Here is a 66,167-nt window from a genome sequence, read left to right on the forward strand (position 1 = left end):
GCTAGAAGCTGCTCAATTAACGTCCTTTTCACGCCTGACTTCATGATCAGTTGAGAAGTGTCTCTTGAAGGATATTGCAGCAACGAAGAAATCACTTACCAAGGACACACTCACACACACACACTCCACAACTTCTTCAGTTGCTCGTGCTACTGCTTGACGGTTGTTCAGGTTCCACTTACAACCAATCTCTCGATGTGATTGAAGGCAACGACTTCTTGCTTGAGCCGCACGCAGTACGATCAACGTATTTTCTAACTGAATTTCCCAGGCTCTGAATGGTCGTTTGCCTACACCGCGTGCTACACAATAGTTTTTCGCCATGCATTTCGATAGCTTTTCCTACGCAACCAAGGCCGCAAATGCGCACTGTATGGCTGGCGACGCGTTACGATAATTGTTGGGTAGCGAGCGTCTCACAATGCGGGAGCTCTCTTAAACGTACAATTTGGTGTGCAACAACGAAGCCAACCCCAATGCTGTTGCTGTTGGCGTTTTGCGCAGGGAAGACCCAACCCTTGCAGAAGACGTTCACAGGGACGAAAACGTCACCGACCCGGACTCGGAAAGTCGAAAAGTCCTTCTCCCTCTCTGGAAGAAGGTGCGAACAAAGAACCTATGTGCTCCCTTCCTTTTTGTATTTTCTCCAGTGAAGGACGGTAGAGAACAGTGCAATTGAAATCTTTGAAACAGCATGAAACCTCCGTGCGTCTTGCGCGCCTTTGCCAATGTGCCCTATTTTGAGACGAAATTTGACACCGGAAGCTGAAACAATGCACGATATCCCTTTTCATTTTCACGGCCCGGCGTCGTGTTGGGCCTTCTGGCTGCTGGCGTAATGAGTTTGTAATTGTTGATACTTGACGATTGCTTCATGGCTATGAGTCTGCGAGAGTTTGGACTGCATTTGATGAAGTCGGCAGCAGGCAAATTGCATCACATCTCGGGGCCAGTTTCGTCAAATTCTCAGAACCAAAAGGACTTGAATGATGGTTGCATCCCTAAATGCGGTGGAAAATTAATTTATTTGCATCCTGCCCGTGGGACATTGGGTGGGTTGACGTTGGCAAATAGCTTGACCAGATTGATTGGAAATTGTGGTTTCCACTGGTCGAGCACAGGGAAGATGGTGATCATACTGAACACCGCTTACTCATCAATGGGATATGCATATGATATGATGTAATGATGTGTCACGTGTACGAAATCATGAAACCCTCAAAAGCAAATGATTACCTCCCACGGTGAGCTTTGATTAATGTATTGATGGATTTATTATCTATCATGCTTAGCCGTATGCCTACGTGCGATGATGATGCCGTTATGAGTTGGGGACCGTTTTTGTGGGACTATTTGTTCAAATTTGCCCCTTTTCGGTGCATTTGACAATCAGAATGGTACTTGTGAACTAGTGGTGATAGCGAGTGACTTATTGTTTTGATTGGAATTTCATTAGTTCAATCGATATTCGAACCCAAATGCGCGTATATTGCTTTAGAACAATTCATTACAACGACAAGGGATTTTATTGGCCTTTACCACCTGAACTAGTTTCTATTAGGGACTTTTATCATAAACACATTTTAAAATGTGTCATGCTAACAATTTAAAGCAAATCCAACTCGGTTTTTGGCGCCAAATTACACAAAATATGCAACGCGGGAATACAACGTCTCCATACGTTCGACATTATTTTCCAATCACCTTTAAATCTCGCCTGAAAATACATCCTTCGTCTACAAATGTCCCTTTGCACGCTACAATTTCCATCCCTTTGCAGCAACGTCCCACCAATTAATGCTCGCACATTGTGCCGGAAATAAGGGAAAAAGACCAAACCATACACCGTATTTTTGTCAGGCTGTCGAGGCGCAGTTGTTGTTCCTTTTGTCACTCCAACCAGCTCATGGCGAGAAGACCCAGCGGTAGCCACTAATTATGCTGCCCTCGTTTTTTTCTCTCCCTTCTCCCTCGTTCTTGTTGGTAAAATTCGTCCGTATTTGCAATCAAAGAAATGCTCCGTTCTGTTTGTACATTCTTAGCTCGGTAATTTCACTCCGGCAGCAATAACAGAACAGTGAAAAAAAACACACACACTACGAACTCCTTCAACGGCGCTAGGCGTTTTATGCTAATGTGTGCGCATTTCGCGCTTTGCTGTTCGTTTGCGGGTCGGAAATCTAAGCACGCCGTGGGCTCGTTCGCGTAAAAAGGGTAAGCCGTTGGCGGAACGCAAACGCAAACGCAAAGCGCAAAACGCAAAGCGAATCGAACGTCAACGCGGTGTTGTTGATGCAAACCGGAAGGGGCCTACGACTTTTCCTCCCCGCTTGAAGTTTGAAGCTTCCGAGACGTGGAACGATGTTGAACAATAACGGGGCGTCGACGGGAACTGCCTCCGTATTTTGGGCCAACTCCGGGAATCAGTTCCCCCAGTTACATTGCAGTCGGTCAATTAATGTGTGTGTGTGTGTGTTGTAACGTCACAAAGTCGAGAGTCGTCGCGATTTGTGGGGGGGGGGGGGGGGGGGAAGAAAAGAAAAGAAAAGCTGAACAATGATAAACATCATGCAGAAAAGGCCGTAACAGACCGTAAAAACGCATCGCCTTACAGCCGCAAAAGCGGCGCACCCGAAGTTCCCACGCTGCTGTGGAAGGCTGCCGTTTTGTTCCTTCAACTTCCCGGCGCTGCTGCTGGCGTTTTAAGACGCGGGGAAAAGGACCCTCCAATGTAACGCCTTCGCCACTTGGCCGTCGTCGTCGTGTTTGTCGTTTGCTTTATTAGCGAAGAAATTTGCCGTTCGAGCTGTATTTTGACAATGTGAAGGGTCCTTGCGCTCGGGGGCCCTTTTTTTGCTTTCCTCCGAACACGGGATTCGGGGTCTTTACGTCATTGTTTTTAGCGAGTTGATGTGAAGAGAATGAACCGTTGGAGGACAAAACAACAAAACAACAAATCAATTCCTTGCAATGCTTTAACACGCTACTGAAGGAATAAATGAAGGCCTTTCAAGTAGTTTTTGGAGGAGAGTTTTGGCTGTTTCGTGCTTGACAAGAGCTACTTGTACTCATATTATTTGATAACACCCTGTTCAACACACTCTTGAACAGTTTTGAACATGGAAAATCACTCCCCTTCAGCCGAAGTACCAACATCAATGTAACCAAATTAACGATAAATTAGAATTGCAATAATCTTCATCACTGCTGCCACGAGAGAGTGTTTTCTCCATCACACACTTGTTCTCGCCGGCCGAACTACTTCTTCTAAACCATGAAGAACAGAAGCACGAGCACAAGCAATAATATTTCACCCTCCAAATTCCGAAGGACGTTCTCCGAAAAGTGCCTTCTCCAACGGGGACACCCAACAACCCAAGGATAAGTAAGTCCTGCACACTATCGAGCCATACACCGAGCGTCACAGCACCATGGCATAACTCTCTCTCCTTCTCTACTCCGGTGTTCCTGTCCGTGAAGTCCCACATAAACACGAACGTGTGACGGTGGTGGTGGTGGTCGTGGTGGGTACTGTTTGATGACGACAACATGATGTATCATCATAGTTCAAGCTGCAGGGATGCCTGATCAATTTCGCACGCAGCATGAATTTGCTTTTATTTAATGCAAGATTCTGATAATATTATTTATAACAATCTATATGAAATATACGTTCCGGTTCTCTTTGGCCGCCCTTCTACCCACCCTCCCGTCAGCCCTCTTTAACCGTTTTGGTTACCACGGCCAACAACTTCTTTTCTGCCGCACGGAGCCAGCACTGCCACCGTGGTCGTCGTCGTCGTCGTCGTCGTCGCTGTCGTTGTCAAATTTACCTCAGAATCTGCTCTTGCCTGGTTCGTGGGGAACTAACGCATCGCTTCCTGTGCCTGCGTGCAAAAAAAAAAGAATCCTCCCGTGGGTGAGTTGGAAAGTAACTAGGCCATCCGGTCGAGGTATTATTCCTTATGTTTTATATTATTCATGAAAGAAAGGATTTAAGCAATTGGAATCCTTTAATTCTACAAAAATAAACTCCCAACCTTACTCGTAAGTGTTTGCAACTCCAGAACCTTTTCGAGTCACCTGGTCGCACCGCATGGGTGCTGATTCAAAAGCACCTCACTCTGGAAAGGCCCCACAAATACTGCAAGCTGCCCGAGCTGCCCGTCATATGCTTCCCCCTCCTCCAGGCCAGGCCGAACGTTCGAACGAACAACAACCAAAACAGTGGTAGCTAAAAGCATTTTTTCCCTTACCCCATCCTTATCCCCATCCCATGAACGCTGTGTCCTCGTGAGTGCTCCCGAAGGCACTTAGGCCCCAAACACCTCTGCCTCTTCACGCTCTCTCTCTTTCTCTCTCTCGCTGTATCAACATACACGTATCCTTAATGTTGCGCAGTGGAGCAAGGGCGCACAGGAAAGAAAGCACAAGCAAGCGTTCCGAGGGCGCCATGAATTATGAGCAAAACGATATACTTGACGTACATGCGACCAAAAACATAACTCGAGCATGGGCAGAGCGCGGGCAGAGCAGCAAACCTCGGTTTCGTCTGCCTCCGTGTCCCCCGTGTTTCCCTGGGGCGACTAGCGATGGGGTGAGCAGTGATCCTCTAGGATGTTCTCTTTGCGCTTGCTGAAAAGGATTTTCTTTTGCTTTTGCTATTTTTGCTCATTTTCCCCCCGGGCTCCTCTTGTACAAGCAGACAAGTGCCAATAAAGGCTGCCAAGACCACGGTGCAGTGAGTGTACGGAAGTGTACGGAACGTCCATGACACATACGAGCGCCAACATAAACACAACACTAGCACGCGTTTCCCTTTGCCGACAGGTCCGTTCCGTTCTATTTGCTTCCTTCTCCGCTTGTCCGGCCCCAAAGCAGCACATTGATTGAATTTACTCTCCACCAAGGTTGGAATTTATTTCCAATTTCCCCCATCAACTAGATGGCCCCTATCGATGGAAAGCTTTTGCGTCCGAATTTTCAGGGAAAAAAAGCAAAAAACTTCCCTTTTCCCCATGTAAACCACATCAGACAGAGTGACCGGGTGCGCGTATCTGAAAATTGGATTTTTCACTTTGGCTCGCGTGCACTCCGCTGTCCGGCCACCCGCCACCCTCCGAATGGGTGGTGCACTGCAGGAGCAAATGCGATTTACCTTCACCACTCAATACAGCTCACAGTGTGATAATTATAGGAGATTAGATTATTGGCCACAGGGATTGGGAAGGAGGAGGCGAGGGAAATGGGTTATTTTGGAGCCGAGTCGTTACCGTTACTGCCGGCAGTAGCCGTAGTCGGCCAATTTCTATTGAACTTCAACCAATTTACGCACTGGAGATGAGTTGTTTTCTTGCCGAAAGTTGTCTTTGATCATTGCCGCCACACTCTTCGTCGCGCCGTCGTTGGTTAATCGGCGAAATGAAGTCAATTTCGGTGGCTATTAGTTGCTCCCCTCTTGTGCCACTTAATGGCTCTATCGAATTGGAGTGACGCATTTGCAAAATGTGGAACAACTTCACTAAAGATAGACACGCATAATTGACAGCATTTATATGAAATTGCCCCTCATGGAAAGGACAACGGTCTTGCTGGGTCAATGTTTAACCTATCGCTAATTATCAACTGCAAAGCTGTAAAACCCTTCACTACGACGGTGCCATTAAACAGCGGACAGAGCGTGATTTGAGCCCGCGTGACAACTTCATTCGCCTGCCAAGTTGAGGATAAATCCCATAAACAGGCCTCCCATAGATCATAGGCCACCAATCCCCCCCTCCAGATCATCCAACCACTGCAGCTCGTTTGCCAACCTACTCACTCCCACTTGCGCACGGGGACAAATCCCAGGCGAGGCGCACAAACACTTACCAGATGCCCTCAGAGCGTCATTTGGACGCACGATCGACGGCGATGGGACAGTGAAGAGGCAGTTTGTGGTTTTCCAAATTTGCATCCAGCCGTGAACGAAGCGGAGGAACTCCTGCCGGGTGTGGGAAGGAACAAGAGCCACCCGTCGTCTCACCTACCAAACGGATCTCTGTCGTCGGTTGAAGCCTGGCGAGCATTTTTATTACCATCACCGTGCTAAACCACTCACGACGAAATTGGACCACAAGTCCGCGAGATGATGGGGAAACGTACACGCATGGTGGTAAGAGGGCCCCCTCACAGCTTCACTCTCGGCATGGGATTGATCTGGTTGCGAGCTGGCATTACAGGGATATCATCTTTTCACACCTTTTCACGGCAATGAGTTTTGGGGCCACTTCCGCACTTTTGAACCGCATTGCTGAATGTGAAATTCATTTGCCCGTGAACTGGAAGGTGCAGCACCTCGAGTAACTTTTCAATCGAAGTCTGTAAAAGAGTGCCTTTTATAACGTTTACCGCTGCCCCATAATCAATCGAGCGGCGACGACGGAATTGGTTTGTTCTTTACATGGTCTTCCTCGCTGGGATGTGTTTTATTCATATTTAAATCTTTCAACCCCGCGGCCCAAGAAATTCTCACAAATGGTAAAACGGGGTTTTGTTTTATGGCCAACACCGTGTCTTGGTCACGCCGTCCGCCATTCCGCCATTCTAAACCTCCGCCCAAACGGCCGCCAAGACGGGTGATAATTACGATTATTGTTTTTTGATTGGTCACTCATCGCCATCAACGTCACACCGACTATGGAAATATTATTGCATCTTGTGCCTTAACGGCACGGGGGAAGCAGAAGGTTCTTTTGCTAAACTTCCACGCTTCGAACCATAAAGGTGCCCCTTTCTCGCCCACCGAAAGATCCACCGAATCCAGGGAAACGTATGGGTTTGTTACTTCTACAACCATTTCAACCACACAACACAACAAAACCCGCCTTTCTCAAGCATTTAACTTTTTCAATCTTCTCGCGCTCGTTACCAAGCCTCATAGAACAACTCATCGAAACAGAAATCATTCTACCATTTCATACTCTCGTGCGTCGTTCGAGCGTTTAATGCGCGCTGCGTGCCTTTGAGCGTCTCAAACTCAAAACGGGCATTGAAAGGTCCATAAAGAATAACAAAAAAACGAGCCCAATAACCCGCAGGGACGTCGCTGTTTTAGGTATTTGAAGTGATTCTTCAGATACTTGCTGCCGATGGGACACAATGGATCCGGCGGTTCGGATTGGCTCTTGAGCAGGTTCTCGCTGGAGATAGAAGCTGGATAAGCTCCTTCCCCGTTCCTTTTGCGACCCAGCCAGTAACGGCTTTACGCAATAGAATTGCAACAATTCACAAGTGGACGACGCGTATAACAAAAACAATCTCCATTGTGCCGACTTTTGCTCCACCACTCCACAGGCTCCTGAGTTGCTTTAACTCTTTTTGAGCACTCCGGGGTCGGGTAGTCGGGACCCCGTTCTCAAGATTCGCCCCAGGACCCGCACGGCGTGACTTTTGCAGCTGCGCATTGCCAAAATCGGTACGGCAACGGAAACATTGTCTAATGTACGGTGCAACTATCGGTATATGCTAACTGGCAGCGGGAAGCGAATGATGAAGGCGGAGCATTCGCGAAATCGGCTACACCGCTGTCGAACCAATCAGAGAATTTTAAACAGAAGCAAACGGCACGTTTGTAGTGTTGATAACAAAGAAAGAGGTGAAGGATTTCGAAATTGTTGTGGAATTTACATCATATCATTGTAATGATGTTAAAAACAATGTGTGACAACATTCGTTCAAATTATAGTTCAAAACTTACCATACTTACTATTTTTTTATCGACATTTGATAACAAAATATGTTTTAGACCTTACTGATGCAACCGAATAATATAGGGCAAGAATCGAGAACGCTTAAAATCAGCGTACGAATTTCTTCTAAAAATCGTAAATGACCCACGGCTGACCAAAATCACGTTATAATTTTACGTGCTTTCATTGAAACCCATTTTGCCTTCTAATCTGTTTAGACCGTTTTAGAACTCACCCAATGCTCTAATTCTAATTCCTTCCATAACCGCCACTTTCAAATTTATTTTATACCAGTTGACCACAGTTGAACGCCAATGTACTGTGGCATTTACAACGGCTCCTCGAACGGATTTTTGTTTATTTTTCTCTCGTCGATGTAAGAGCGCATGCTTGCTCTTTCACTCACCCGGGACAAGCCCGGCCTTGCGTGAGTTGCGTTGCGGTATCTCATTCTATTCCCACTGGCTGTCAAATACCATCTAACGTAATGTCAACAATAGATGTCAACCGTGCACGGGCATACATGGTTTGGCAAAGAAAAAGTTGGTGTATTTATTGTAATTTACTGAAAATCTAGTGCCGGTTTGGCACCGTCTACCAGGTACCGTCCGTGTCCGTGTTTGTTGCTCACTAGGAGTGCGATTGTGTTCCATTGCGTGCAGTGCTTGTGCCCGATTTGCATCGAGTTCCGGTCGCGCAAGGGAAGCGTACCATGTAGAAGCAGGCGCTGTTTTGTTTACAGATTAGTGTTTTCTGCGTGCGGTTGTTGGTTCCTGCTGCAAAAGGCATAATTGACGCTTAATATGTGGCCCGTGTCGTGTGCTGCGTCCTCAATGTACATTCTCTGCCGTTAACACATTCCTTACCACATACCCTCAGCCATCTCAGCGTAGCTGCGAAACAGCAACACCGCAGCCATCGCGTTGCGAGCAATTGATAATGTTTTCAAAAGTCCTCAACTATCCCGCGGCCAGCAGCACAACGAACGCTCACACACGCTTTGTGGCCGCTTCGTCGACCGCCGTATCGTCCAGCGCAAGCACCAGTTCCTCCTCGTTCAACTATGACAACCTGCGGCTGGACGATATCCTGTGTGCCGTCTGCCAGTCGGTGCTGATCGAACCGGTATTTCTGCCCTGCCAGCATCTCTTCTGCCGCAGCTGCATCCGGGAGACGATCGAAACGAACAAGCTGTGCTGTCCGTGCTGCCGGAAACGGTTCGGCACATGGTACCGCAATGCTTCCCGTGCCAACGAACTCGTGCACGAACAGCTTTGGCGTGCGATCCAAAGCCAGTTCCGTGAGCACTTGGACGAAGATAACCCGTCAGCAGGCTCGTCGAAACGCTCGGCGACTCATCAGACCAAACCACTATACACAGCCCGTAAGCTACATCACCCTCCAAGGCGAATGCGAAAGCTGTGCTATGAAGTTAACCTTATCCTTCATTTTCTTTCAGCACCAACATCCACCGTTCAGCTGGCCAATCCGGGAGAAATCGGAAAGGAGTACAAAGACGAGCTGAAGCGATACCAGAAGGAAATATTCGAAGAAAAGGCAAAAGAGCTGACCACCTCGGAGCAGTATATAATCAATCTGTACAAACAGGAAGGCATAATTGATCTGGCCGATAACAGCAGCCACGTTTCCGTATCGTCCGCGACCACTCCCGACCTGCATGACGGTGTTGGGGGTGGAAAATGCTCCACCGTGGATCACGCACCGGCCGGTTGCGGTTCGGTGGCGGGTCCATCGACGGTACGCAGGCAGATTCAGCCCAACCAACTTACGACACTTAACGGAACCAAGCCATCCGGTACAGTAAATCACAACTCACCGTCAAGTGGAAGGTAAACGAATCGATAAACGCATGATGGTGGCCAGTCATTTTAAACTATACTTCTTTTTCTGCACATCTCTTTTAGTGTAATTTCCATTTCCTCCACTTCGTCCGCCGCGTCCGGTGTGACCGCTTCATCGTGCGCCACCTCGTCCGCCTCGGGACGCTACAGTTTGATCAAATCGGTCGCCCAGAAGGTGGGCCGGTCGGCAGAGATCGTGAAGCAAAAAGTGCAAGACACAATCCTGCATCGGCTAACGGCAGGAAAGCTGCAACAGCACCAACGTTCGCTCAACGCAATCGATCTGAACAAAAGCGAGCTGTGCGTCAAACCGACGGCAGTCCACAAGCTGGAGCGTCGCGGCGTGGAAGGGGACGACGCTGAGGGAGGAGACGATTCGGACAGCTTGAAATCGGAACAGAACCACTTCATACCGATCGTGCAGTCGATGCCGAAAAGCAGGTAGGTTGCTTTCTCTCCTTTCTGTAAGCTTTATATCTAATTTGCTTCCGTCGTTTCTCCTCTGCTACAGCTTCTCGTGCAATACCTTTCGGCGTGTGCCAACCGTCCGACCTGTTCCATCGCCGGCCAAGTACGAATCGTCCCCGCAGAAGAGTCCCTACCAGCCGCTCAAGCACAACAGATCGTCGTCAGCATTTAAGGTTGTGAAACTACAGCTTCTGTCCCCCCCGCCGGTCCCGTTCGCCGAGCCCGGTGAACAGTCGTCGGTTGTTGATTCGATAAAGAAGGAAGTCGTCCCGCTCAACACGCCACGAGCCCGGGGACGTCCGCGTCGAATCAAGTTTACACCCACCAGAACGCAGAAAACGCCGCCAAAACCGGACGCTGGAGCGTCCGGCAGCAACGGTCGCACCAAGCGAACCGCGGCGAGTCGTCCGGCCAACATAAAGGACATCATCGTGAGCGATCAGCAGCGCCGCGAGCAGCAGATCGAGATGGAGCGACGCGACTTTGAGTATGCGCAGAAACTGCAGCAAAAGCTGAACCGTGCGTGTGGGGTAATGCAGGAGATCCAGCGACAGCCCGGAACCGTGGCGAGAAGCACCGTCTATTCGTTGCGCCGCAGAGGATCAAACTACGGCATCGCGGAGCAAGCGTGCGACACACGTGGCGGTAGCACCAAAAGCAACAATGCCGTGTTAAACAACTCGGCCGATAATAATACTCCCAGCTCGAGCAGCACAAAGAAACCGCCGGCGTCGGGTCAGGCAACGCAGCGCAAACGTAAGGCCACCAGTAGCAGTGTGGAGAATGACGTTCCTTCCAGCGTTTCGCCTCCCAAGCGAGTGGCGCCACAAATGAAAACGCGCCGGCAGACGAGACAGGTTCGAACGAACATTGGCGGCAACGATACCAGTTCGGGTGAGTTGCAGCAAGACGGTTCGGAAGAACCGCAACCGACTGTTCCGGTGCGTAAATCAACGCGCAACAAGACTCACTAGAGGCGATGCAATGCGTTGCGCACAGCAACAGTACACCACACCGTTCGGTACAACTTCGACGTACGCAGGCACATGTAACGCTCAGCAAACGATTAACCGCAGAATGCATCGTTATTTCAGCAGGATATGATGGGTCAAAACAGAAAAGCAGACGAAACTCTTATTTGTTATCGTTCCAGGACTGTTTTTTTAGGTGCAATCAATCAAACACAGCACGGCAAACGAATGCAATCTTCATATTTATCTCTACTTCAATCTATCTTATTAACTTTATTGGATAAAGCAACCCACGGATGAGCGGAACGATAGCAAGCGGAACGGAAAAATTGAATGTCGAATATTTGTTTCTGAACTGTACATGTATCCTGCGCAGCAAAGTAATACTCTTTTCGCAAAAGCTCTTCTTTTGCGTTGTACGTACTTGAAACGTGATTTTTTGTTTGGTCTAGCTTAAGCGATGTAATATCCGTTAAGAATGGTTTCCTTTCTTGCAAATAATACTTACAAACGACGCAATGTGCGCTACCATCGGCGAGTCCATTGATAATAGCAATCACGTGAACAAAGATTCAAACTCAACTCTACGCAAAGCAGCAGCAGCAGATTATCTGTGTATCCTTATTTAGTAGCTCAATACAACTGAACGGACTCGGTGGTCCGAGCGCACAGGAGATTAGCCATGTCCCCAAGGGGCAGACAAACTTGTTGACAATGTGTAACGAACAGTATCATCATACGGCAATAGAGAATACCACGCGGTGGGGGCAGAAGAACTTTGCTAAGAAATCATTCTGTCGATCGGATTCCAATACTTAGGTGTATATAATATATAATATATTTTCCCCATTGTTTTTTTAGAAATATGTCAAGTGGCACAAAAGCGCGTTCGGATTGTGGTGTTGTGTGTTTAGTCGCCGCAAGCCGCGCGCGCCGCGTTTCGGCTTCTTCCAAACGCTCGTATTCTACAACATTATGCATTTAAGGGACGCGCGAGTAGCACGTGTAGAAGCCATATACTATCCTCCGCTCTGGTGGTGATTTTTGTGTACGCGCGCAGCGAGAGTTTTGCACACCAGTGCGATTCTGCATTTTATTTTCGTACGGAAAGCGATTTTTTACTAATCAAACGACGATTTAGAGGCGTGTAGCGCCCCATTTCCAAGGAAGTGGGCGCACAGGTTGCCACAATACACACTACTACTAAAAAGGGCAGCAAAACAAGCAAGCAAGCAAGCAAACAAAACTCCTCAAAATAGGCCACCATACCAATTCTGCTACACTCGGACACAAATGGAGAGTAAAATAAAGTTATCATCATTATCGAATCGAATTCTCTTACTTCTTCGTGGATTTGCCACCGGCCGCCTTGCTGCCGGGGAAGTCGATCAGAATGACGGACAGTCCAGCGCTCATGCGATTGTCGAAGGACTTGGCGATATCCTCCGAGGAATCCGTATTGCGAGAAGATGTTGTGGTGCAGATCGAAAGACGAGAGGCTGTAAAGCATGAAAAACAATCTTACTGGAACTGTTAAGACATCTTTCCTACTCCCCACTACCTTACCTTGCTTAGAAGATATCGTATCCACGCGTCCACTGTACTCCGTGCCGTGGGAATTTTCACTCCGCCAGGATATCTGACTCTTGGTGCGCTTAATCAACGGCAAGCGTAAACCCCGCTCGTAGCAATGCTTGCTGACCGACGCAGCCAGCTCCGTGTTTTGCTCCACCAGATCGGCCAGATGCTGCAGCGCGTTACTGTTGCGCTCCTCCAGCTCCTTCAGATTCAGATCCTTCTGGAATATCAGCATCAGATCGTCATCGTTCGTTTTTGCCTTCGCCGCCTTGATCGCCAGCTTGAGCTCCCGTTCGGCGCGCTGGATCTTCGTCCGCTGGTCCAGCAGCTCCTTCTGAATGCGCAACAGCACATCGTTGCTGTCCAGCCGCACCTTCTGGGCTTGTTCCAGTGCTTTATCGTTTTGCTCGCGACATTCGTTCAGATCGTGCAGGTTTTCCGTGTTCGAAGCCAGATCCGATCGGACACTCTTGAGCGCAGCCACAGCCTTACAGTAATCGGCCTGAATGTTTTCCATCGCAATCATGTCCGGATTCTCGTCCTCTACCTTCTGGAATCCGCGCTTGTACTTGTCGTTCGCGTAGTTCATCACCTTGAGCGTATTCTCCAGCGCCTTCAGATCTTCCTCGGCCTTCAGGATCTTCACGTTTAGCTCACTGCCTTCCCGCAGCAGCATGTACTTTTCCTGGGCCGTTTGAATCTTTATCTGCGTCGCCGTCACAATCGTCCCATCCTCATTCTTACCGAGCAGATCCAGCGACAGGTCGTATCGATTGCGAAGCTGCTCGATCTTTAGCGAACGCTCCGATATGTCCGCCCGCAGCTGTGCCCGCTCCTCGGCGAGGTATTTCCGCTTCAGCTGCAGCATGTCCTTCTGGGCCGTTATGTCCACCATGCGCTTGTTGATTGCGGCCTCCAGCTCCATCCGGTGCCGCTCGAGCGTATACATCTTGTCGCTCTGGCTGTCGAGCTGACGCTCCATCTGCTTGATGCGCATTTTGAGCAAGCTCTTCTCCACCAGCCGCTCCTGATTTTCGGCCTTGCACTGGCGTACCTTCTTCTCGCCACCCTCCACCAACAGTGTCTTTTCCTTCCACTTGCCCGTCATCCGTTCGATCTCGGCTGCATCCTGCTGATAGACCAGGCTCGACTGCCGGTAGTCCTGCTGGATCTTAACCGTTTGCGCCAGCAGCACCTCCAGATTCTGCCGCTTCATCATCAGAATGTTTTGAGCGTGCGTCAGCTTGGCATGGGCTCGATTGGCCTCCTCCTGGGTATTGCCGGCGCCCTTCATGTTGGCAATCCTTTCCTGCACCTTCTCCATGTTGTAGTCTACGGTGTACGATATCTCCAGTTGGCGGACAATTTCCTTCTTCATGTTTTTAAGTGCAGCCTGGATTTTGGCCATCCCCGACTCGGTGGAGTGTACCTCCACCTTGAGCAGCTTGTCCTCCTCCCGTATTGCGAACAGCTGCTGCTGGGCGCGGAACAGTGCGGTGGACAGACGCTCCGTTTCGTTCTCCATCGCGCGGATCTGCTTTTCCTCCGACTCCACAATTTCGTTCAACTGCCGCAGCCGGTCCTGTGCGCACAGGCTCTTGCTGCGGAAGTTATCAAGCTTGTCGCGCAGCAGCTCGAGCTCGCTGAGATTAGCGTGGATCTGTTGCTCCTTCTCATTGCCCTCGACTAGCGAGTGGCAGTTCCGGCTCCGCATCGTCGCCAGCTTGTTCGAGAGGTTCTGCACCGCTTTGCGCGTTATTTGATACTCGTTCGTCTTCAGCTGCACACTGTCGTTCAGCGCCGTCAGTCTGTTCCTCAGCTTCGACACCTCCACATTAAGATCGGCAATGCGGAGCTCAATCTCCTGGTTGTTGCGTTGCTGCTGCTCGAGAAACTCGACCTGCGCCTGCAGATCACCCTGCAGCATCTCCGTCACCTCGTGGGCGCTGTCGATGTCGGCCTCCACCGATTTGATGGCACCCTCGCGTTGGTTCATATGCTTCACTGCTTCCTTCCACGTCTGCACCATGTGGCGGCGCTCGTAGTGCGCCTGACGGAAAAGCTGCGACGTTCGCTCGAGAACCTGCTCCAAGGATTTGTACTCCTCGTACAGCGTCACCAGTACGGCCCGCCGGGTGGCAATTTTGTTTTCCAGCTGCTTTCTTTTCGCTTCCAGCGATTCGGCCTTGCTGGCATCTTGCTTGCAGTACTTCAGGATGAGCTTGTTCGTTTTATCGCCATCGCCCATCACCTGCTTCCATTCGGCCAATGCTCCTTTAGCCCACTTTATGCGCTCGGTGTACTTCTCAACATTGCCGGTCAATTTTTTCATGTCTCCTGCAACAAAAAAAGGAACGGCAATATAGGCCTTACTTTCAAAGATCTTACGCGACGTCCACTTGATACCCACCCTGAGCTCGCTCATCGTGCTTCTCCAACTCCGAGTGCTCTTTCTTCGCATCGGACAGTTGCTGGCGGTAAAAGGAGCGATCGTTTTGCGACACCTTCAGCAGTCCGTGCTCGGTCGTGATTTGCCCTTTGTCCACACCGATCAGCTTGGAGTTTTGCTCAAACTCCACCTGGGCATTCTTCAGATGCACCTTCAGATTGCCCAACCGCTGGTCACTAATCTGCACCTTCCCCACTGAGTCCGTCCTGCCCGCGGACAGACGATTGATCTGCTCGAGCAGCTGCTTGTTCTCCTCATTTGCAATCGGTATGAAGCCACCCTCGGCCAAACCCATCTCCTCCATAACGCGGATTATGTACGGTTGTGTGTCAACCATCCTGAAGCCGTGGGGAACAAGATTCTCGGGGAGCTCGGAAAATGTCTTACACTGCAACCGCTTCAATTTCGAACGAACTGCCTTGCTGAAAAGCTGTTTTCCTACTGACAACAACGTAGAGTCAATCGGTGTCGACGACGCCGGTTACTATGGACACGTGGCAGGAGCCGGGGGTGAAATCGCGCGCGTGCTTTGATTATGCCCGCATGCAAACTGCCTCTATCCGGCGACGCGGTGCAGTATGCGCATGCGGTCCGGACAACTGTTGCATTTCATCGCCATACCCCCCATACCACTCGTCGGTACAATTCCTATGGTTATTGATTAGCGGACCCAAATGCACCTGTGCGATGCAGAGATAACCGCGCAACTGTCTTCAATTCAATCCATTGAGGTGCGCTCGTCTTGTGCAGATTCTTCTGAAATTTCCCTATCCAAGCATCCAACTAGGAGGATAGCAAGCGGAGAGGTGCGCTGGATCTGGTGGCAGATGGGACACGCATGCGGAGTATTTACAATTCCTTGCTATTTTCGGATGCTTTCCCCATCGGTAACAACAGTCGCGCGGGTGCATTCTCTGGCATGTCTCCTCTCGCAAAGAAGCGCTAACGCCTGCGCAAAGATCGTCCCAGCATCCGTCAAAACGTGCGCACGGCCAAATCCGTACGGCGCAGAACGAATTTTCAGCGAAGAAGGAAGCAGCATTCTGTCTGTCAAAAAGGAAAAGATCACAAATTTTGGGCCCTTTTGCCTATTCCGTTCCACCGAAACAAGGTGCCCTTTTAACGCGCTGTGTACTCTCCGGAAGCGAGCTAAACGAATGTGCACCAAAAGTTTGTCGTGCATCCTGTGCGGACAGCCCAATTTTCCCAGCATCGATGCATTGCGCGTTAGCTTGCTGAAAGTGACGGCCCGTCCCTTGAAGTGTCCGATCTGTGGTGACGAGCTGCTCGGTTTGGACAAGCTGACGATCCACCTGTTCGGCCATTCGTTGCTCGAGGACCAGCAGGCGGAGCGCACACCAGCGACGGAGCAGGCGACGAACGATGGCACCGGCAGCAGTCAGTCCAGCACCACCACCTTTGCCTCGAGCTCGTTCAAAACGTTGCGCAAAGTTCGTAAAAAGGCAGCGCACGAAACGGAAGTGAAGCACCGGAACGGCGGTGACAGCGGTCGAGCGGCGGGTGGCAAAATGTCGCCCGCGCTTGAAAATAGCCAAGCTGCTGCTGGTTGTTCCACGAACGCGAACCACTGTTCCGAGTGTGACGTGGTGTTTCGTAACTCGGCCCTGCTCAAGATGCATCGGGAGGTGTTCCACGACAGCAGCAACATTGCCCCGGTGACACCGACCCGGGACGGTGTGTTCGATAAACGATTCCACTGCCACATCTGCCCGAAGGAGTTCAAGATGAAGGGTTCGCTGAAGATACACATGCGAGTGGTACACGAGGCTGGTTCGAAGAAGATTTGCTTGGACGCTGACAGTGCAACTACCGCGCGTGCAATCGAATCTAGTAGCCACATGCCAACGAACGCGGCGGGTGTGGGCAATGGTGGTGAATGTACCCCCGCAAATGGACCCACTATGGTGCCCATGCAAATGCTCTTCCAGTCGCAACTGTCTCCCGCAACGGCCGAAGCAAACTCCGTGCCAGCGTCTTCCGAAACGCACATTATACAAATCATTGATCCTCGGCAACTCGCACAGGTGGTGTATCTGCCACCGAACACCGACACCCAGCAGATTAGTCTACCTTCGACCGCTGGAGTAGCGCAGCAAGCCAGGGATAGCTTTTCACTGCCCTCGTCTCCACAGCAACCGCACCAGCAACAGCAGCACGGACAGCAAGGACACGACAATGCAAAGCAATGGGAATGCGAGGTGTGCCGCAAATCCTTCACGACCAAGTATTTCCTCAAGAAACACAACCGACTTCATACGGGTCAGTAAGCAAGAGTGTACTCAATTTACAGTAGTTCGTAATGCAGTTGTAACATTTTGCAGGTGAGATGCCTTATACCTGTGGAATCTGCCACAAATCGTTCACGTTTCAGCAGTCCTACCACAAGCATCTGCTTTACCACAGCGACGAGAAGCCGCACGTGTGTTCGGTTTGCAACCGTGCGTTCAAAGAGCTGTCCACGCTGCACAACCACCAGCGGATACATTCTGGCGAAAAGCCGTTTGCCTGTGAAACGTGTGGTAAGTAGCAGTGTCCAGTGGAACTCCATGGTGTCCATGGTCCAATGAGGGCTAACGATGTCCTTCTGTCCAATTTCCCCACCAGGGAAGTGTTTCCGGCAGCGCGTGTCCTATCTGGTTCACCGGCGGATACACACCGGACTAATGCCGTACAAATGTTCCGGTTGTGAGAAAAGTTTTCGCTACAAAGTGTCCCAACGTACCCACAAATGTCCAGCGAGTCCACCCGGGACGGTGGTACGGAAAACGGGTGATCTGTTACAGAAGCTACTGCAGTCTTCCTCAATCATCCCGGAAGGATCCGTTTCTGATACAATGCAGCCAAAGGAACCAACGTTCATGGAGGGATCGCTTTGCAACATCTCGGCCGAGCCCAACGAGGAGGAGGACAAACAAACGACGGCAGACTACGTGAACCGTACGCTGGACGAGCTGGTAAAGGGGACGTACGATAAGCTGGATATCAGTAGCGCATCCTCGCCTTCCTTGCTGTACGATGCGCAGTTGCAGCCGCAGCCCACACTGTACGGTGACGCTGGGATGGCTAATCAGCTGCGGTCACTATCGGACCAAACGGAACCACCGCAGTCCTCCTCTGCTGGTAGTGAGACGAACTTCCCTCGCATCGAAAGCCTGTGTCTGCTTTCGCCGAGCGCCTTCGATGGTGGTCAACTGGAAGATTTGGAAGGGCTTAAGCTTGATAATGCATGGTGATTACGGAAGCAACGTGGTTAAAACAATTATCGTCAAACAAAATCAACTTTTTTTCGTGCTAGTTGCTAGTCTCATCGAATGCGAGGTATATTTGTGGCATATTTGTAAGCGGCACCCACCTATAATGCGCAGTACTATAAGTTTACGACAGAGAATATACATTATTGAAATGAGAAGCCCAAAACTCTCCACCATCCAAAGCGATTTGGTATGCAAATTTATGTGTATCTCCCTTCCGTGCCATCTTTGAAACGGGAGGCCTCGAACCTCAGCGCAGCATACTATAACCTCGAAATGCTCGAGACGCTAGGTAAACAAAGGCGTCATGCATACAAGCGATGTCGCAACAATCAGCGATTTACAAAACAGCTGATATTCCTTGAAATTTATGTTCTCGTCGCTATCACGCACACCAAACCAACGTTCCGAACGACGCTGCACGCACACAGCCATGAAGGGTGCGTTAGTTCCGAGTAGGCGCAGTTACGCTTTGCGTACCGTTACGCCATCGACCATACTGAGCCTTATTTTGACAGTTCTAGGTAAAGCTGCGCGTAGAATAGAAACTTTTTCAATGGAAGAGGGATAATCTTCGATCTGAAAGGCATTTGATGTTTATTAGTCCCTTAATATTAATTTTATTGAGACGCATAACATGAGACAATGTGCACACACGTGCATCGTGCTCGTGAAGGTTCTGTCAGATTGTGATTGATTTTTCTAAATGCGCCCGACACGTGCTGCTACCTCCCAGTACGCTCTCTTTGTTTCACACACGCATGTACGGAAGTTTGCGTTCGTGTGTGTATGTGTGTGTGCGAGTATGTGGCTGTGTGTGCGTGGAAGCGAAAAACTGAAAACAAATCTAGCTCTAGCACCACTTTGCATTGTCAGTGGTGGATGCACAAAGTGAAACTGTGGTGTGCGCGAGAATCCCAAATTGGACGGAAAGAACTCTACAGCCAGTGCTTTCAAGGTGAAATAGACATTTGGGCAGAGTGATCTAGCCGTTCTGTTTTTTGGGGCGAGCATCCGCGATAATGTGTGGCAATCATCGTCAGTTCGGTGGTGTGGAAAAGTGGAAAGATTTTATCGCAGCCAACGCGTAGTGTTGCTATCCAGTGATTATTGATTTTCCAAGTGCAGTGTGTGTGAGTGTGTGTGTGCGTGTGTGGTGTTAGCCCTTCCAAAAATGGACCCCACGGAGTTAAATCTGGAAATGACAATATGGAAAACGACGATATGCTTCGCCAGCTGTCTCAGCAATGTAAGTGCCGTGAGTTGCAGAATAGGGTGAAACATGGATTTAAAAAGAAACACCATCGCCATAGCGAGTTTTTGATAATTCTTCCCTATCTTGGTACAGTTCAAGATGTCATGCGTAGTACCCACAGGGAGAGGCAATAGGGAGATGTGCGCATTATTGTGTTGCAAATGGAGCTTTAAATTGGAAATATGGCCGTCATGGAATGCTCCAAGTGATCATATCCATTATAGCTACATTTAAGCATAATTTTTCAATTTATTGAACGATGCAAAGAAAAAAAAAGTAAAGAATTAACTCCATCTTTCAAGGTAATCAACAGAAGGTCTGCGCGATTGGTTCCCCAAGTAACATTTTTGGAATTGGGACACGACGATCAAATAACGGAAAAGAAACATCCAGTTTTTGTTCAGTCTGCCTTATACGGACGTCACACGAAGCGTATCCTAGATTTCAGCCATACAACCCTATAATCTTGTGACAGGAAGTTTACGCTCTCCCATACAAATCATGCGTAAACTGTTTGAGTTTACGCTTCGTGTGACGTCCGTATTATATCAAAATTAAAAACCTAATAAGAAGAAGAATATATCAAAATCACACGAAGCGTAATACGGACGTCACAAGAGGCGTAAACTCTAAATATTTACGCTTCAGAGGCGTAAACTCTGAATTTTTACGCTTGTTTGTATGGGAGAGCGTAAAGCGAAAGTTTACGCTTCGTGTGACGTTCTGTTTGTAACTTTATATATAACCCTCATGAAAGTGTATTATCAAAGTTTCTTTATTTATGGATGTGCGGTACTATCAATCCCGAATTCTATGTTCAGTATGGCATGTATTAAACAAAATAATTAATAACCACGATCATTGTCCGATGTACTATAGATGCATCAATTATCTAATGAAAAATCTGGGGTATCGTATCACTCAGGTGTTTTGAATGAAAAATAGTTTGGTGATACTGCATCTGAAAGCAAAGCAAAAGTTATTCCTACACGGCAAACTCGCTATTCTACTTTGAATTCAAAACTTTATTACTCAGTCTTTCAAAGTGGTCTATACCAATCGTCATAGATAAAACTTTAACGATTGGAAAATCAAATATCCATAGAAAAAAAATGAAAGCTCCATAAAAAAGCTCTCAAAGCGTGAAAGCTATCCAACTAACAGATGGGGCCACCGTTTTTTGTTGCTTTTTTAGAATGCATTAGTCCGTTACCATCTGCTAAACGCAGTCTTTTTAGATTCCTTTTAGGGCTTATGCCGTTTAGAACCCGCTTAGTGGTCGTATAGTGGATTAGTGACACTTGAGAAGGGACTAAAACAGGGTTCTATCTTTTGGCCTGTGCGCTTTTGGTGCAAGTAAACTACCAAGTAGTTGTATTTTCACGTTACTTTTATGTACGGTTCATTGACAATATCTTAATTATATTTCTAAACTGACTTTTACTGACTGAAGTAAGCCTGACATAATTACAAATAGCCTTAAATAATAATTTAATTTTTAAATATAGATATACGGATAGTCCAACAGAATCTTTGTAAAATATTTCATGATTTACAAAAAAAGAGATGTTGAAACATGCACCATCTTGTCCCAAACGTGACCCAAAACGAACATCGCGCAATTACGTTACTTGGGAAGGCTGGGCTGGCAAGCAGTTTGACAATTACAACTGCCCACACCAACACACGCTCACACGTCGAAGCACGGGTGCTGCGCTTGGTGCCGTGTGCGTGTGTTTTGAAATCGAACGTTAACGTCAGTAGCACGAAAGAGAAGGAAAGGCACAGAGGTGGTTTTTCTTCCAGGGGATCATATCGTTGCGACATTTCCTTTGTTCAACATCTGAAAATCACCAGAAAATAGTCGTACTTTCGGTGAAATTGTGGTTCAAAGTGTCGTCGAAATGATGGTAAGTAGGTTGGCACCGTGTCGGGGTCGGTTCCGACCCCCGGAACGGTTCTAATTACATAATGAAAGGTGCGGAATTGCACGAAATGTGGTGTGCCCGTGTCGTGTAAAGATGGCTGGTCGACAAAGTCATCGTCGTCGTGTGGAGCGTTCAGAATGGAGCGTAGAAATTAAGATCCAGAAGCTGGGCTGGTTTATTCACAATTTCCCCCCCGGGATGGGCGATTGAGACGCGTTTTGTGCGTGGAATGTGTGCCGACATTAGAGGTTACGTTCGCCAGCAAATCGGCTCGAACAACTCGCCCGAGCCAAGAGGCTATAGATAGAGGTAGCAGGCCATTTTGTTGAAAATTTCTATATCAGCACTGTCAGCAGCGCTAGCGCTGCTCCGCCTTCTGTCAGTCAGTACGGAAAGCTGTGCTGCTGCTGCGGAAACACTTGCGCTAGCATTTTCGTTTCATGAATTTATGATCAGAGAAACAGTAAAGGCGAAGCGAAATTAACCAAATGCCAAGCGCTGTAGAGAATTCACCTCACAATCCGATTTTTTGCTGTGAGTCGCTCAGCTAGATTGCTCTGTCCGACCGTCATCATCATCGTCGTCGTCATCGTCGTCGTCTTCGTTTCTGGTCGGTCGGGTGTGTACGTACGTATTAAAAGATGATGCGGCTGCTGCTTTTAAATATAAATATTAGAACCAAATCATCCTGATTGGTGTTGTAATTTAGCAGAGGCAGCACAGTGATGTTGGCAACGTTGGTTTCGTGCGTGTGCGTCCGTGTGTGGTATGGCGTATTTGTGCACCCCATGACGTGTTGTAGTGTGTAGTGTTCGATAAAAGTTTGCTCTAGGTGTGCTTTTCCTGGTGGCTATTTTCACACACACACACACACGATTAGAAAAATCGAACTTCTGGTTGCTCCGATCTGTATCGATTGGACTTCAGAGGGGCTGTTTTATGATGATTTACAGGGAAATGCTGTGAGCTTTTGTGAGCAACATTGGGGGGCAAACATGTGCGAACATGTTGGGGGCTTCTCGTTTGGATGAAGTTGTTGTTCGATTCATTCTTTTGCAAGCGTTTCATTCCTTTTTCGATCTGCGATTGCAAACCAGTTGCTGTGACGCAGATGGAATCAATTCCACGTCGAAAGGAGGTAGGTGGTGTGTTTCCTGTGCTATCGACACTTTCCGTAGATAAAGATGTATGGAGTTTTTCTTCGCCCTTCGGGGTTGCTGCCAGTCCAGCCAAAGCCAAAGGGAAGAACGAGTTCAAAGAGTGTATCAATTGTGCCTTATCCCCGGATTGCGTTGAATGCGCTTGTGTAAATCTCATGCAGCTGGTAGACAGCATGCCATGCAGAGCATGCTTTTATTGCCATGCTTCTATTACGACGATAGGAGGACAGTGCTGTCAGCCGCGGCGTATTATACCGAGCAACGCAAAACAGCCAAGTGCGGCGATGGTGGTGCTGGTGGATTGCCGATGCCACCAATGTGCAATAATCAGAGTGTGTGATTTTATAAACGCGACCCCTTCGCCTTTTCGCCTTCTGTCTGGCTATACTACTATATCGTGGTGCAGGGGCTATACACACTCAGACGCGAGAGGGATAAACACGCTGACGCAGGATTTGCTTTCCTGCTGAGGGAATCATCATTACACACGGACCGGGATATGCTGCGACACTACCGTGGCCGTGCACATTACGCCGTATGGCTAGCATGGAAAGGTCAGTAACCTTTTTCGGTGGAAAAGTAGGCCCGGAAACAAGAGCTAACTCCTGCTTGGATGGACCGAGAGCAGCAGCAGCATATGTGTGGTGTACGCGCGCATATACGCATTTATGTTTTATTTCTTTCCCTTTCCCAATTAGCCCATCATTTTATGCGGGTTGAAACATGTCTCCCAGTGCGCAGTGCCGTCGTCGTACGTTGTGGGTAGAACCTTTTTTTCGGGCATTTGGTGTTAACCACGTTATCGTTGTTCGCGTTGGCATGAATTCGGGTTTGAAAAAGCGGACGGATAGAGTGTGTGTGCGTGTGTGTGGCTTCTGTAATCTTATCGTCCTAGATGTTGCTATGGTGATTATTTCTGTGACTTTCGATTGTGGAAAGTAATAATCAGTAACTCGGTAATGGCTATTTGAATACGTGCCCCTCATATCTGTGTTTCCAGTGCGAGACAGGAAAAAAACACTCAAATGACGAGACTTTTTCCCATGCATCATCATCATCATCACCATCATTGCCACAGACGGGTTTGAACAGACCAAGAAGGATCGATTTTGAACCGATGTGTAGATTCCGTTCGTGAGGCGACACAGACCGAAGGACCTTTCTAGTAATTACGAACGCGCGACATGGAGCAAAAGCGCATCATGTGAAAAAGGTAAACAACAGCAACGGGGACAGCCAACGAAGTATGCGGTGCAGGATGCGCGTGTCATCGTTTGGTCCTCTGGTGCAAGGATGAGAAGGAAGATAAATCGCTGCATCGCATGGTGATGGTGCTGCTGCCGGTGGTACCCCTTGATAAATCCCGGATTGCCAAAGCAACCAAGTTGCTGCTGAGCCAAAGCTTTTCCTGTGGCAGGTTCGGTCGGGTTTGCACAAGTGTGTTGGTGATGATGGGTCATTCTGTAACAGAAGTAAAAAGAAAAAAAAGCAGAATTGAAGGGATCGGCTTTACAGCCGTTTCAGGTCCCTACCTGGTGCGAAAGAGCAAGACAAGCGGTAGCTTATGTTTGGAAACATAAATTTTGTAGCATTAAGAGCGCTGATTCGTGTTGTTCGTGTGCCTCATGGTTGTCATGGTGTGCCATGGAGTAGTGAGTGGTTGGTTGGAGTAGGGAGTAAATTAGGTTGGTTGTATACAGTTACACATCGCATGTTTGTATAGAATTAGTAAGGGATTTAAGTGACTTGAAAACATAGATTCCAGAAATTGGCTTCAATTACTATTAAAACCCGAATCCAACGAGTTTAAAGCGGACGTCGATTGGCACAAACTATCCCAAAGCCACCCCGCCACCATCGTCCTCTTTCTGTGTATCTGGTGGTGTAGTACTATTTGAACATAGCACACACCCCCCACACGCGGAGAGTTGTTTTGGAGTGTAGAGCACGTTGGCGGGGCCCAGCCAGCCAGTCAGTACACTCACACGACGGACGGGTCAACAAACATAAATACGGTTCGCTTTCTGCCTGTGCCTGTTTGCCCCGAGACGCACATAGGCCGTGATTCCGGTTTTCCACCCAGAGCAGCAGCAGCGTGCGTTTCTCGAACCGCGGGCGCAAGGAGATGATGATTAAGGTTTCGTTTTCGTGATTTTCCTTTCTTCAGTCTTTTGTCTGGCCGCCGGGGAGGCTCACCTTATGCCTCATGCGTCGTCGTGTGGCTGCAAACATAGAGTGTAGTCTCGCTCGAGCAAGAGAGAGAGAGAGGACCATGCTGCTGGCAACAGGCAAACAGCAACCGATTCTGAACCGAACTTGACTGAACTCTCGACCAATGAATTAATGTGTTTCCTTCGCTCGGGTTTGCTTGGTGCCGTTTCCGTGCGCTGCCGTTGACTCGCACAAATTCATTCTAAGTGAAGGTGCTTTTTATGTTGCTGGGCCTTCTAGTGGTGAGGTGTAGTAACCTGTGATGTGTGTGTGTATGTGTGTGTGGTTGCGCGTTTCGGTTGGTTTGTCCATCCGTCCGTGTATGGTTTTTTAGAGGGTTCGACTTCTTCTGACCCTGTTCTTTCGCTCTCTCTCTCTTTCTCTCGCCATCTCTTTCGAGGCTCGCTGTTCAGATGTTTGAACGATGAGCCGTGGTGCCAGCCATGTGCGAGGGAGGCTATGCTATGCTGCCGGCGACAACGACACACAATCGCAACAACATCGTCGTGGCTCTGGGGTGTGTGTGTGAATGTGTGTGTGTTTTTTTTTATTTATTCCATTCCTGTTGCTTTTGATGCGTTATTGAAATGGACAATAACCTTTATTTACATTCGGCATATATCTTTCTCCTTCTGCTGCTGCTGCTGCTGCTGCTCTACCCTTTAGCATGACAAAATAGGGTGCTTTGTTGCCGGAGCGAGCAGCAGACATGGGACGGAACCCATCAAACCACGGCTCTGAATACCCACTCGACAGCGAGTTCGGTTCGTTCGCGTTTCGAGCTGTGCGTTCTCTCAATGCGTTTCTTCTTTTTTCTCTGTTCTGCTTCCATTCGCACTCTTTTACACGGTATAGCAGCAGAGGCAGAGTGCGTGAACGACAGAGCAGACCGGGTACAGACGGAGCAACACAAGTCGCGACAGGAAAACAGCCAGACGCACCATCGACGGTTGTGTGGTAGTAGTAGGCTTTGTATTAGGAGGTTGAAGACGCACAGCGAGCGCGGCTATCTGTATCATAACACGAGAGAGAGAGCGAGAGAGAAAGAGAGACGAATAGTGCGAAGGGAATCGAAAATCGTATTACAATCTCGTCCGACGCACGGTGGTGAATATTGTCATTAGAAGGCGTTCGACAGGCGTTTTTCAGCAGATATTTTCGCTCATTCCACGGTCAAAATCTTAGTTCATTGCTCTCTCTCTCTATCTCTCACTCTCCGTCCGTGTTCTTGGGATTGTGGAAAGTGTCACCCCGGAAGGTATGGCCATATACCAGTGGAGGTGTTGTGAGTCCTGTTGCTACTTGTGTAAAAAAGGAAGCTTTTAGCTTCGGGACGCTTTTGCGTGGGGCGCGCTCACAGCTATGCTGTGCGCCATGTTTGTTATCCGAAAGGGAAACATTGCCTAATGTTGTTTTCAATTAGTTGCCATCATCATAGTGTCCCGTCTGTCGGACCATTAGCGAGTACGAGCCTGGACCCTAATCGAGTACGTGAATTGTTTTTATTTCAGATCTAATTTCCCCTGGAACAGTTGCCTGGTGAAAGACAGCGCTTTGTGCCGGGCAAATCGTAGAGCAAGAGCTGTTGCCCATTCGGAACACGGTTAGATTGCTCTCCCAGTGGCTCAGTGAACAAGTGCAACCGCTCGGACACACACGCACACTCGGATCGGGAGGTGTTTTTTGTTGCGCTGGAGTGAGCTCCGGAAGGTGTGGTGCGGATTAATAGAGGGAGTTTTAGCTTATGGACTAAAAATCGATCAGAGCCAGAGAACCGTGCAACCGTGTACGTCTGCGGACCCGGTCGCTTAGCGTTTGGCTGGATTGTGTAAGTTGTGTGTGCGTGTTAAGGAGAAGCGAACGAGTTTTGTCGTCGAGCAGAAGTGATTTGCCCCGCAGCTAACGCGCTTACAACAATCGCACCACGCAGCCGGGTATGTTTAATGGACACAGGGAGCCTTGTAAGCGTCGTCTATGGCCGAATCCGTTGGTAAGCAAGTGCTCTCTGCAGTGACGGAGGGGCATCATCATCTACAGCAGCAGCACCAGCAGCCACAAGCGAAGCAACAGCAGCAGTCCAAGGAACAGCCACAGCAGCAGCAGCAGCACCCTCATCAGCGCAAGGACGTCACTGTCAGCAGTAGCGGTAGCGGCCAAGCAGCACACCACAGCGAAAACCGTCGGTCCAGAGCGGGCAAATCCTCCAAGGGGGACGCAAACCGAAGTAGCTTATCCTCTGCCCGGGAGTTGCCCGGTGGGGCTGGTGCCCATCAGCAGGCAGAACCTGCCGTAAAGCAGGAACGCTCGGATTCGGCCGACAACAGCAAGCCCAGTCTGTCGCGCAGTGCAAAGCGAAAGCACAGCTTACCACTGACCGGGAGCAGTAGTAGTGCGGAGGTAGCGCAGGGTAGCCCATCGGCCGAACATCATCCAGTCGCGAAACGGCAGTCGTTGAATAGTAAGGCAGCAGCGGCCACCGCTGCCCCGGTTGCCTACCGTACGCGGTCTCGCACCACCTCCAAAGAGCTCGTGTTCACCGGATCCAGCGGCAGCGGCACTGCGGTCGGTGTCAGTAGTACAGCCGAGCACGGGTTTGATCTCAAATACCAGCAGCAATCACAGCACCAACAGCAGCAGCATCATTTGCAGCTTCAAGCAGCTGTGACACCACCGCCGAAGCTTGTCGACGTTCGAAACAATCGCAACAAATCGTCCACCAAAACAGCAGCACAGTCGTCGTCGGCTGCGAAGGGAGGAGGCTCCGGGCCCAACCCTCATGAGAGTACAAAGGCAGCTACTGGCAGCAATTCCACAGCATCATCCGAGCGTAATTCAGCAGCCGTAGATCGTAGCAGCTCGTCGGCGTCGACAGCGACCGATCACAACAGCGCAACGCCTGTGTCGTCCGCCGCCGCAGTAGAAACGCAGCAGCACTCTAAAGCGAAGCGTGGATCCGTCATTGGCGCAAGCAATCATCGGGCAAACGGAGAAGAGAGCAGCGCTTGCAGTACGCCATCGCTAGCCTCTTCGTCGCGTGCAATCAGCAAAACCAAGCACAGAAAATCCGGCGGAAGCTCGTCGTCAGCGAAGCTTTTGCGTAAGATAGCCGACCGGAAGGGTTTACTCGCGGAAGACACCAAACCGGCGTCGAAGGCGACAGCAATCAAAGCGGGCCAGCGACGCTCCAAAGGTGATCGCAAGTGGCAGCAGGAAACAACCTCAGCCATCGCTACGCGTCCATCATCCTCCAACTCTGCTGCAGTAGAGCAATCGGCGGTAGAGGTAGTCACCATTCGTAACTTGCGCTCACACCACCATCAGCAGCAGCAGCAGCAGCACATAACGCTTACTGCGACCGTTAACGAGCAAGGACTTGTGACCGGCGCGCAGGTATCTTCGAGCGCAGCCCCTACCGCCCCGACCGCGTCGTCGTATTCTGCTTCTGCTTGTTCCGGTGGTGCGCAAGTGCCCAAAAAGCGCCAGAAAGTGGGGGGGGATCACAATAATCAACATACCCACCACCACCAGCCCCATCAGCAGCAGCACCCAAATCTGGGTGCAAGACTAGCGGCACGTAGTAGCGGAAGTAGAGAGCAGCAGCAGCAGCAGCAGCACCACCACAATCACCACCTGAACACGGTCGGTCTGCAGCATTACCACCATCAACAGCAGCAGCAGCAGCAGCAGCAGCATTTGGTAGTGCATCATCATCATCAAGGTCAGCAGCAGTTGGCGCAGCAACACTACACGCTACATTCCCAGCAGATACCCCATTATTCTGCCCAGCAACAGCAACACTTTCATCACTACCAGCAGCAGCAGCATCTGCCGACGGCGGCCCATCCACCCCAACTGCTTCATCAGCAACAACAGTTTGCTGTGGGCGAGCCAAGTGGTCTGCACCTGACGCAGCAGCAGCAGCAGTACGAAGTAGCGTCGCCGAGCGGTGGCACGGCGATACAACAGCCGCAGCAACAGCAGCAGCAGCAGCACGGGCGTAGCGGTGGAGGTGTTGGAGGTTTACTAAGACGCAGTTCTCGGGGCAAGAGTTCCCACTCATCCGCAACCACGGGGTCTTGCGTTAGCTCCAATCCAACCAACAATCCCTACCACCAGCCACAATCGCACTCCGCGTCATCATCATCGCGGTCCGGTAGCCATCATCATCATCACCGCGGTGGTGGTGGTGGCGGCGGCGTCGCAGCAACCGGTGGTGCCGCCCATCTGAGCAGCGCGGGCACGACGGTGATCGCCGGCACTTCCTCCTCGTCCAAGGGGGGCAGCTCGTCATCGTCGTCCAAGGGTGCGATCCTTTTGGCGACCAGCTTTGACGGCACGGGCGCCGCGGGTGGTAGCGGAAGTGGGGGTGGTGGTGGTGGCGGCCCCTCTACCTCGAATGCGATGGCCAACGATGGTTCTCGTAACAACAACAATAACAACAACAACAGCAGCGGTAACGATGGAGCAGGCTCACACCACCAGCAGCAGCAGCAGCAATCGACCCATCCGTTGATCAAGCTAACGAAGGCCGCCCTGGGGGGAGGAGGATCCTCGTCGGGCTCCTCGTCCGGAGTGCCATCGCACCCGTCCGGCTCGTCGTCGTCGGGCATGGTGGACGTGAACATGCTGCATTCGGGTGGAACGACCGCGGCCGGCACTACCGCATCGACCTCGTCCGGGTCGGGTGCGGCCGGCGGTAGCTCCGGTGTGCCACCGCACCCCGACTCCGAAAGCGACGACAGCGAGGTGGGCAGACTGCAGGCACTGCTGGAGGCGCGCGGCCTGCCGCCCCACCTGTTCGGAGCGCTCGGGCCGCGGATGCACCATCTGCTGCACCGCACGATGGGAACGAACAGCAGCTCGTCGAAGGCGCAGCAGCTGCTGCAGGGCCTGCAGTGCCCGGACGAGAGCCAGCAGCTGCAGGCCGCCATCGAGATGTGCCAAATGCTGGTGATGGGCAACGAGGACACGCTGGCCGGGTTTCCCACCAAGCAGGTCGTGCCGGCGCTGATCACGCTGCTGCGCATGGAGCACAACTTCGACATCATGAACAACGCGTGCCGTGCGCTGGCGTACATGCTCGAGGCGCTGCCCCGCTCGTCCGGCACGGTGGTCGACGCGATTCCCGCCTTTCTCGAAAAGCTGCAGGTCATCCAGTGCATGGACGTGGCGGAGCAGAGCCTAACCGCGCTGGAAATCCTGTCCCGCCGGCATAACAAAAACATCCTGCAGGCGAACGGCGTCTCGTCGTGTCTCACCTTTTTGGACTTTTTCTCGATCAACGCGCAGCGCGCGGCCCTGGCCATCACCGCCAACTGCTGCCTGAACCTGCACGCGGAAGAGTTTCACTTTGTGAAGGAATCGCTGGCGCTGCTCGCGCGGCTGCTGGCCCAGCAGGACAAGAAGAGCGTGGAAAGCATTTGTACGGCGTTTTACCGGTTGGTGGACAGCTTCCAGCACGATCAAGCGGTGCTGCAGGAGATCGCCAGCATGGAGCTGCTGAAGAACTGTCAGCAGCTGCTGATCGTGACGCCCTCGGTGCTGAACAGTGGCACCTTCACGAACGTGGTGCGCATGCTGAGCGTCATGTGTGCCAACTGTCCGGATTTGGCCATCACGCTGCTGAAGAACGATATCGCCTCTACGCTGCTGTACTTGCTGACCGGTTCGGCGGAGCCGGTGACGACCGACGTTGAGCTGGTACCGCGCAGCCCGTCCGAGCTGTACGAGATCACCTGCCTGATCGGGGAGCTGATGCCACGCCTGCCGACGGATGGCATATTCGCCGTGGATGCGCTGCTCGAGCGACCGCAGCCGACGGTCCAGGATGCGGTGCAGTGGCAGTGGCGCGACGATCGCGGCGTCTGGCGCCCGTATTCGTCCATCGACTCGCGCATGATTGAGGCGGCCCACCTGAACTCGGACGATGAGATCAGCCTCAGCACGCTGGGGCGCACCTACACGATCGATTTCCACTCGATGCAGCAAATCAACGAGGACACTGGCACGACGCGCTCGGTACAACGAAAGATAAACCACCAGCTGCTCGCCCAGCAGGGTGCAGCGGCAGCCGCGGCAGCAGAAGCGGCCGTCATCGTGAGCCCACCTGCCGGAGGTAACGCCGACAGTCCGGCTGCAGGAGGAAGCAGTGCGGAAGCGACCACCTCGACCGTCGGCACCGGTTCGCTGAATCTTGCCACACGACCGCCGAATGCGCAGCGTGACGCAAGAATCGCTTGCCTGAAGGAGGAGCGCGGACTGGCAGCCCAGTTCATTCGCAACCTGTTCTCCGTGCTGTACGAAGTGTACAGCTCCTCGGCCGGCCCGTCGGTGCGGTACAAGTGTTTGCGAGCGCTGCTCAGGATGGTGTACTTCGCGAACGGTGATTTGCTGCGGGACGTGCTGAAAAACCAGCTCGTCTCATCGCACATCGCCGGCATGATGGCGTCGAACGACATGCGCATCGTCGTCGGGGCGGTGCAGATGGCGGACATACTAATGCACAAGCTGCCCGAGGTATTCGGCATGCATTTCCGGCGCGAGGGCGTCATGCATCAGTTCAAGCAGCTGACGGATCCATCGATACCGATCTGTGCGGCGCCGTCGCCCAAATCGACCGGCGGAACGCAGAGTGCGCCCGCCTCGGCTACGCTGCATCCGAGCGGCAGCGGGCAAACGTTCGATTTCGACAGCAGTGCCATTGCCTCGAGCTCGAAGGCAGCGGGGGGTGGCCAGGTGGCAATAGCGATCGGTGGCAACGCCGGCGGATCGCACGTGAAGAACCTGTCGTCGGCGATGATGATGGCGAGCAGTAAGATGGGAACGCATCAGCACCATCAACACCTTTCCCACCATCACCATCAACAGCAGCAGCATCAGCAGCAACAGCAACCTTCGTCGTCCGCGGGAACAATGGCGATGAGTAGTGGCGGCAACAGCTACACGACATCAACTGCCGTCGCCGCCGCTGGCACTGCGATAAACCTCAACAAGTCGTCCTCGATGCGACAGCAGCAAGCGGCTCCGGTCCATCATCATCACCATCATCTGATGAATCTGATCCCGCACTCGGTGGGTGGGCATGTGTCGACCGCCGGGCAGCATATGCCGGTGGCCAACTTGCATCACCACCTAGACCCCAGCAACAGTGGGACCAGCGTGCAGCCGATGGTGCAGGCCGCTCCGGGCACTTCGATCGTAACGGCCACGGTCACCACGACGAGCAATGGAAACATTCTGCTGAATGCCATCTACAATTCGGCTGCCGCCGCCGCCATGAACCCGATGAACCATCATCAGGCGCATCCGCACGCCCATCCACAGCCGCATGCCCTGCCGCACCATCAGGGCCACCATGCGCAGCAACCGACGGGAGCGACGGTGACGCATATCTACCAGCCGCCGCATCACTTTTCCGACGCCTTCGGCGGCTACAACGTGGCCGTGACGGACCAGCAAACGAATGTGGCACTGCTGGCGGGCACCACCCTGGTAGGAACGCCCAACGTACCGCCCCCCGCGGTCGTTGGCAACAGCAATGCGGCAATGCACGGTGTAGCGCAGGGCGGCGGCATGGTGGCTACTTCGAACAGTGGCACCACGGCGACTGGTACGGCCCATCACGGGGCGCACGAGAGTGGCAGCAGTGGCAGCAGCAATCCGGGCCAGCTCAAGATGTCCGACATTCTGAAGCGCAAGGTACCACCGAAACGGAAATCGCAGGGCAGCTCCAAATCCAAATCCCGTCACGATGATGCGCACGCGTCGTCCGGTGGGGCGGCTGGGTCGTCCTCGTCTGCCGGTGCTGGAGCCGCCGGTGCGGCCGGTGCGAGTGGTTCTTCGTCCGGTGGAGTGTCCTCCGTGATGCAGGAGTTCATCAACAAGGCGACCACGATGGGAGCAAGCTCATCGTCCTCCGGACGACACACACCCGCGTCCGGATCGGGTTCTTCCCGGTCACGGTTTACGGGCACTTCCAAGACGACCTCGTTCCTTGCGTCTCTGAATCCCGCACGCTGGGGCCGGCAATCGTCCTCGTCCTCGACAGCGTCCACGTCGCACAATGCTGCGTCGTCCGGCTCGGGCTATGGCAAGGACGGCAGCGGCGGAAGCTCGTTGAACAAGAGCCACTCGAACTCGAACCTGATCGCGGCCGGTAATCGCGAGAAGGCCCGCCAGTGGATCCGCGACCAGGCGATCCAGTTCGTAGGCCGATACTCCGCGGACACGGCTAGCGGGTCGGCCGACGGTGCTGCCGGCGGTTTGGGCGGCGGTGTGCTTCAGCAACACCCGGCCTGCACCATCCTGATCCGGCTGACGGAGGCAATCCGCAAGCTGGACGGCCGCGGGGAGGAATGCCTGAGTGCGCTGCAGGAGCTGCGCGACATCCTGATGGAGAGCGACATATCGCCGTTCGAGGTGAACCATTCGGGGCTGATCCGGGCGATGCTGAACTACATGGCGAACGATGAGAACCCGCTGGTCGAACGGGCGACCCGCTTGCGCATGTTTTTGCACGTGTTCGCCGGGCTGCCGCTCGATGCCAGTTACTCGCACGTGGGCGCCGGCACTCCCCCCGGCATGGACGGGGCCGCGTTTAGCGCTCTGGTGGCGAAGCTGAACGGTTGCGTCACGCAGCTGGAACAGTTCCCGGTGAAGGTGCACGATTTCCCGGCCGGCGTCGGAGGACGATCCAACACAAGTGCTCTTAAATTCTTCAACACACATCAACTGAAGGTAAGGAAGCGCGGGGAGGGGAGAATATAAGAGGAAATGGTTGATTGACGTCGTGCTTTTCCCTTTTTTTTTCTTGCAGTGCAATCTTCAACGCCATCCAGAATGTACAAATTTGCGCCAATGGAAAGGCGGTACTGTGAAAATCGATCCGCTCGCGTTGGTGCAGGCCATCGAGAGATATTTAGTCGTGCGCGGGTACGGCGGCATCCGCGTGGACTCGGAGGAGGACTCGGAGGAAGACATCGATAACATCGATGCGGCGGCCATGATTTCGATGGGTGGACTCAAACACAAGCTACAGTTTTTGATCGGCGAGCATGTGCTGCCGTACAATATGACGGTGTACCAGGCGATTCGGCAGTACTCGCCGCTGGTGAATGATCAGTCCGAGACGGACACGGATACGGAAACACCGATTGGTAAGTTTACTGAACATTGTGCCGCAAATGCCAAAGAACGGTTGTGATCTAATGCGGTCATGTCGATTTACAGGAAGTGCAAGCATTTGGGTACAACAGCACACAATCTACTACCGTCCCGTGGAGGAAGAATCGAACGGTTCCAGCAAGGGTGCGTCGGGATCGTCGCGAAAGAATAGCAAAAATTCCTCCCAATCCAAGCTGATGCGCAGAAAGCCCGAGTTCTGGATCGACGGACAGGTGCCGGCAGTGGTGTCTCCGCTCGGACCGTTCCTTACGTCGAAGCTGCCGGACGTGGTCACCGTCCAGGATGCGTCGCTAGACGCACTCTGCATGCTGCGCATCATCAACGCGCTCAATCGGCACTGGGCAACGCTGTACTTCTCGGTGCCACACCTGCCGATTGTTCCGCAAGCGGAGTTTATTCACTCAAAGGTAGGTGTAGGGCAAACGACGACGAATACGCAAAGGCGAGCGACGGAAGAGACACGCTAATTTCCTATTTTAATTGTCCTCCTGCATCGCGTAGATTGCGGCCAAGGCTAGTCGGCAGCTGCAGGATCCGCTAGTGATCATGACCGGCAACTTGCCGCAATGGCTGCAGCAGATTGCAGTAGCGTGTCCGTTCCTTTTCCCCTTCGAAACGCGCCATCTTCTGTTTTACGCCGTTTCGTTCGATCGAGACAGAGCGCTGCAGCGTCTGCTTGATACGACACCTGATCTCAATTCGGCTGACACGAGCGAGCGCGTAACGCCGCGCCTCGACCGTCGAAAACGGGCCATATCCCGAGAGGACATACTGAAGCAGGCAGAATCGATCATCCAGGTAAGTGGCAAGGCAGCAAAGCCAGCGAGCGCGCCTTCTTTAGACGCGTGTTGTTCACCGTGTACGCCGTGTTTTCCTCTCTACAGGACTTTGGCCACTCGAAGGCACTGTTGGAAATTCAGTATGAGAACGAGGTCGGCACAGGGCTGGGGCCAACGCTCGAGTTCTACGCACTGGTCTCGACGGAACTGCAACGCTGTGATTTAGGCTTATGGAACGATAGTGATAGCTACAAAAACAATAATCAACAATCGACCTCGATCGCGGACAACATCGTCAAGTCATCGATGGGCGGCGGGGCGCTCGAGGACGCCAGCTTGGACACGACCACGACGGCAACGACGATGGCGCTCGTCAGCATGACGACCACCACCCGCTCCTCGCTCGGATCGAACCGCGGCAGCGACGAGGCCGCCAACAACAGTGTCAGCGGCGTCAGCGACGACAACAGCAGCTTCATCATCAGCAACGACAATTCGCTCAACATGCTGATCGAGCAGTCGGACCATCTGCTGCAGCTGAATCCGCAGCAGGCGGAGCTGGAGAACAACTCGACGCCACCGCCGGCTCTGCCGCCGTCGTCGTTCGCCGACGTGGAAGGTTTGATGATAACGCCACTGGCGGGCGGAGTGGGCGCAACGGACGGTACGGGCAGCCCGGCCGTCATTGGCGCCGGTGCCGTGTCGTACGTGAATGCACCGCGAGGACTGTTCCCGATTCCACTCAGCAAGACGGCGAAGACGTCGCAGATTTCGCGCCTGAAGCACAAGTTCAAGTTTTTGGGCAAATTTATGGCTAAAGCTGTAATGGACAGTAGGATGGTAGGTGCACCTGCTTCGCATTCTGTTCCGTTCGCATGGGACGTTTTGGTGGCTTATTTCATTCTTCTTTTTTTTAATTCTCTTTTTCCGTAGCTTGATTTGCCCTTCTCCATTCCGTTTTACCGCTGGATGCTGAGCGAAGAGAGTTCACTTGGGCTGTCCGATTTGGGTCAGATTGCGCCAGAAGTGCAGGGCACATTGCTCCGGCTGAACGAGATCGTGAAGCAGCGAGACCAGATCCAGGCTGATCCGACCCTCAATGCCATGGAAAAGACTGAAAAGGTGAATTTTCGGGCACGGGAGGATCTCCCGCAGCTCTCTCTATCAGATGGCGTAACTAACACAAACGAACTATTAATTGTATATTTGCAGATCGAAGCACTGGATTTGGACGGATGTCCCATTGCGGACCTAGGGCTGGACTTTGTCCTACCGGGTCACCCGAACATCGAACTGCGCCGCGGTGGACGTGATATGGCGGTGACGATCAACAATCTGCATCAGTACATTTCGCTCGTAACGCACTGGTTCCTTGCCGAAGGAGTATCTCGTCAGTTTGAAGCACTACGCGAAGGTACGTATCTGCCTGAAAGACGCGGGTCTGATATGTGTATGTGTCGACGTTTCGCCTCATTTATCTTGTCTTCTCCTCCAGGATTTGATACCGTCTTCCCGATGAGTCGTCTGCAAATGTTCTACCCGGAGGAGCTGGAGAACGTGTTCTGCGGATCCGGCATCGGTGGAACCAACCAGCAGCGCTGGGACGTCCGAATGCTGGCGGAAAGCTGCCGCACGGATCACGGCTTCAACCAGGACTCGCCGGCGATTCAGTTCTTCTACGACATTCTCGCTACGTACAATCGGGACGAGCAGCGGCTGTTCCTGCAGTTCGTCACCGGCAGCCCACGGCTGCCAACCGGCGGCTTCAAGGCGCTCACGCCACCGCTCACGATCGTGCGCAAGAAGATGGACGGCAACCAGAACCCGGACGAGTATCTGCCATCGGTGATGACGTGCGTCAACTATCTGAAGCTGCCGGACTATTCGAATCGCGATGTGATGCGCCAAAAGCTGAAGATGGCCGCCAGCGAGGGAAGCATGAGTTTCCATCTGTCGTAAATCCATGGTGCTCTAGATCATCGTGGCAAGAAGTGTGCGCGTGTTTCCGTTTTGTGGAGCTTTTTTGATTGGTTCGCTGCGAGAGAAATAATTCGTCATGCACATTGTGCATGGTGTTTTCACATGCTCCTGTGCGCTGATGATAAGAAATCAAGTTCAATACGAAGCAGCACCGCGGGTGGGTGGTCATTGCAAACAATATCTAAATCTCTATTCCTCCGTGTGGTAGCTAAATATATGATGGTCGTTGGGCTTGCACGAACAAACGGTTGCCGTACGGTCGTCGTCCTGGCAACTAGAAGGGTGCGTGCAAACCGGATCGGGGGCGGCTATACCGCCCGATGTAAATAATCTCCCCCTTTTCTCTACTCTACCCCCGTATACATACATATAAAAAGCTCACAACAAATCTTAAATGATAATGGAATAATCCTTATTGGTAGAATCGAATAAAGGGCAAAATAACACAACCAGACACTATTGATGGAGATAGGCTGAGGCATGGTATCGTTTCAATGCGTCTGGTTAGAGACGTTCGAAGGTTTTGTTTATATTTCAATGCGAAAAGCTGCAATTGGGCGTATTTACCATTACGACCACCCAAACACACAGCTCTTGGAATTCGATTGAGAACGTATCGAGAGAGAAAGAGAAAGAGAGAGATAGGATTTCCTTTTGCAGCCAAATACATATAAATATATATATGCATAGACGATAAATAAGCAAGTAGTAAGACAAATGCTATAAGAAATGATACACACTGGGGGAACACACAGCCACACACATAAGAGAAGCGAGATAAGCATAAATCAACTAACAGTACACTATCAATAGAGCGATTAAGGTAAACCAACCTATATATTTGCTGCATACGAGAGAGAGAGCGAGAGAGAGAGAGAATGAAGAAATCACATAGCCGCGGATTCTGGATCTGCACGAGCGTGTTCAGATTGAATTTAGTTCCATTGGAGAGCTGTTTTAAGTTGGCTTAAGCTAAGCGCGCAAGTAATGTCGGGGCGGCGAGGCACACAGTTGTATGACATCCCACCGCAATGAAAACAGACCGATGATCTGTTGAGGCAGAGTTAGCAGAGCGCGGGGGTTGGTAACTAGTGAAATTCGAACAGACAGTGTGTTGTGTATTTTAGATCGAGATCGATCGTTCCCTTTCTTCTTTCATGTGATGATGAAACACAATCGAAATGAGAAGCGTGTGCGAAGGGCGAAGTAACGTTGTTTTAACAAATTAAATTTTAGGTAAGCAAGAATTACGTCTTATGTTCATAACATTTCATACACAATATAAGTACGGGCTTTGAGAACATTTCTGTGTGAATTTTGTTTCCTTTTCAAACCAACAATGTTTGGGATTTACAATCTCGTGAACCCCAGGTAGCGTGTGCGCCGCGCCGCCACTTGAAGGTGTAGCTATTCTCAATCCCCTTTATCCAAGAATTGGCGTGTGCAGCGGGGGCAGGAAGGAACTGCTAGCTCAGAATGCGCCTATTGGTGTGCGAACTTATCAGAAAACACAAATTCGGTGGATGACACCGCACTCGGCAACAAAACACATGTATCGTTGGTAGTGTTTAAGCATATTCACCCAAGTATCGACATACGTATATAACTAGAGCTAATAAAATTCGATGGTCATGTGGTCAAAATCACTATTAGCATGCTTGTACACACGTGTTTGAAGGAATGAATTGAAAGAACCATCTTCTTTTACATACTTTTCGAATAATTCTTTTGACAAAAAAGAAACAGAACGAAATCAGTTGGACCAACAAATGACTAACAATTTATTGTACACGGTGGCGGCAATCAGTTGCGTTGCAGTTAGTTGCAGCAGCACGTGTTGTTGTGCTTTTCTCACATTCCGCAACCAGCGCGCGCGTGAGATTGTGAGGGGAAGGATGCGTGAGATGAGGACGCTTGCCAAATGTTACTGGAGATTGAAAAAAAAATTGTTCTTCTTCTTAGTACTTGTTTATCTGGCGTGCGCGATTAACGAGCGAAGTGGAGGAACTGCTACTAACCACGGAACTGTCGCCGGAACCGGACGCCACTCGGTCCTTGCGCTCCTGGTAGCGCTGCACATTGTAGCGGTAGAAAAAGTTCTTGCCATACTCGAACGATGCGATCATGATGGCGCACGCCGGTGCCACCTTGACCAGGCGCGGCGTTAAGCCCGCGAACAGCCCCCGGATACCGTTCATCTGGAATATCCTGCCCATCGTCTCGAACGTACCGATGGATCGGACGGGTTTCTTAGGTCCGGCCGCTTTGCTGTCACCGTTCTGCGCGTACAGGAACTGCTCCCCGAACGCGATCTGCTGGTGTGTTTTGACCACGTCGAACGGTACGGTGAAGAAGGCGGCCACCCCGCCGGAAATGGCACCGCCGGCGAAGCTGAACGCAAACGTCGGTTGGCTGACGTTGAAGTGCTTCTTGAACGACTCGTACGTCGTCCAGTAGATGCCGCTGAACGGCACATCGCGCAGAATCGTGGGAAAGAATCCTTTCCACAGCCCCAGAATGCCCTGCACCCGGAGCATGCTGCGGAACGCCTGGCCAACCTCCCGATAGCTCAGCTTCTCCGACTGCATCTTGGTGCGGATCAGCTCGAGCGGATTCACGATGGTGACGGCGAGCACGCGGGCCGAGCTGCCGGCCAGCAGGGGCAACCAGATCGGCAGCTCAGCGTCCCGCCCTTTCCTTCTTTGGTACAGTTCCTTCAGGCGGATGCGGAATTGTTCGTACGCAACGAAGTAAATGACCGTCGTGGGCAGGGCCAGTATCAGCGTGGGCCCGAGCCCGGACCAGAGCGACGGGACGCCCTCGTAGCGACTGATTTTGGTAAACGCATCCTAAAATGGAGGGGATATAGAGCGGAACAAGCAGAAACACAAGCATTACAGCCGAGTCGCATTGATGCCTTCCCGTTCGCTACTTGCTTACGATCGTTCCGGTGAAGTGTAGGGGACGCTTGCTGATTGTCGATGGGGCCATCGGACCGTTCGGACCGCAGGGACAGATATGATCCATCAGCCCGTTGCAGTACAGATAGCATTTGTTTGATATCAGTACCTTCTGTTGTGCCTGCAGGCGAGTCTTGACCACGTCCAGTGGAGTCACTGCAAGGGAACGGGAAACGGTCGGTTGAGTGGATGAGTTTGCACAAAATCAAGCACCACCACGTGATTGCATCATCTACCGGCCGGGCGGGAAACTTACTAAATAGCGACGTTACCAGTGCACCGCTACAGGATGATAGTATCTGCTGATAGGGTCGAATCCGAAAGCGGCTGTCGTCCATATCTTCTCCTGGCGCTACTGCGACGCTGCTGCCCACACTGCGAGCCATTGTGCGTTTTTCTGCTGGGTTTGATTTCACAATACGCGCGTTGCGGCTGAAGAATCCTCTCGATGGGTAAACTTTTCAAGGGTTAATTAGAAACATCTTGGCGATACGTAAAAGTACGTTTGCAGTAGAAAATAGAACGAGTGCACCAGCGAGTGTGGACTATTGACAGAAGCAATCTGGTGAAATAAACAACCAGAGGTGGTGGTCTCGCACGTGCAAGCAAGGCTCCAGCGCGTCCAGCGCTATCGAAGGACAAGTTCAATGTGGGTTTGAAGCTAAATAACTCGAGAAATATTCTCTTTCTACTTTGAAAATATTTTTCCAACATTTCAGTCACTTTTCTTCACGATTTCTACTCTTTTTGTACATTTATTTTAGAGCAACTGGTTGCGAGCGGAGCATATCTGTCAAACTGAATGTCAGTTTGATGACGTTTGAAAATAGTTGCAGCCCAACCTGTCACGTCATGTAATGTGCTGTCCGCGAAGAAATAGAAGATTAGATGCGAAGGGAAAATCGGCCAAAGCTGATGCTTGGTGTGAAAATTGGACCGTAAATTCGCGTAAAAACATGACGGAAACGCCCGAAAAGCGAAAACTCAGTGAACTGCGCGTGGTGGACCTGAAGCTGGAGCTGGAAAAGCGTGGAAAGGATGGCAACGGTGTGAAAAATGTGCTTCTGGAGCGGCTCACTCAGGTACGAAGGGGCCTACTCTCGCTCCGAAGGGGACGCCATATTGGATGGGCATGAAAAATGGATGTTTTTTTTTTCGCATCCCTTTGCCATGCGCTCGCCTCTGCAGTGCTGAATGATTTGCGATTGATCACATGCTGCGTACCCATTGTTTCTTTTGTACAGACGTTGCGGGACGAGGGGCTCGATCCGGAGACGATGGAGTTTGAGATAGCCGCTGGCAAGGCGTCCGTGAAGAAGGTGAGAGCTAGCACGGGCGGTAAGACGGATGAAGAATCGGGCAGCACTGCGGATGCGGCGGCCAGCAGTGAGCAGAATGCTGACTCAACGGAGACTAGTCAGCCGGCCGAGGATAGCAAAGCGTCGGACGAAGAGCAAGCTGTCGAAAATGGAAAGGGAACGGAGGAGAAAGAGGAAGAGGAGCAACTAAACGGAAAGGCCACTGACGCAACGCAGCCGGAAGAGAGTGAGGAGAAGGAATCGGAAGCCGCGGAAGAGCCGGCACAGGAGAAGGTCAGTGTGGAGGAGAAGAAGGACGAATTCGTGAAGGTAGGTAACGGATGTGTGAAGGGGAGAGGTGAATGCACTGCAGCGGTCTAACGGGGAGCTTTCGTGGTTGAATGTTGCAGCCAACCGAAAGTGTGCCGCAGGAAAAGGTGGTGGCCCCCAAGCAGGAAGAAAGCAAGCCCGTGGATCTGAAGGAAGACTCGAAGGAAGCGGACAATGAGGACTCCCTGAACCTTACGATCGGCGAGGAGGATGAAAAGTTGCTTCACGATAGCAACATGGAGGTAGAGCAGAAGGAGGAAGGTGAGTAACGTGGAAGCCTCCTATCCGTATAACGATCCCCCGAAACGTAATCATTTCCATCTTTCGCTCTGTAGAGACGCAAAAGAAGGAACAATCGTCCGCAAAGGCAAAAGAAAATGCCTCCGAAGACTCGAAGAAAAACGACGACAAGCGAGAGGGAAAGATGTAGGTAGAAAGCCACAAAAAAGGGGCCGCAATGTCACTAATCCGATGCGTTTTCCTTTCCAGCGAGAAGAGCGTGGTTACCTCCAGCACGGAGAAAGGTAATGTTGAACGTCGCTTTGGGTTGCTTAACGTCGGTGCGAATTGTATTATGTGTGTGCGCGATTCTGTTTTTTGTTTAAAGAGTCATAGCTTGTTGTTATTTGTTTTTGATTTGTGGTATGATTTTGGCGTGTGAAAAAATAGCTGTTAAGATGTCAAATGAAGGTAGTCGTCCCGAAACTGTACCATCTATGGAATGGAAGTGTACGATCCCGGATAGAGACGCGTTTTGCTATACTTTCCTGTTTTGTTCGATTGATTCATCATTGATTTGTTGCAATAGTGCACCATTCTGTGTCCCGGGCGGGCTGTGAACCACAACCGTGTGATCCGTGTCATACACAACACTTGTGCAGAGGGCAAACGGGCAAGAGGGGACAATAGTCTCGTCGGGCGAAGTGGTACCATGCGCGTCGAATCTTCCTCCCTCCACTGGTGGTGCAACCCTGTATCTTGAACCAGATGTCGATGTCTCGGTGCACTTCTTGGTAGAATACGAGAGAGAGAGAGAGAGTGGAGAGAAAGAGCTACGATGAGAGACGAACCGAGGGTGTCATCGAGTATCACCGTTCGAGCGAGATGATTGGGTGTACTTGTTCAATAATTGTTCTATATGTTGTTGTTCTATATTTTTGCTCGGATACGCGAAATATATTACAGACGGCGCGGCAACTAAAACAACAGCATCATCATCGTCATCGTCAACGGCAGCGTCGTCGAGATCGGGAGGCGAAAAGGCGACGACAGCGTCGCCCGCCAGCACCACCAACTCCACCGTCGCCTCCGCCAGCACCACTGCCGGCGGCGACGATAAGACGAAGGCAGGAGGAAGCACGGACGGTGGCAGCGGCTCCGCCGCGAACGTGAGCCGCAACCTGTGGGTATCACGGCTGTCCTCGCTGACCCGGGCCACCGATCTGAAGCAAATCTTTTCCAAGTACGGCAAAGTGATTGGCGCCAAGGTGGTCACCAACTCGAGGACGCCCGGGACGCGCTGCTACGGGTACGTCACGATGGCCTCCGCCAAGGACGCGACGGAGTGCATCAACCATCTGCATCGCACCGAGCTGCACGGTCGGCTGATTTCGGTGGAGCGCGCCAAATCGGAGCTGGGGCCGGCGCGCTCCTCGTCCACGGGGGCGGACTCTTCGTCGGCGAAGGCGACCACCGCATCGAGCAGCAACGCATCCGGCAAGGGTTCCGGGACCGGGGGCAAAAGCGACACGAAACCGAAATCATCTTCTTCCACGTCCAACAGCGACAAGAAGAAGAATGGCGACGTTTCGAAGACGAGCGCCAACGCTGCCGCCGCCGACAAGGACAGGAAACCGGCGCCGAAAGATCGCGCGAAACCAGCAGCAGCAGCATCAGCACGTCCAGCACGAGCTCCGGCGTCCGACGGTAAACGCCCATCAACTGCCGGGGGAACAGGTACATCGCGGTCTGCCGGCGCATCCGGGACCGGAGGTGAGAAGAGTGGAGGAGGAGCGGCAGCAGCGCGCAAAAGCACCGACAACGTGGCCGCGTCGGCCGGTCGCCGTAGCCGTGATCGGAGCCGCTCGTCCCGCGATCGCCGCTCAAACACGCACGGATCGTCGTCGCAGGTGCGGGACCGGCAGCAGCGCAGCCGTGGCAGCAGCCGGGGAGCGACAGGCCCCAAGGAGCGCGACTCGCGCGAGTCGCGTGAGGTTCTGTCTTTGCAGAAGATACGCGAGGAACGGGAGCGACACCGGCTGCGCGAACGGGAGCGGCAGCTGCGCGAGGAGGAACGCCGCCGGCGGGAGATCCGCGCCCGGCAACGCGAGGAGGAGGAGCGACTGCAGCGCGAGCGGGAAAAGCTGGCCGCCGAGCGCGAGCGTATCGAAAAGGAGAAGGCGGAGCTGCTGCGGATCGTGCGCGAGCGGCAGAAGCTCGAGCGGGAGAAGATCGAGCTCGAGCATCTGGAGCTGAAACAGCAGCAAAGGAAGTACGGTTGCAAATTCATACATATTTCACCCCCCAACAAAACACACACATTTACCTTTCATTCTAGATTTCTCGTTAGAGTTACGGTTTCCGTTTTTACCGTCCGTTTGTTTATTTAAATAATACTCCCTGCTACTCATCCAAATGATGGTACCGTGTACAGGGAAACGTTTCCCCCTAGATTTCCCAGATTGTGGGAATTGAGTGAGCGAAGCGCCGTGTGAAGTAGTGTTTGAGGCAACTTGTTAGGAAATGTTTACAACAGTTGTCACCCAGCTGCTAGACGTAGAAGAAACAACTGAAGCTATTACAACAACGAGACGGCATAATTGCATGTGTGTGAACTGGCAACACTGAAATCAGACATTTAAGTAATCGACGAGCCTGCTGAGATCCTTGTTCTCGCCGTTTCATCAATCTTCCGTGAAAGTGCTGTGCCAGACGACTTGAAAAGACATTTCTTCATATCCCAGTGTGACTGACCAGAGCAACGAGATGGAGTCAACGTTAAAAAGCTAGACCGCAGAGCTGCTGTGTGCCATCTGTCGGCTACCGTTCGAAGAAGAGGTCTTCCACGTGCAGAGACTTTCCCAAAACCGGATGCTGAGCAATATGAAGGAAGTTAGAGGCGTTCCCGGTGTGAATCGACCGTGTTGTGTCCGACGTAGTCAAAGCTTGCAGAGTGATACGAAATCTTCGAAGCTCTTGAGACGTTTTCAGTGTGTGCTAAGTGAAAATGCAGTGCTTCTGAATCCGGTTGAGAGCAGCGAAAGTGTGAAATACTAAGCCGCCAGCAGTTGTAGGACGTTGGATGGGCGATGCAACCCGCCCGCCAAGCGTCCAAAGATGAGCTGGCTGTCCGAAGTTGCATTTTAACAAATTTCTTTCCCCCTTTTTTACCACGAGGTCTTCCCACCAGACACATCGAATGGCTAGCAAATGCATGTTATTAATATTTACCCACCTGTTTACCCACCCGAACCCATTCCAGGATCGAAGAGGCAAAGAGGTCGCTGAAGCGCCCGTCAACCGACCGGTATGATGATGATCGCAAGCGGCCCGCACCCGACAGGCGCGTTGAAGCACCACCGCCACCGAGGTTTGATTCTTCGATCACCTCCAGTTCCGGGTAAGTCTCCAAAATAAGTGGTTTGGAAAAACTGTTTTCCTCTCGTTACTGACGGTGTGTTCCGTTGTGGTCGCTTTTAGTAGACGCTCCAACTACGACCGCATTCCGTCGACCGACAAGAAGAGTCGGTTGGACGATTACCCTGCATCGTCCTCGTCCTCCTCCAAGCGCGATGACTTCCGAAGGGACACCTTCAAGCGGGGCGATGATTACAGGCGCGGTGGCGATGACTACAAGCGCGGCGGAGACGACTATAAGCGCAGTGGAGATGACTTTAAGCGCGACTCTCGCGATGACTACAAATCGAGCGGCCGTTCGGGCGATGACTATGGCAAGCGGGACAGTGGCTACAGCAAGCGCGATCTAGATCGTCCCATCTCCAGCTCGTACGATAGCCGTGGAGGCGGTGGTGGTGGTGGTGGCGGCGGTGGCAGTGGCCTCCTTTCGCAATCGCTAAGCAAGGAGGGCCGCTATTCGGATCGCTCGAATGACTATCGCGGTGGCGGCGGAGGCATCAGTGGCAGTAGCGGTGGCGGTCTGAACGGTGGAAGCGGCGGAGGCGGTCGTGGCGATGATCGCGATCGCAACAATTCCTCCAGCAGCCGGTACGGTAACGATCGTACGAGCGGCGGAAATGGAACGGCTTCCGGTGGCGGCAACTGGCACAGCAGCGCCGGGCTGTCGCAGATCAGTGGAATATCGTCGCTCGGCAATTGGGGCGACAAGACGAACGATGGGGGAAGCGGTGGTGGTGGTGGCTGGAGAAACATGGACAACGGCCAGGACCGGTACGATCGGACGTACAACGAGCGCAAACCGATGCCGATGTCCTCCGGCGGTGGTGGTGGTGGCGGAGGGGGAGGAGGTGGCTTCATGGATCAGTCGCGCCCGAATCAGTTCATGGGCGGCAGTGGAGGAAGGCCCCAGGACCGGTACGGCCAATCGATGTCCAATCGGTTCGACAACGGTCGCTACTAATCGGCGCACCGCTGTCTTCCATGCTGTCGAAAGGTGTATATGGTTTAACGATTGTAAGGCATCCATTTTTTAGCGTTTAAGCAACGGAGAACAATCACCGGCATCAGTCTTTCTTTTTGTTTCGTATTTTTCCTACCACTGAGGGCAGGAAGTTTCCTACATACACACACACGCACGCGCGCGTAAAGGCGTGTTCCCTCTATAATAAGCCCTGTGATTGTGCACTCGAACAGGGGCTCCGGAACGGAACCGGCACAGGGAGGCCGGGTGGAGAATGCAAGTACTGCAAGTTATTTAGATGTTAGCTACAACACTACAGCCGCAAAAACCTAATAAGTGTAGGTTTTTAATATTGTAAAATAGACACAGCCTGAGACATTTTAAAACTACCCTTACCTTAACTTTACTCTTTGTTCTTTTAATCTTCATACAATTCTCGACCAAAAAGCGCGCAGTCCATGGTTGTAAAGCCAAAGAACAAAAACTACAAGAATCTACAAACAAGGCCAGTTCTTTAACTCCAAATTGGGGTTGGACTTGGTGGTTTAACTCTTTCCCAAGACAGTCAGTCCTTGGGCTCGTTGGTTAGGTCGCACGACGACTTGACGACTGCACCAAGGAACTGACCAACTCAGTATATAGATGGTTCAAAAAGAGCACACAGTTGAACAATTATCACTAACCGTAGAGAGGACAGTTCCGAGAGACAGTTCCACGTACACATAGTAATGCTAATCTAATCTACTTTCTATCTGTCTATTATCATACTGCCAAATCGATTGATATTACAACACCCTCTATGCTTAGCCATCGGAACTCTGAAACAACTCCCGCGCTAATGTCCCCGTTTCGGACCACAATCCACAGCAACGATCTGTTCTTTTCGAAAAGACAGTGTGGGGTTTTGTTTTCTTCTTTTATTTTGGAATGCAAAATATATAGTACACAGATTATTCGAGTCTCCTAACGACGTCTGTGCTACTGGCCCAATGTGAAGTGTGTGAGGAAACGACACACGAACGAACACACGATTAGAAAAAAATATATAAAACGGCATCTTCAAAGTTTCCACTAAATTAAAAGCTAAATTGGAAGAATCGTGAGGACGCGTGTTCACCCGTTCGTTCATAAAAAAACAAAACATGTTCCATTCGATGGGGATTTGTAATATGGTAAAACAAGAATAAAACTACCTTAAGAAAAGAAAACATAAAAACGACGTTCAGCAGCATCTTCCTCCCCTTCCTCCCCGCCGTTCTATAGGCACAGAAACCGGTTCTCGGGGTTGCTTTCGGTGGATGTCGACACGCGGCTCACCTCTCCTGCCCTGCCCCCTTGCGCTCTACATGATGATCTGCGGCTCGGGAACGCTCAGTGCGATGCTTTTGTGCGGCAGCACCTGACCACCGTTGATGTAGATTTCGTCCTTCACGATCACGTCCTCGCCGAGCACGGTCGTGCCTTCGAGCCGTACCCAGCGGCCGACGACACAGCGCCACCCGATAATGCAGCTGTCCAGCCAGGAGTGTGACTTGATGATGGCGTCCTTCAGGATGGTGCACCGCTTGATGCACACGCCGTCCTCGATGACCACGTTCGGGCCGATCGTGACGTTCGGTCCGATGCGACAGCCGGCCCCAATCTTGGCGGTCGGATCCACCAGCACGTTGCCCACGAATCCGGCCGGTCCGCTGTACAGCCGGTCCGGTTGCCGCTGGCGCAGCGAGGTCAGGTAGAGGCACATGCCGGTAAGGAAGTCGCGCGGCTGCCCAATGTCCATCCAGAACCCGTTCAGCTCGAACGCGTACAGCTCCTGCTCGTGCGACATGACCGGGAAGATCTCCTTCTCGATCGACGTTGGCTTCAGCTCGATCCGGGCCAGTACGGACGGGTTGAGCACGTACATGCCGGCGTTGATTTTGTTGCTCACGAACTCCTGCGGCTTCTCGATGAAGCTCTTGATGCAGCCGTTATCCGCGTACAGCACGACGCCGTACTTGGACGGTTCCTCGACACGCGTCACCACGATCGTGCCCTCGCGCCCGTGCCGCCGATGGAACTGCTCCAGCTCTTTGAACGGAAAGTCACAGATGATGTCGGAGTTGAGCACGAAGAACGGTTCGGTGCTTTCGGCAAGGATGGATTTGGCCAGCGCCAGCGGGCCGGCCGTGCCGAGCGGTTCCGTCTCGTGCGAAAAGATCAACTTGACGCCGAGCCGCTCGACCTGGGCCGACAGTTCCGCTTCCATCTGTTCCGCCCGGTACGATACGGCCAGTATGACCTGGGTTACGCCCGCCTCGACCAGCGCCTCGATCTGGTGCAGCAGGATCGGCTTGTTGGCAAACTCGACCAGCGGTTTCGGCGTGCTGAGTGTTAGCGGCCGCAGCCGCGTACCGTATCCGCCGACCAGGATTAGCGCCCTCATTCCGTCACCCTTTCCGACGACACCCATACCTCTGTGTGCGCGGCACGGCTTTCTTCAAACAAAGTAGGCAGGCAGGCACAGGTGACACGTAGCCAAGCTTCAGCACCACACAACAGTGGGACGACGAGTTCGTTCTTATAACCGGGTGGCAGGCTTTGTTATCAGTTAAAACTCTGTTTCGTGCGCTTAGCTGCGAACCCTTTCGTCGAACAGGTATCTGTTGTGGATTTATCTACCAGAAGAAGTTTCACAAAATTTTCTAATTCCACCAACTATCAGGCACACAAGACGCACAGCAAAAACTCATTAGCACTGCCCTTCGTTCACGAGAACGTATCAGCGAGTCAGCGGAAAGCAAGTGGCGGTTCGTCGTTGGTCGCAGTGAATCATTTGGTCAGATGTTTACTTTGAGCGTTTTTTTTTCTTTCTCTCGCTCGCTTTTGCTTGATTGGGCGGTGAAAAAATGTAATCAAAAGGCCAGCGTTTGTTTGTTGACGTTTTAACAATTTTCGTGTCACTTTGCTGTCATTTCGGCGTGCGATGTTTTTGGCCGTTGGCGCACTCCGACATCGCGGATGGAAAAGAACATTTCCACGAAAATGGGTGAATTTTAAGGTATCGTGTGGTGGGAATCGTTTCTTATTTGAAAATAGCTATCGATTTTCTTTGTTCGGAAAGCGCGTTTAATTAAATTGCGAAAAATCTTGCCATTCCTGCGCGAGTACAACCCTGGGTGCGGTTGATCGCGTTAAATGAATTTGACATTTCTTTGTTTTTCTAAGGTCATTCGTAGAAAAAGGGAACGGAGAAATTAGCAGGATCGCATTGAAAATCTCGTACCCGATTAGCGCACCTGCATTGGCCGCGGAACTAGAGTGCAGCAACAGCCACGTTTGGAGGAGATATTTTGTGTTCCGAAATGGTAAGCAAGCGTTGAACCAACACACCAACAGCAAAAGGGTCGAACTAATACGTGCATTTCATTTGCTCGGTAGGCATTCACCTCGAACGATGTGAGAATATCCGATGACTCGAAGGAATTGCACTTCAACAAGCATGTGGACTACATTGCAAACCATGGCAACGACAAGAACGACTACGTGAGTATTGTGCAGCATTGTTCTGGTTGCTTTGATGAGAATCGCTAATCGCCCATCCCCCCATCGAATGGCCATTGGTAGGAGTACTGCATGACCGAGTTTCTTCGGATGTCCGGAATTTACTGGGGCGTGACGGGGCTGGATCTGATGAACGAGCTGGGCCGGCTGGACAAAGCATCGATTATCGAGTTCATCAAGAAGTGCCAGTGTCCGGTGACGGGTGGCATCGCTGCCTGCGAAGGTCACGATCCGCACATGCTGTATACGCTGAGTGCGGTGCAGATACTGGTCATCTACGACTGTCTGGACGCGATCGATACGGACCTGGTAGCAAAGTATGTGGCCTCACTGCAGCAGCTGGACGGAAGCTTCTTCGGGGACAAGTGGGGCGAGGTGGACACTCGGTTTTCCTTCTGTGCGGTGGCCATTCTGAGCTTGATTGTAAGTGTTGTCGACGAGATAGGGCTGCTCTATGGTTCCGGTCCTTTAGCTAATGTTTGCTTCCACTCTCCCCAACAAAGGGTCGAATGGACGTGATGGATGTGGAAAAGGCGGTGACGTTCGTCATGTCGTGCTGCAACTCGGACGGTGGCTTCGGATCGAAACCGAACGCGGAAAGTCACGCCGGATTGATCTACTGCTGCGTGGGCTTTCTCTCGATAACGGATCAACTGCACCGGCTGGATTGTGAGCGGCTGGCGTGGTGGCTCTGCGAGCGACAGCTGCCGAGCGGTGGCCTAAACGGACGGCCGGAGAAGCTGCCCGACGTTTGCTATTCCTGGTGGGTGTTGGCGTCCCTCACCATCATCGGCCGGTTGCACTGGATCAGTTCGGAGAAGCTGGAGAACTTTATCCTCTCGTGCCAGGACGCGGAAACGGGCGGATTTGCGGACCGTACCGGCAACATGCCGGACATATTTCACACCCTGTTCGGGCTCGGTGCGCTGTCCCTGCTGGGCGACAAGCGGCTGAAACCGGTCAATCCAACCTTCTGCATGCCACAGTACGTGATCGAGCGGTGCAATTTGAAGCCGAAGGTAATCGTGCTGTAAGCGTCGCTTTATTTTATCAATTCATACATCAAACGCGACTGTACACTAAAGTGGATCATGAAACACGTTGAAAATGCTCTGCTCTTGCTTTCCCCTCTGTTGTTAGTAAGCTTAGATAATAAAAGACAGCCATCCAAAGATCAAAAGGAAGCCACCCATCGGCGTGAGCCGGACCACGCTGCGATCGTTGGTGAACGCCACGTAGTAGCATGTGCCACAGAAAAGCGTCATTCCCGAAGCCATTAGTGCCGTCGTCTGGTCGTGCGGGAAGAGAGAAAGTCAGAGAGAATGTTCTGCGCGTAGTCCAACAATTCGAAATGACTTACCAGATACGGACGCCGTGCAAAGGGGGCAGCCAGAAGGGCCAACGAATGGATGAAGTGATACCGGTTGGTCATTTCGAATATCTGCTTCGGGTCTCGTTCCTGTATGTCCTCGTCCTTCGGCGTGAAATGGTAGTGAGCTCCATAGGCCCCAAGAATGACTGCTGCCGCACCGCTCAGACCAGCCAGTCTCACGATGTGCCGGTTGTGGCCCAGTAGCTTCCACATCGGTGGCAGCGCTTGTTCGACCACCGCTTTGGTGTGAGTTGCCGCCGTTTGCGTTACGGCTTTCGGTTTCAGTCCCTAGCGGGGAAGGACGACATCCAGGGACAAAATCACAATGGTCGCAGCAAGCGATGGACAAACAGTTTGTTCAACTGCTGATACTTACCGCAGCTCTGGCTCCTTGCGCTGCCATGGACCACACGGTGCTGGAGACGGGATTGTTGAAGAGGACATAGTTTACGGCATCATTTACACCCATTTTGCGGCAGAATTATGCGTTTGCTGTTGTGAAATGAGCTATTTTTGCACCGTTTGTTGTGGAGATTGTTGTGGATAAACGAATTGTCATTGTTGGTTGGGCGAGTTTAGAGGTTGTAGTTGATTTCTTCGTGTGTGAATCTCCAGCAACGGACCGAATCAAAGTGTCCTGGCGAAGTGGTTCCTGCTTTTGTAAATTGATAAAAACGGTACGATATCATCTCGATGCTCCTCTTTACATTCTGGTAACCACATCTGCTAAAAGGTTTTCTAATTTTTGTGGAGAATAGTGTGCGTTTCAGGAACTACAGCTGAGCTTACTACTGGGTGGGAAGTACATCCCACAGGTCCTTTATCGTGTAACCTTCCTTCAGCGATTCCATGGCGAAACCCAGCTCCTTGCAGTAGACCGGTTTCCTTTTCGAACCATCGCCCGTAGCCGTATCCGCCAGGTAAGCCGTAAACTTGGAATTTATGTCACCACCGGGCGTGGAATCGAGCTCCTCAATGTCGTCAGCCGATTCCGTTGGGGCGCGTTCGCAGTCGGCCGGCGCTTCGTAAAACACCCCAAAGACGGGAGTTTCCGTGTAGACGCTGTGCAGCGAAAGGAGCTCCTTGAACACGTCCCCGAGCCGGTCCGCCGGATCGATGCGAAAACCGAGCACATACGAGCCGGCCGTTTCGAGCGTTTGGATCACCAACGCCGGTCCGTACTTGGATTCGCGAATGCGCAAACTGGCAATCTGCATGTACGGCAGGGATATGTTGAAGCTGTTGTTCATCTCGGCGTACCACACGAGGCGCACGTTGCTCACGATGAGGATGCCCAGATTGCCCTGATCGCTGGACAGGTTCCAAACGCCGCTGATGGTGTTAAAGATCTGCTCCTGCGGTTGGACTTGCAGTTGGCCCGACACTACCACCGAAGAGCGCAACTTTAGCTCACGGTAAATGGTTGAGGCCTGGTACAGCCGGTACACGTCGAAGATGGAGGCAAAGTGTTTCGTATTGGACGCGGTTAGGTTGGTGAATATGAACTCGAACCGGGAGTTGGAACCGACGCTCAGTATGTACAGGGCTTGGGTTGTTCCGCGCACCTTCGAAACGACCGTTTTCGTGTTCATCGTCAGTATGCAGGAGAAGCCCACGGACAGGCTGAACCGATGAGACGTGACCGAGTACCAGATGAGGCGCAGGTTGGTCACCAAAATTCGGCCGCAGTCCCCACTGTTGCCCTTCGTGTCTTCGACCGAGTCAAGGACATCGAGTACAACTTCGCCGCTGCGTATGGTTTTGTAGCTGGAAGGAAGGATGGAAATTAGGCTGGGAAACAACAACGGGCAGTTGCTTACATTGAGGGAATGTCGAATTTCACCTCCCTGTCCTCCCATACGGGCTTTTGATTCATTTCGAGTCCCTAGATCGTGTTCACTGGCGTGTAGAAACACTCCATTACCAACTGAGTTTCTTGGTTGTGTATCGCGGACTGAGTTGTCATCACCATGGCAACTACCAAAAGCCACTGTAGCGAAGCCACAACATTGTGCCATAGTCATTGAAGTTTATTGTATTGCATAGAAATATAAAAAGGGCTTGCGCTTTCGCGTAGAACTTATTCCGATTCACTGCCCGAACGGCTGGCCGATCCACTGCGCGAACCTGCGTCGGGAGTGCCGGAACGGCTGCGTGATCCAGATGCCGAACGGGAGCCCGAACGCGAGCCCGAACGCGAGCGAGACCGGGAGCGGGACCGAGACCCGGACCGGGAACGAGATCGCGAACGGGATGCCGATCCGCGCTGCGATCCAGATCGGGAACGTGAGCGAGAAACGCTGCGACTGCGGCTGCGAGTTGGCGAACGACTTCTAGATCCGCTGCGACTGCGACTACCCGAACCGCTGCGGCTGCGGCTACGGCTGCCCGACTTTGATCGGCTGCGACTTCTCGAAACGGATCTCGACTGAGATCTGGTACCGGATCTGAAAGAAATGAACGATGCAGCAGCTTGTAAATACTTTCTCCGTGAAATTATTATTCGCCTGCACACACATACCTTGATCTGGATCGCGACGAGCCGGAACGGTTCGATCCCTGCGATCTGGACCGCGACCGGCTGCCCGAACGACTTCTATCCCGACTCTCACGCTTCGCCTTTTCATCGTCCTTACCGTCTCCGCCCTTGCCCTCGCCCGCCTGCGTCTGGCTTGCTTGCGCTTCCTCCTCGTCCTCCTCCTCTTCCTCTTCCTCCTCGATGTCTTCGTCGTCCTCTTCGCCGGCCGGCTCAAGCTGCCGCTCGCGATAGCGCTGCATACGGTGCTCGGAAGCATTGAGCGGGCGATGCTTCACCACCAGCTTCGTGTTGCTCTGCTGCTGAGCGTTCTTCTGCCGACGCTTGCTCAGCCGGACGCGCGTCTCCAGCTCGTTGTAGTAGATACCGTCCGGGCGCAGCACGAGGTAGTAGTTTTCCTCGTACCCCTTCGACGCCTTGCTCTTCACGTTCCAGTTGTACTCGCGGGCCATCTTGTACTCGTACTCCTCCTCATCCTCGTACAGCGTTTCGTTGACCAGATCGCGACGCCGCTTCTCGAGCGTATCGTCCGTCGGCAGGAAGTAGGCCACGAACTGCTCGCCACTCTCGTCCATCACGCCCCGAATCATGGCCTGCGACATCTCCTCGATCTGGGCCGGCACGTTCTTGCCGCTCGGGGCCGGATCCGAATCGAAAATGACCTGCGCGCACGGATACTTCCAGTTGGCAAAGTCCGGGAAGACGGGCATGATCTCGACCGGCGTCACGCCCGGCTTGCTGTAGTGCGTCGTGATCGGCTTGGTGTTGTCCTCGAACGTTTTCTCGATCGCCTTGATCTGTGCCTCCCGGTCCATGTACAGTGTCTCCTCGCGCAGACTCTTCTTCACGTTGAAACCCACCTTCGCCTCCACCTTTTCCATCGTCTGCGGGTTGAAGCGCGTCTGCTCGGTCGAGATGTACTCCGACTTCCGCAACCAGGACACGCTCTTCGCATGGCGGCTGCTGCGCATCGAGTCCTGCGGCGTGTGAATGTCCTCCTCGAGCAGCTTCTCGTCGGCCGGATCGAGCTGGGCCGAATGGTCGATCTGGTACAGGTCCCGGTTGATCAGATCGATGGTGACGCCCAGGTCGTGCTCGGTAAGCACCTCGTAGCGATAGTTCCGCTCCAGCGAGGTCGGATTGTACTGGATGAAGCGGTCATTCTCGAACGGGTACGTGATGAACTTCAGATCGAACGGAATGTCCGGCAGCGTGTTGCAGTATTTCACCCGGGAAATTAGCTCCGACCTAGCGAATGGAATGGGGAACAACGGAAAGCAACAACAGCACCATGAAGCGGGACGGTAGCGTGGGAGCGCTTGTTTACAATTGCGTCGAGGGTGGTTTTCGTACGCTTACCTGCGCTCCTGCTGACGAACGGGACGCTTATCAGCTCCGTTCGCACCGTTTTGCACGGTCGGCGCCATCGTTGGTGGCAATTATTTGGTAATTGTAACAAAACTTATCGCACTTTGCTCCGCGTTGTTATTGTGGACCGCTGTCAAACATCCCGAACGGAGAAGTGAACTCCGCAGCTGCGAATATAAACGAGCGCAGAGTTTCGAAGTTCGAAACTGTAATGTAACGGTTTTCGAAGATATCTTTTCAAATTCATTCAAACTTGCAAAACGGAAAAAAGGAAACATTTTTTGAATGAATGCTTGTGTATGTAAAGCATTGAGCATAGTTCGTTATGCTTCTTATTTCCTTAAAATGTAAATTTATTGACCCGGGATGTTTTAGCTTTAATTTAAATCTCGCCAACCTTTCGCCACCTATGCGGATGGGTCGTTTGTTCGTTGGCTAGTGTTGAGGAATTTCCACTCCATCTCCTGATGTTGTAATTTTTAACCCTTACTTGAATGGCGTACTTGAACTGCATAATCCTTCTGTTTTGCTTACATCAAGCGTCCGGACGGTATCGTTTATTGTAGCCGATTTGTTCAACATTAACGAGTTTGAAAAGAGCTTCTAATGAGCGTAGCATTTGGGAGTGTATGAAAAACTATACCCGTGTAGTTGGAAGTGCTGTTTTTTTAGTATGCTGTCTCCCTACTATTGCTAAACGAGCCAAAACTTTATCTTTCCATTCGGTGCAGCATGCTCCAATGCTCGAATGATCCGATACATTTGTTACGAAAGCGATGTAGAACGGCACAGAAACACCGAGACACACACACACGACCATGCCCTCGAACGACTTCATCGGTCGATCTGGTCTCAGTGCAGCGAATCTCCCGGCGCCCGGTGGTTGAAATTGAACGAAAAGTTATAATTTACTAAGTAAATTGTATCCTACTCATCCAGCGCGTCGTGTATCTGTGCTTGCAGCACGTCTTCACTCACTCACTCAGTCTCAGTCTTAGTCTCAGTCTGTGTGCCTTAATTCGCCGTTTCGCAAAGGCCATGCCGGCCGCCAAGTTGCCGCATCGAGCAGGGGGAGTCGAGGATCCGGGCTTCCGTCGCATCGGCAGTTGCCGTTTACGAAAGGAAGTGTTTCAATTTGCAAATTGAGGAAACCGCCAGCAACCCAGTACCACCGGTGCGGTGTACTTGTGGAAATGCTGCTTGTATTGCTCGATGTTTTCAAGAACGCCGGTTGTCCTGGTTGCTCTTGCTGACGTTTATTGCTCATATATATACAGCGCGTTCCGTGCGCGTTGGGTTTTGGAGGATTGTCCCCCAGCGATCGGGGGACAGCGACCGTGCCTTTTGGACGACCCAGCAGTAAGTAGGAGGTCAGCGGAATGTCTTGGAGTGTGGTACGGGTGAAAAGTTTTTCCAAGGCAAAAGTTTCTCCTCGCAGTCCGGGTGTAAACCGTCAGCTTGTCGTACAAGCACCCCGTCGATCCTCTCCCCAATCTAAAGAGGACCAAACGGAGCAGACTTCAGACCTCTGTTGGCCGACCGCAGCTGCCGGAAACGTGCATGGATACATATATCAATCGTCGCCGCCGCTTGAACACATCCCCCTTCCTGGCTCTTCATTTGTATCACAAGCACACCTTAGACGCACGAGGCCGGAAGCACTCGAAAACAACATAAACTTTTGCCGCTGACTGCTTGGAAAATCGGCCCCGAGCGAGCAGTGTGTTGTTGCGATTTCTTCCCTTGGAGTTGGGTTGAGGAGCATCAGCAAACCCTCTTGAATGCTGCTTGTCGAACTGTTGTTGTGCTGGTCCACGATACCTTCTGGATACGGTACAGCCAGGGAGGGGGCACAGTCTCCGGAACGTGTGTAAACTACAATGTATGTACTCGGATCTGGAAAGCATTCTCGTTACTACTACTACTACGGTGTTGCATCTACACCGGTGGCGAAGATGTTTTGGGTGAGTGATCGCTTCAGAGTGGTAAAAGCTTCTTCAGTCTGCCTAGCGGTGCGGCTTCTGCTGCATAACCGACTCATGCAACCATGCAGCAGCTGTCCCAGGGAAAAACCCCTCCGTCACCCGTCACCGGCAAACCACGTGATAATTGGATTTTTGGGTAACGTACCTCACGATTCTAAACACCATCGACAGCAGGACCCGCTGAGCGTGTTGTGTGTCGCTTTTGCATGGTATTTTAGGATGGGAACTATTTTTACATTGCACGTTAGTGAGCTTTCGATGACGGTGCGATTCTTCAATGCATGGAAAACCCTGCTCAGTTGCGGGGCTTGTAAAAAGGGACGAAAGGGGCGTTTTTTCGCTGTCTAAATAGATATTTGCATAGTTCTTGGACGAGAGCAGGAGCGCTACACCAACATCAGCGCTCGGCTAAAGCTTGTTTATGATGTGCACTACCACACCGGGGAAGTAGTGTTTGGCACATGGCACGATCTATTTCACCAGCATTACATGGCGCTTTCCGTTCCGCACTGGAACCACCGTGTGTGTTGCGGGCATGAAGTGTAAATCAAACAGGTTTGGTGTGTGTTTCGATGGGGGCATTGCATTAGTTTACGAAAATAATCCACACAAATTATTATTCGAACAAAGCGTATCACTGTTGGTCATTTATTTCCCAGCGGAACAGGGTTGAATTTTGAGAGGCGAATAAAAACGGGGTTTGATATGAAATATGTGTTTTACTGTTTCCTTTTTGAAGGACCTTCGTTTTGCAAACACAGCTGCGATAGTGCTGTACTGTTATTGATGGTACGGGGAATCACCCCTTTAACCGAATGCCACGTGGTCGATGTTGCGCGGATAAGCGCATGCAATCGTCGCTGGTGGTAAATTTTGCGCAACAAAACAAAAGAATCTACCCGGTGGTGCGATGGTGTGACCGCAGGAACGCAAACCGAACGACCAACAAACAGTGACCTATTCTGTTCTTTCAGAGCCTAATTTTCTCTCTTATCCGCTTCGCGGCCGATTGAGAGGGCGGGAGAAAAAGCTTTTGCGCAAAATAGATACCAACCGGGGTGCTGAAAACAATCAAGCGCTGAAGATTGTTAAAGCGACGGAAGAAAAAAGTCGTCCGGTAAAAGCAAAAGCAAAGGTAAAGATAGAGGTGACAAAAAAGAAAACCTAAAACACATTGCGAGGTGTGAATTTAATCGTGTTTAATTATGTCCTTTCAGCGCGTAAACAAAAGGCAAAGGGACAGAGCCTTCCCGACCGTTCTCATCCCAAGTGTCGCACGCATCTCGGGGGGTTAAGAAGCGGAAAGAGCCGAAGGAGTTAAGAAACAAAAGCAAAAGGGTTAAGTGGCAGACAGGTTGGGTGAGTCTTTTTGTTGTGGATGTTGTTGGAAAACATTTCAAGTAGGGATAATGGTGCAAATGTCACGGGGACCGTGTTTTACCAGGACCAAGGGAATTCGCGCGCTCTTTGTTTCGTCCCGCCCCCCTTTTTGCTCATTCAGTTCCCAGTGGGTGTGAGGTGTGTGTTTTTTTTAATTGTCTCATTTGTTTGCATACGCCACGAACGAATGGTAGGTAAGGAGCACATTGCACGACGACACAAGAGATATGCAGCGGAAAACCGGAGACGGAGGAGAAAAAATGTGATGCTCTCAGTAAGAGAATTTAATAAAGCACACGCTTCCGGAGTTTGGAAAGTGCCTTTGGCGCCACTTTAATTGACTTCTGCCTTCTGCCAAAACTCTGCCGTTGTCATTCCAGCACGCTGACAAGTGATGGAATTGTGAGATGCGTGTGTGTGTGTGTTGCGTAGTTTTTTGCGTAATATCGTGGCATGCTTTGACGTTGCACGGGCGTGAAAGGGCTGAAGAAGTTGTGATTTCTTTTAACAACCGTGCGATTGCTGGAACGCCAGTACGATAAGAGATAGGGCAGGTTAATTTGAATGTATCTTACCGTGTTACTGTTATACGTTGTAGGGTGATTAAATTAAAGTGCTAAGCAAAATTGGGCACGTGATTTATATTCGCTCATTTACTCGCGCATTGAGAGACACCTATAAGAGCAATCGGTAAGCGCACTGCTGATGAAAGCTTTGGAACGTGCGAGATTCGGTCAGCAGTTCGAATCTGGAATAAACCTTCCCACACATATTTCATATTTGAATCGTACATGTTCCTGGAACTGCCTAAAGTGTAGTGTTTGATTGAGCTTGTGAGAGACTGTGTGTGTGTGTAACACATATTCCAGTTTATGATTATCCCCACTCACTCCTCCCCATATACTAATACCCCCACGAACCGGAAAACGAATTTAGTTGGAAAATCTAATTCTCATCGCACCATGATGGGCGGGCGCGCATTTTCACATCGTGCATCGGATAGGAGAATTGGGCATTTTTGAATATGTGTTAGAACGGTTTGTTAGGGACGGACACTCCCCACAACACACACGACGGGGTTAAACGAGGCCGTCCCAGACCACCCGCTTGACCATTTCCCGGTGTGGCTGGCGGATTACGTATGAAGTGCGCTTTGTCGGAATGCCTGTGCCCACCTCCTGCGGGTGTGTGGTGTGCGTGTGGCGGATGGACACTAGTGGAACAATGATTGTCCAATTTTTCCTCTACCGGGGGGGGGGGGGGGGGGGGGTATGTGTTCTGGTCCAGTTCTTCCCCGTTCCCCATTTCTCATCTCCATCTGTGATGGTGGTGGTTTTGAGGGGGCTGTTTTTATTGATCGATGTAATTGATTTTGGGCCCGAAATGATCGCCGACCTGTGTTCTTTCTACCTTTGCCACCATATCTTTTCATTCGCCAGCGAGACGACGACCCGCCGGGCTGCGAGTGCGAGCATATATGGCCACCGGTGGAGTTTCACGCGGTGGCGGCATCATTTCCACTCCCGTGTTTATCGGGTGCGCAAACGCCCCGATTTCCGTAGGAACAGGGCCGAAGCATAAAACGGGGTTTGCGTTGTGGGCTGTGTGCATGCTCTGAATGTATCATAAACATGGAAATTTTATTATTAAATTACGTCCGGTTTCAATTCGGCGGCTTTCGCAATTTGCTGCCCACGAGTGCCAGCTTTCCCCTTTTGCCCGGGGCACCGAGGGACTTTCGGGCCGATTACAATGTGTCCGTGTGTGTGTGTGAGCGGTGGTGAGCATGGCGGTGGGGTCAATGATCAAACGAAGAGCGTTCACACAATCACAATCACTTCCACCCGGTCCATTTGGAGCCTGCTCCTGGGCTGGGCAGGTTGGCTGGCTCTCGCCACATGGATCAGGAATTCGAATTCGAGCCAAATTGAGTACGGCCCATTTAACTGTTTTCCTGCTATTGCTAATCAGCAAAAATGCGACCAAATGGTGTGCCGTCGCCTCGCGATTCCCCCACTTCCCCTCCTCTCTTGTCGCCCAGGCTTGTCGTCAATGGCCCCGTGTGTGTGTGGACGCACGTGTGCCGCTGATCAGTGCAGCGCCCGAGCGGCCGGCCCAGTGGCGGCGGCACCGTAGATAAAATAATGTGGTTCGGGTGATTAGGTTAAAACATAATATTCCACCAGAACCGGGGAGGGTATGCTGTCGGTCCAGTGGGTCCCTCGGGCCTTTGTGTGTGTATGCTCTGTCATTGTTTCGATGGACTGGGGTAGGAAATTAAAGCCCTTACAATTAATTTAACAACATTGCACTCGAGGCACATTGTACGTTACCGGAGAAGGAGGAGACGGAGGAGCTGTTGGGGGTACTTGGCGGCGGTAGTGATGGAGCGGAAGCTACTCGTACTGGCGAATTTTCCGAGGTGTACCACTCTCTGCATGGCAACGCGTCATAATTCTTGGCGATATCATAGCAACCATGATGCGCGTGTGGGCAGTAAGTGGGAATGGAGAGAGCAAGCGTGTTGTTGCGCTGCCTGTACTACTTGGGCGCTGATGAAAAGGCTCATTGTATGAACTGTTACGATAATTGAAGTATTTGTTTACAGGTTGCGGCTTCCGGGGCACTGTTGTTTCATAATAGGGGCTTACCGATCGAAAATAAAAGCACGAAATCCAGCAGCAACTGAACTACATGGAAGCAGTTACTATTTATGATCCGTAACATGAACCCGAAAGGGGTTTTCTGAAGCCCCCCACCCACCCTCCCCGTACACAAACGCATGGTTGATTGGAGGTTCACTTTGCGCTAGTAATTGCCACTGTTCACCAGCCGACCATCATGCCGGCCAGTGTGTGTGTCAGCCACCGACGGAGTCTGAAGCCCGTGCTCTTTGGCCCTTGGACACACTTCACGCAGCAATCGTTTCGAGCGATACATTCCATACCCGTTGATGAGTATATCAATTTGAAACATGGCAACGTGGAATTGGAATTGTGGCGTGGAGTGTGTAGTTCGAGTTCAAATTTACGTTTTCCAGGTTGATTAAAAGAAGAAGTGCGCACAAAATTAAATTATTTATTACGCGGTTGATTGGAGTTTTTGATTTTTAATTTGTTGTCCGTAAGGTCGGGGTGAGTTGAAAGATTGACGGGATCAAACTGAACAGAGTGAAGTAATACATTTTACGAGTTAATTGTATCGCTTGCATTGCTGTACGGTTTGCACACGAAGAGGGACTTTGTGGAGCTAAACGCCCGAAGTTATGCACTGCACGTTACAAACATGGCTTATGCCACCAAACGACCTCCAAACTCCCAACATTGTCGCACCGTTTATAGTTTTCTTTTTTTTTAAATTGTAGTAATGTTGAAAAAAAACAGGTTCTTTGTGCAGTTAGTTTGAAGCATATTTCAAAGATTCGCTGAACTAAACTGAACCTTTTGCTCTATGAATAGTGCGCGCACATCTTTGCACAATGATACTGTGCCGGCGACTGGTGCACGTTTGCAGCGGGTTTTTTCTCTCCTTTTCACAGTAAAGAATGTATCTCAATGGTGCAACATTACCGTTAAATTCACCCTACAAACGCACCGCCATTGAACTTGCAAAAAAGGGGGTAGCAAAGGAAAAACTCCCCCCCGGGAATGACAAAGAAGTTCCTGGCGTTCGCTTCCTTTTCCAGCACAACCTTCACAGCTGCACCAGTGTGGGTAATGTCATTTTTTGTTTGCTTGTTTGTTGAGATACTCCCCGGGAGTCGAGGAAGGTTGGGTGTGTTGTGCTACGTTACGCCACCAGCGCTAATTTTTTGAGCAGTAGCAGCAGCAGCAGCAGCAGCAGCATGATAACAATTTGGCAACAATGTCAGCCGCGGCATCATCACCAACACTAAAGGCGAACCAATTCGGGTGGCCTTTTAGGAAGGATGGCGAAAGTTTCGACACAGTCCGTCCCGAAAATAAGCACGCAAAGCGAAGTGTGTGATAGCTTTACTATGCAGAAAGTATGTGGAACTAAAGCAAGAGCGGGCTTAAAGGGAGCGAAGCACACATTAATCAAATAATGAGCTGCGGAATGGAGTGGAGTGACAAAACAGTGACCCTTTTTTTTCGTTGTGAGCACAAATTAGAGCCACACTGGTGGCTGGAAGCACAACATTAGCGCTCACAGTCCCATCGGTGGTGCACATGAGGGGCGAGTAGCATAATGTTGCCCTGTTTGCTGCTGCAACCTGCTGCTGCTGCTGCTGCTGCTGTTGCAGTTTTAGTTGCAAGTCGTCAGACCGAAAGCTCAGCCCCTACTCGCCCAAGAGGTATATCATATTGTCTACCCTTTCCCCGTTGATGGAGAACAATTCACGCTGCGCTATGCTTTTCGTCATTTCTCTCGAAGTAAACAGCGAACAACGCTGGCTTGCGGGACCCACACGCGCTTGTGCTCAACAATGGCACATTGTAAGCAGCCTTGGTTCCACCCCCAATGGAGGGGGAAGAAGGGGAGGGGTCGCAGGAGTGACTTTCCCTGTGACGGGGGTGGGTGGGTTCAAAGGTTTCGCGGCGGCAGTGGTTGCGAAATGTTCGCTGGCGGTGACAGACGCGCTGACAAGACAACCGCTGCTGCAGTGTGTCGATCGACTGCAGTGAGACGAAGTACGGGCAAAACGGGACAAAGGGAGGGGAAACTATACGCCCCGGCCCGGGGACAGATGTTATCAGCATAAAATTTTGTGACTTTCCCTGACAGCCACAATGAGAGCGTTTTTACAGTTCTGGTTTGCTTCATAGTTTTGCCTCCCGATGCTGATGGCGCTGATCCCCGCGCTTGGGGCCGGCTATTGTTGTTGTCATAGTGTGGAGGGGGAGCAAATTTGTACCAAACCAACACACACACACACACACGGTTATGACACAGATTACGGGTGGATTATTCGCCGTAGCACGTACGCGCCAACGACCGAATAGCAGCAGCGTGGAGGATAGAGCCAAGATGAACTGTCATGGAGCGAGGTGAGAGTGGGATGGGGCTCGAAAAACAAATGTAGTTAAAAGAGTCCTGGCTTCTGCATCCCATCACCAAGTGGCCTTATCGCTGCCGATGATGATAATGGCGGTGTTATAGAATTTCCATCACATACGGTGATGCGGGAGGGAGTCTTTATCAGGACGACTCACGTGTGCGCAAGGATGGAGTTTTACTAATGGATGGTCGAGCACACACATACAAGTAGCATCGTTGTTTGAGATCGTTTGGGGCGAATGGTAAGGTGAAATGGTTTTTTATTAGCATTTTACGCGCGCCACTACTGCGAAAAGGGCGACACTAAAACAAACTCATTATAATGCTAATTTGGCCGAGCCAAACATAAACCATAGGGTACGAACACCTTCCCGCAGCTGTCCCCGGGGAGGAGGGAATTTGCCGAGGGGAAATGTGCTTCCGAAACTGTCAAAAAGAATTAGCACAAGTAAGCACAAAACGAACAAGCCGAACCCTCTCCCCGGGAATTCGCTCCCTTAAGAAAGGAGTTTCGTTTGTTTTGCGCTCCGCTCTGTCCCATTGCGCCCTCAGGTGAGGGTGCGAAAAAACAAAAACATTTCCAAAGAAAAGCTTCGGTTTTGCTTTCTTGCCACCAAAAAACCGTCCGGTGTCCGCGGGGGGGGGGGGGGAGGGGGGGGGAAGTGCGGCGAAAAAGCAGCAATAAGTCGGTCAAATGAAAACACATTTCCTCCAGCGAAGGATTGAAGCGTCGTTGCCTTGCTGACTTGCGGCCCTGCTGCTGGAACATTAGACAACTGTCCGCTGTGGAAAAAAGTCACTCGCAAGTGTTTACTTGCTGCTGGTGAGCTTGGGAGTACCAAAAAAATAACACACACACACACACACACACACTCAGACCCATTTCTTTCTCACCCTCATAAACTATCACGCCCGTGAAGTTAACAGTCGGTGTTGTCCTGGTGGACAAAAGTTGCACAAATTTGCATACTATTTCTTGGATGAAATTGGCCACGATGGCGCTGCCGGTTTTGTGTCGTCCTGTGGCCATGTTTGTTGAAGAATGGTAAAAGCAAAAGCTCGTCGGGGTCACTTAAACATGGTCCGGGTCCAGGCGTCCAGTCGGTGGGGTTCGGGTGGGGGGTTGGAACGACAGTCCGTTACAGTGTGCCATCTGGCGTTGACAACGGCGCTTGTCATGTTTCAGGCCAGCGTGGTGTTGGTAGTGACTCTCCATTGGTGTGCTGCTCGGCAACCCCTTTCTGCTGTCTCCCGTAGAACTCCTTCATTTTTAAGGTTTTTGGTTGAAAACACAAGAACATCCGGAACAACCAGCCCACGTAACACACGGACCCCCCCGAGCGTATGCAGATGTATGCAAATGGTGGTAACGCTGGTGCTACTATGCTCGATGGGCCTCGATGGGTGTTTGATTTAGTGGCGATGCAGCCCGCTTAGAACCGTCGCCCGTTGAGCCCTCCAATGAGCGGCAGCTTTTGGCGCGGCATGGACGATCGCTCTCGATCGATCGCGGGAATTATCATAGTTGGCGGGATGATGTGGTTGAGGAATGGAATAAAATATGGATTTTAATAAGCCAAAGGGAGCTCTTTGTTGTTGTGTTGGCACACACTCACACACACACACACACACACACACACACACACACACACACACACACACACACACACACACACACACACACAGAGAATGATCGGAAACGGTTGCCAGCTCTACTTGTTGGCAGCTGCACCGAGACAACATCCTTCAAACGGGTAAATGCCACAAACCACCTTCCCTAGTGGCCCGTGTCCAAGCTCGCTCGAGCAGAAAACTGTTTCCTGGTGTGTGTTCCGCACGGGGCGGAGCGGACTTTTTCCTTTCGCCGTGTAGCCTCCAAGTGGAATGCCTTTGAGTGGAGCGTTTGAGTGGCTTGGGTGTGTTGTTGGAAGCTATTTGTGTCATTCTAAGTAGTGGAGAAAAAGGGAGTTGGGGAGAAAATAGTTCGAATCGACATCAATAGTTAGTCGCTGGTGAAGCATGTCGTTCGTCGCTTTCGAGCTCATTTCGAGCACCACCCGGAAAGGGCTGACGCAAAGGGGTAAGGGACGCAATGGAGGGGGAATGAAAAGTAAATGAAAGTATTTGAAGAAAGAGCCCGCTTTCGCTTGCAGCAGCAGCAGCAGCAGGCGCTCCACACCTCTCAGGCTCGGAAAAACGGAATCGAATCAAACAGGAATGCTTTCGACGCGTCTCCTGCGAGCTCCTGCGAGCGCAAGGCATGGCGGAAAAGAAATTGAACGCAACACAAGGAATGTGTTTTTCTTCATCAAGCAGACATTTGATGGTATGAGCAAAACGGGATAGCAAGATCGCAAGAGGGACCATCCATACCCGGCCGCTTGCTACACAGGGTGGAATGTCACAAAAGCACGTCACAAAAGCTGTGGAACAAATCAAAATTTGATTAAAATTCTTCGCCCCAGCATTGATATTTTTGGTTTTTCCCCCGCTCATGCTCCCCGGCGATGATGATGCTGATGATGGAGGGCCCGGGGGAAAGTTTTTGCCCGGTGAATACGTACTGCATGCCGCGGAACATGGAATGCCGTGGTACGCGGGGGGGGGGGGGGGGGGGGGCACAAGTTGCCGCCTCGGCGCTTATTTTTATGAACCGTGCGAAATGTTTGTTTGTGTGCTTTGGCGGGACGCCGAGTGTACGCAAAGGTGTACGCAAGCAGGAAAGCAAAGTTACATCGTTTTCCCAGTGACGTGCATCATCCTGCACGCGGCTCCGACCGAAGCAGCACAAACGATGGTCGCGTGTAAATGGCACTGGAGAGGATAACTAAAAATTCGTTTATTCATTCCTCCTGCTTCCCCTGTTTTGGAATGGCAGCGGTCCGCATCCACGCCATAGACGAAAGTTTTGCAATAATTTTTATTTCAATTGTATCCCCGCACGCGAAAGCCT

At 51.5% G+C, this 66,167-nt stretch overlaps 11 protein-coding genes across 15 annotated transcripts; 5 read left to right on the top strand and 6 right to left on the bottom strand.

The window, feature by feature from the left end:
• The first annotated feature begins 8,200 nt into the window (after nt 1–8,200).
• Nucleotides 8,201–12,359, top strand: LOC120949603 (uncharacterized). Its single transcript, XM_040367002.2, has 4 exons — nt 8,201–9,114; nt 9,190–9,580; nt 9,656–10,033; nt 10,104–12,359. The coding sequence occupies exons 1-4, from the start codon at nt 8,670–8,672 to the stop codon at nt 11,032–11,034; spliced, it is 2,145 nt and encodes a 714-aa protein (XP_040222936.2). The 5' UTR covers nt 8,201–8,669; the 3' UTR covers nt 11,035–12,359.
• Nucleotides 12,360–12,369: 10 nt separating this feature from the next.
• On the bottom strand, nt 12,370–15,731 carry LOC120949600 (coiled-coil domain-containing protein 39). Its single transcript, XM_040367000.2, has 3 exons — nt 15,020–15,731; nt 12,598–14,946; nt 12,370–12,530 (listed from the first exon to the last, which is right to left on the bottom strand). The coding sequence occupies exons 1-3, from the start codon at nt 15,393–15,395 to the stop codon at nt 12,370–12,372; spliced, it is 2,886 nt and encodes a 961-aa protein (XP_040222934.2). The 5' UTR covers nt 15,396–15,731.
• Nucleotides 15,732–15,797: 66 nt separating this feature from the next.
• On the top strand, nt 15,798–18,637 carry LOC120949602 (zinc finger protein 135). The gene is made up of 3 exons (XM_040367001.2): nt 15,798–17,338; nt 17,401–17,598; nt 17,684–18,637. The coding sequence occupies exons 1-3, from the start codon at nt 15,886–15,888 to the stop codon at nt 18,310–18,312; spliced, it is 2,280 nt and encodes a 759-aa protein (XP_040222935.2). The 5' UTR covers nt 15,798–15,885; the 3' UTR covers nt 18,313–18,637.
• A 578-nt stretch (nt 18,638–19,215) lies between these two features.
• On the top strand, nt 19,216–38,478 carry LOC120949599 (E3 ubiquitin-protein ligase TRIP12). Of its 3 annotated transcripts, none has more exons than XM_040366998.2 (9): nt 19,216–19,579; nt 26,396–33,620; nt 33,700–34,039; nt 34,113–34,474; nt 34,569–34,865; nt 34,952–35,686; nt 35,780–35,968; nt 36,059–36,260; nt 36,342–38,478. In XM_040366998.2, exons 2-9 carry the CDS (start codon nt 26,859–26,861, stop codon nt 36,803–36,805), a joined length of 9,351 nt encoding a protein of 3,116 aa, XP_040222932.2. In that variant the 5' UTR covers nt 19,216–19,579; nt 26,396–26,858; the 3' UTR covers nt 36,806–38,478. The 3 variants fall into 3 exon arrangements, with proteins under 3 accessions (XP_040222932.2, XP_040222931.2, XP_040222933.2); XM_040366997.2 differs by lacking the exon at nt 19,216–19,579 and adding an exon at nt 21,296–21,495; XM_040366999.2 differs by lacking the exon at nt 19,216–19,579 and adding an exon at nt 25,871–26,142.
• A 101-nt stretch (nt 38,479–38,579) lies between these two features.
• On the bottom strand, nt 38,580–40,368 carry LOC120949604 (probable mitochondrial glutathione transporter SLC25A40). Of its 2 annotated transcripts, XM_040367004.2 has the most exons (4): nt 40,043–40,364; nt 39,767–39,942; nt 38,845–39,675; nt 38,580–38,753 (listed from the first exon to the last, which is right to left on the bottom strand). In XM_040367004.2, the coding sequence occupies exons 1-4, from the start codon at nt 40,170–40,172 to the stop codon at nt 38,751–38,753; spliced, it is 1,140 nt and encodes a 379-aa protein (XP_040222938.1). In that variant the 5' UTR covers nt 40,173–40,364; the 3' UTR covers nt 38,580–38,750. The 2 variants fall into 2 exon arrangements, with proteins under 2 accessions (XP_040222938.1, XP_040222937.1); XM_040367003.2 differs by having other exon boundaries at nt 38,580–39,675; nt 40,043–40,368.
• A 260-nt stretch (nt 40,369–40,628) lies between these two features.
• LOC120951845 (SAFB-like transcription modulator) lies at nt 40,629–47,124 on the top strand. Of its 2 annotated transcripts, none has more exons than XM_040370816.2 (8): nt 40,629–40,868; nt 41,031–41,414; nt 41,495–41,675; nt 41,750–41,840; nt 41,904–41,938; nt 42,600–43,905; nt 44,896–45,033; nt 45,114–47,124. In XM_040370816.2, the coding sequence occupies exons 1-8, from the start codon at nt 40,644–40,646 to the stop codon at nt 46,009–46,011; spliced, it is 3,258 nt and encodes a 1,085-aa protein (XP_040226750.2). In that variant the 5' UTR covers nt 40,629–40,643; the 3' UTR covers nt 46,012–47,124. The 2 variants fall into 2 exon arrangements, with proteins under 2 accessions (XP_040226750.2, XP_040226751.2); XM_040370817.2 differs by having other exon boundaries at nt 45,117–47,124.
• Nucleotides 46,909–48,926, bottom strand: LOC120951847 (mannose-1-phosphate guanyltransferase beta). Its single transcript, XM_040370820.2, has one exon. It carries the CDS (start codon nt 48,461–48,463, stop codon nt 47,354–47,356), a length of 1,110 nt encoding a protein of 369 aa, XP_040226754.1. The 5' UTR covers nt 48,464–48,926; the 3' UTR covers nt 46,909–47,353.
• A 268-nt stretch (nt 48,927–49,194) lies between these two features.
• LOC120951849 (geranylgeranyl transferase type-2 subunit beta) lies at nt 49,195–50,734 on the top strand. The gene is made up of 4 exons (XM_040370822.2): nt 49,195–49,358; nt 49,432–49,536; nt 49,618–49,977; nt 50,058–50,734. Exons 1-4 carry the CDS (start codon nt 49,356–49,358, stop codon nt 50,586–50,588), a joined length of 999 nt encoding a protein of 332 aa, XP_040226756.1. The 5' UTR covers nt 49,195–49,355; the 3' UTR covers nt 50,589–50,734.
• Nucleotides 50,578–51,414, bottom strand: LOC120951850 (transmembrane protein 256 homolog). The gene is made up of 3 exons (XM_040370823.2): nt 51,303–51,414; nt 50,915–51,214; nt 50,578–50,843 (listed from the first exon to the last, which is right to left on the bottom strand). The coding sequence occupies exons 1-3, from the start codon at nt 51,393–51,395 to the stop codon at nt 50,700–50,702; spliced, it is 537 nt and encodes a 178-aa protein (XP_040226757.1). The 5' UTR covers nt 51,396–51,414; the 3' UTR covers nt 50,578–50,699.
• LOC120951848 (Bardet-Biedl syndrome 5 protein homolog) lies at nt 51,314–52,862 on the bottom strand. The gene is made up of 2 exons (XM_040370821.2): nt 52,747–52,862; nt 51,314–52,693 (listed from the first exon to the last, which is right to left on the bottom strand). Exons 1-2 carry the CDS (start codon nt 52,800–52,802, stop codon nt 51,715–51,717), a joined length of 1,035 nt encoding a protein of 344 aa, XP_040226755.1. The 5' UTR covers nt 52,803–52,862; the 3' UTR covers nt 51,314–51,714.
• Nucleotides 52,863–52,935: 73 nt separating this feature from the next.
• On the bottom strand, nt 52,936–54,984 carry LOC120951846 (RNA polymerase II-associated factor 1 homolog). The gene is made up of 3 exons (XM_040370818.2): nt 54,822–54,984; nt 53,448–54,710; nt 52,936–53,373 (listed from the first exon to the last, which is right to left on the bottom strand). The coding sequence occupies exons 1-3, from the start codon at nt 54,887–54,889 to the stop codon at nt 53,007–53,009; spliced, it is 1,698 nt and encodes a 565-aa protein (XP_040226752.2). The 5' UTR covers nt 54,890–54,984; the 3' UTR covers nt 52,936–53,006.
• Between the last annotated feature and the right edge of the window lie 11,183 nt (nt 54,985–66,167).

This window comes from Anopheles coluzzii, chromosome 2 (genome assembly GCF_943734685.1).
Source record: "Anopheles coluzzii chromosome 2, AcolN3, whole genome shotgun sequence".
Taxonomy (NCBI): Eukaryota; Metazoa; Arthropoda; class Insecta; order Diptera; family Culicidae; genus Anopheles; species Anopheles coluzzii.

Excerpts from the sequence above, each read along its gene's own strand:
- LOC120949599 (XM_040366998.2), top strand. The coding sequence starts at position 26,859 with ATGGCCGAATCCGTTGGTAAGCAAGTGCTCTCTGCAGTGACGGAGGGG. Across the intron at positions 34,040-34,112 it reads GGATACGGAAACACCGATTG|GAAGTGCAAGCATTTGGGTA; the intron begins GTAAGTTTACTG and ends GTCGATTTACAG. Across the intron at positions 35,687-35,779 it reads CTGTAATGGACAGTAGGATG|CTTGATTTGCCCTTCTCCAT; the intron begins GTAGGTGCACCT and ends CTTTTTCCGTAG.
- LOC120949603 (XM_040367002.2), top strand. The coding sequence starts at position 8,670 with ATGTTTTCAAAAGTCCTCAACTATCCCGCGGCCAGCAGCACAACGAAC. Across the intron at positions 9,581-9,655 it reads AACTCACCGTCAAGTGGAAG|TGTAATTTCCATTTCCTCCA; the intron begins GTAAACGAATCG and ends CATCTCTTTTAG. Across the intron at positions 10,034-10,103 it reads CAGTCGATGCCGAAAAGCAG|CTTCTCGTGCAATACCTTTC; the intron begins GTAGGTTGCTTT and ends CCTCTGCTACAG.
- LOC120951850 (XM_040370823.2), bottom strand. The coding sequence starts at position 51,395 with ATGGGTGTAAATGATGCCGTAAACTATGTCCTCTTCAACAATCCCGTC. Across the intron at positions 51,215-51,302 it reads CGCAAGGAGCCAGAGCTGCG|GGACTGAAACCGAAAGCCGT; the intron begins GTAAGTATCAGC and ends CTTCCCCGCTAG. Across the intron at positions 50,844-50,914 it reads TTGCACGGCGTCCGTATCTG|ACGACGGCACTAATGGCTTC; the intron begins GTAAGTCATTTC and ends CCGCACGACCAG.
- LOC120949602 (XM_040367001.2), top strand. The coding sequence starts at position 15,886 with ATGGGACACGCATGCGGAGTATTTACAATTCCTTGCTATTTTCGGATG. Across the intron at positions 17,339-17,400 it reads ACACAACCGACTTCATACGG|GTGAGATGCCTTATACCTGT; the intron begins GTCAGTAAGCAA and ends AACATTTTGCAG. Across the intron at positions 17,599-17,683 it reads GTTTGCCTGTGAAACGTGTG|GGAAGTGTTTCCGGCAGCGC; the intron begins GTAAGTAGCAGT and ends TTTCCCCACCAG.
- LOC120951848 (XM_040370821.2), bottom strand. The coding sequence starts at position 52,802 with ATGAATCAAAAGCCCGTATGGGAGGACAGGGAGGTGAAATTCGACATT. Across the intron at positions 52,694-52,746 it reads AAATTCGACATTCCCTCAAT|CTACAAAACCATACGCAGCG; the intron begins GTAAGCAACTGC and ends CCTTCCTTCCAG.
- LOC120951846 (XM_040370818.2), bottom strand. The coding sequence starts at position 54,889 with ATGGCGCCGACCGTGCAAAACGGTGCGAACGGAGCTGATAAGCGTCCC. Across the intron at positions 54,711-54,821 it reads GTTCGTCAGCAGGAGCGCAG|GTCGGAGCTAATTTCCCGGG; the intron begins GTAAGCGTACGA and ends TCCATTCGCTAG. Across the intron at positions 53,374-53,447 it reads TCGTCGCGATCCAGATCAAG|ATCCGGTACCAGATCTCAGT; the intron begins GTATGTGTGTGC and ends CATTTCTTTCAG.
- LOC120949600 (XM_040367000.2), bottom strand. The coding sequence starts at position 15,395 with ATGGTTGACACACAACCGTACATAATCCGCGTTATGGAGGAGATGGGT. Across the intron at positions 14,947-15,019 it reads GCACGATGAGCGAGCTCAGG|GAGACATGAAAAAATTGACC; the intron begins GTGGGTATCAAG and ends TTTTTGTTGCAG. Across the intron at positions 12,531-12,597 it reads TACGATATCTTCTAAGCAAG|CCTCTCGTCTTTCGATCTGC; the intron begins GTAAGGTAGTGG and ends CATGCTTTACAG.
- LOC120951849 (XM_040370822.2), top strand. Across the intron at positions 49,537-49,617 it reads GCAACGACAAGAACGACTAC|GAGTACTGCATGACCGAGTT; the intron begins GTGAGTATTGTG and ends GGCCATTGGTAG. Across the intron at positions 49,978-50,057 it reads TGGCCATTCTGAGCTTGATT|GGTCGAATGGACGTGATGGA; the intron begins GTAAGTGTTGTC and ends TCCCCAACAAAG.
- LOC120951845 (XM_040370816.2), top strand. The coding sequence starts at position 40,644 with ATGTGCTGTCCGCGAAGAAATAGAAGATTAGATGCGAAGGGAAAATCG. Across the intron at positions 41,415-41,494 it reads AGAAGGACGAATTCGTGAAG|CCAACCGAAAGTGTGCCGCA; the intron begins GTAGGTAACGGA and ends TGAATGTTGCAG. Across the intron at positions 43,906-44,895 it reads CTGAAACAGCAGCAAAGGAA|GATCGAAGAGGCAAAGAGGT; the intron begins GTACGGTTGCAA and ends AACCCATTCCAG.
- LOC120949604 (XM_040367003.2), bottom strand. The coding sequence starts at position 40,172 with ATGGCTCGCAGTGTGGGCAGCAGCGTCGCAGTAGCGCCAGGAGAAGAT. Across the intron at positions 39,943-40,042 it reads ACTGGTAACGTCGCTATTTA|TGACTCCACTGGACGTGGTC; the intron begins GTAAGTTTCCCG and ends GTTCCCTTGCAG. Across the intron at positions 39,676-39,766 it reads TACACTTCACCGGAACGATC|GATGCGTTTACCAAAATCAG; the intron begins GTAAGCAAGTAG and ends CCTCCATTTTAG.
- LOC120951847 (XM_040370820.2), bottom strand. The coding sequence starts at position 48,463 with ATGGGTGTCGTCGGAAAGGGTGACGGAATGAGGGCGCTAATCCTGGTC.